This window comes from Oncorhynchus nerka, linkage group LG18 (genome assembly GCF_034236695.1).
Source record: "Oncorhynchus nerka isolate Pitt River linkage group LG18, Oner_Uvic_2.0, whole genome shotgun sequence".
NCBI lineage: Eukaryota > Metazoa > Chordata > Actinopteri > Salmoniformes > Salmonidae > Oncorhynchus > Oncorhynchus nerka.
Window position 1 is genome coordinate 31,156,755 of NC_088413.1, and position 60,948 is coordinate 31,217,702.

Consider the following 60,948-nt stretch of genomic DNA (forward strand, 5'->3'; position numbering starts at 1 on the left):
TCTGGAGGAACCCTGCACCACCCCTACGGTGAAGCATGGTGGTGGCAGCATCATGCTGTGGGAGTGTTTTTCAGCGGCAGGGGCTGGGAGACAAGTAAGGATTGAGGGAAAGATGAACGGAGCAAAGGACAGAGAGATCCTGCTCCAGAGTGTTCAGGACCTCAAATACAATCAAATGTATTTGTCACATACACATGGTTAGCAGATGTTAATGCGAGTGTAGCGAAATGCTTGTGCTTCTAGTTCCGACAATGCAGTAATAACCAACTAGTAATCTAACTTAACAATTCCAAAACTACTACCTTATACACAAGTGTAAAGGGATAAAGAATATGTACATAAAGATATGAATGAGTGATGGTACAGAACGGCATAGGCAAGATGCAGTAGATGGTATCGAGTACAGTATATACATATGAGATGAGTAATGTAGGGTATGTAAACAAAGTGGCATAGTTAAAGTGGCTAGTGATACATGTATTACATAAAGATGCAGTAGATGATATAGAGTACAGTATATACATATACATATGAGATGAGTAATGTAGGGTATGTAAACATTATATTAAGTAGCATTGTTTAAAGTGGCTAGTGATATATTTTACATCAATTTCCATGATTAAAGTGGCTGGAGTTGAGTCAGTGTGTTGGCAGCAGCTACTCAATGTTAGTGGTGGCTGTTTAACAGTCTGATGGCCTTGAGATAGAAGCTGTTTTTCAGTCTCTCGGTCCCTGCTTTGATGCACCTGTACTGACCTCGCCTTCTGGATGATAGCGGGGTGAACAGGCAGTGGCTTGGGTGGTTGTTGTCCTTGATGATCTTTATGGCCTTCCTGTGACATCGGGTGGTGTAGGTGTCCTGGAGGGCAGGTAGTTTGCCCCCGGTGATGCGTTGTGCAGACCTCACTACCCTCTGGAGAGCATTACGGTTGTGGGCGGAGCAGCTGCCGTACCAGGCGGTGATACAGCCCGACAGGATGCTCTCGATTGTGCATCTGTAGAAGTTTGTGAGTGCTTTTGGTGACAAGCCGAATTTCTTCAGCCTCCTGAGGTTGAAGAGGCGCTGCTGCGCCTTCTTCTGCCGCTGTCTGTGTGGGTGGACCAATTCAGTTTGTCCGTGATGTGTACGCCGAGGAACTTAAAACGTACTACCCTCTCCACTACTGTCCTGTCGATGTGGATAGGGGGTGCTCCCTCTGCTGTTTCCTGAAGTCCACAATCATCTCCTTTGTTTTGTTGACGCTGAGTGTGAGGTTATTTTCCTGACACCACACTCCGAGGGCACTCACCTCCTCCCTGTAGGCCGTGCGGTCGTTGTTGGTAATCAAGCCTACCACTGTAGTGTCGCCCGCAAACATGACGATTGAGTTGGAGGCGTGCGTGGGCATGCAGTCGTGGGTGAACAGGGAGTACAGGAGAGGGCTCAGAACGCACCCTTGTGGGGCCCCAGTGTTGAGGATCAGCGGGATGGAGATGTTGTTACCTACCCTCACCACCTGGGGGCGGGCCGTCAGGAAGTCCAGTGCCCAGTTGCACAGGGCGTTGTCGAGACCCAGGGTCAGACTGGGGCGAAGGTTCACCTTCCAACAGGACAATCAACCTAAGCACACAGCCAAGACCATGCTTAAGTGGCTTCGAGACAAGTCTCTGAATGTCCTTGAGCGGCCCAGCAAGAGCCCGGACTTGAACACGATCAAACATCTCTGGAGAGACCGTGAAATAGCTATGCAGCAACGCTCATCATCCAACATGACAGAGCTTGAGAGGATCTGCAGAAAAGAATGGGAGAAACTCCCCAAATAGAGGTGTGTCAAGGTTGTTGCATCATACCCATGAAGACTTGAGGCTGTAATCTCTGCCAAAGGTGCTTCATCAAAGTACTGAGTGAAGGGTCTGAATACTTACACAGGTGTGTGCCTTTCCAAATCATGCCCAATCAATTGAATTTAATGGGTGGACTCCAATCAAGTTGTAGAAACATCTTAAGGATGATCGGTGGAAACAGGATGCTCCTGAGCTCAAATTCAAGTCTCAAAGCAAAGGGTCTGACTAGTTACAGTTGAAGTCAGAAGTTTACATCCTCCTTAGCCAAATACATTTAAACTCAGTTTTTCACCATTTCTGTCATTTAATCCTAGTAGAAATTCCCTGTCTTAAGTCAGTTAGGATCACCACTTTATTTTAAGAATGTGAAATGTCAGAATAATAGTAGAGAGAAGTATTTCTTTCAGCTTTGATTTCTTTCATCACATTCCCAGTGGGTCAGAAGTTGACATACACTCAATTAGTATTTGGTAGCATTGCTTTTAAATTGTTTAACTTGGTCAAACGTTTTACGTAGCCTTCCACAAGCTTCCCACAATAAGTTGGTGGAATTTTGGCCCATTCCTCCTGACAAAGCTGGTGTAACTGAGTCAGGTTTGTATGCCTCCTTGCTCACACACGCTTTTTCATTTCTGCCCACAACTTTTCTATGGGATTGAGGTCAGGGCTTTGTGATGGTCACTCCAATACCTTGACTTTGTTGTCCTCAAGCCATTTTGCCACAACTTAGGAAGTATATTTGTGGTCATTGTGGAAGACCCATTTGCGACCAAGCTTTAACTTCCTGACTGGTGTCTTGAGATGTTGCTTCAATATATCCACATAATTTTCCATCCTCATGACACCATCTATTTTGTGAAGTGCACCAGTCCCTCCTGCAGCAAAGCACCCCCACAATATGATGCTGCCAACCCCATGCTTCACGGTTGGGATGGTGTCCTTCGGCTTGCAAGCCTCCTTTTTCCTCCAAACATAACAATGGTCATTATGGCCAAACAGTTCCATTTTTGTGTCATAAGACCAGAGGACATTTCTCCAAAAAGTACGATCTTTGTCCCCATGTGCAGTTACAAACCGTAGTCTGGCTTTTTTATGGCGGTTTTGGAGCAGTGGCTTCTTACTTGCTGAGCGGCCTTTCAGGTTACAGTGAGGGAAAAAAGTATTTGATCCCCTGATGATTTTGTACTTTTGCCCACTGACAAAGAAATTATCAGTCTATACTGTTAATGGTAGGTTTATTTGAACAGTGAGAGACAGAGTAACAACAAAAAAATCCAGAAAAAAGCATTTAAAAAATGTTATAAATTTATTTGCATTTTAATGAGGGAAATAAGTACGCTGATCTTGTATTCGTTCAAGAAAGACATTCATGCAAAGAGGACTATACTTTTGGGAAAAATCAGTGCGGCAGTGTTATGGGATTTTTATGAATAATGACTAAATGATGTATACATTTAATGTAGAAATATAACTAACATAATTTTACCCTGTCTTTCTAGTAGTGTTAAATCATGTTTGTTCATTAGGAAGGGGTTATGTAGCATAGATCTAGGAAGAAAGGAATGTTTGTGGGTGTAGAAAGAGAATGAAGATGAGCATGAACCTATGTTTGAACCGACCTGGCTGTAAATCTGGGGAGATAAAATAGGACAGGAAGAGCCCCTCCAGAGCTCCAGTATCTGGGTGAGCCTGGAACTGTCAGCTGAGTGGTTATAAACTGTGGTGAGACTCATGAGAAAATCCCTATGTTGGTGTATATGTATGTGCGTAGGTTAGGATGGTATAAAAGATATGTATTTGTGTATGCACGAGAGAGCTCTCGCAAATAAATCTGGATCTGATCAATTGTGAGCTGGGAATTCTGTCTATTTTATTTAAGACCAGAACTTTACAACCTCTGGGTATCAGACAGATAAAGATAAATTGGAATCTATGAACATTTTGTAAGCGATATCCAGGTGAATGGCACAAGTTTACTAGATAAGAAATTCATTTATTAAGGGATATTTTCTACAGGAATTATATTCCTTCTTGCTATATTTTGTTGTGTTTCATCGTTTGATGTAAACTGGTGCTGTGCTTGGCTCACTCCACACAAATGGTGACCAATAAAGTAAAGGTGATCTCCTTTAAGATTATCAATAGATTCTACCCATGTAATATCTTGATTTCAGCAGGTAGCCTAGTGGTTAGAGCGTTGGGACAGTAACCGAAAGGTTGCTGGATCGAATCCCCGAGCTGACAATGTAAACATCGGTCTTTCTGCCCCTGAACAAGGCAGTTAACCCCGGTATGCCGTCATTGTAAATAAAAATGTGTTCTTAACTGACATGCCTAGTTAAAAAAATAATATAATAATCATAATATATACCTGATGTTACCAGTGAATGTAGTTTTTGTATCAATAAACTGAATCTATTGAACACTTATTTAGTAATTGTTTACATGGTGAGGTGTTCTGGACTGATGTAAAACGATATATTGGCAAAGAAATGCATATAACCATTGAAATGTCTAAGTTTGACATATTATTTTACTATACTAATTCCACAATTGAATGTCAGTATGTCATAAATCTCTATTTTATTAGGAATATTTTTCATACAAATTAAAAATGTATGAAGAAAAAGACCCCTTTTTCAAAATCGGATTTGGACAAATATTTAGAATCATTCAAACGTATGCCAAACAAAATGTCAATGTATTCGGTACATGTCTGTATTTGATTTGATATAATGTGGATTTGTATTATTATTTATTTGTGTAATCCTTCTGGCTGTTCTGTTTTTTGTGTTTTGCATGTTACTGTTTAAAATCTTTTGGGATAAGGGGCAGCATTTTCACTTTTGGATGAATAGTGTGCCCAGAGTGAACTGCCTCCTACTCTGTCCCAGATGCTAATATATGCATATTATTATTAGTATTGGATAGAAAACACTCTGAAGTTTCTAAAACTGTTTGAATGATGTCTGTGAGCATAACAGAACTCATATGGCAGGCGAAAACCTGAGAAAAATCCAACCAGGAAATGAGAAATCTGAGGTTTGTAGTTTTTCAAAGCTTGGCCTACCAAATACACAGTGTCTATGGAGTCAAGTTGCACTTCCTACGGCTTCCACTAGATGTCAACCGTCTTTAGAAACTTCAATGAGGATTCTACTATAAAGGAGGGGCTGGCTCATGAGATCTGTTTGAGTCAGTGGTCTGGCAGAGTGTCTCAGGCTCGTGACGCTTGCTCCCGACAGAGTTAGCTCTCGTTCCATGGCTTTTCTTCAGACATAGGAATTCTCTGGTTGGAACATTATTGATGTTTTATGTTAAAAACATCCTAAAGATTGATTCCATACATCGTTTGACTTGTTTCTACGACCTGTAACGGAACTTTTTGAGTTTTTGTTAGGACGAAGTGCTCGCCCCTCATGAAGATGGATTACTCGGCTGAACACGCTAACAACAAGTGACTTTTTGGACATAAATGATGGACTTTTTATAGAACAAATCAGTCATTTATTGTCGAATTGGGATTCCTGGGAGTGCCTTCTGATGAAGATCATCAAAGGTAAGTGAATATTTATAGTGTTATTTCTAACTTCTGTTGACTCCAAAATGGCGGATATTTCTCTGGCTAGATTGGGCTCTGAGCGCCGTTCTCAGATTATGCTTTTTCCGTAAAGTTTCTTTGAAATCTGACACAGTGGTTGCATTAAAACTTCTTAAGGACGTGGTACCGAGGTGGGGACCACAATCAGCGGAAATGTTCAAGAGCGCCACCCATAGAGGTTGATAAACCTCAAACTTTCATTAAAATTGACATACAATATACTGAATTAAAGCTACACTCGTTGTGAATCTATCCACCAAGTCAGATTTGTAAAATGCTTTTCGGCGAAAGCATGAGAAGCTATTATCTGATACCATGCACCCTCAAAATACTGCAACGTCACCTAACACGACAGATTTTGCGTTAGCCGTCGCAAACCAAAACGCTGAAATAAAATATAAAACATTCATTACCTTTGACGAGCTTCTTTCTTGGCACTCCTAGATGTCCCATAAACATCATTTAGGGTCTTTTTTCGATTAAATCGGTCCATATATAGCCTAGATATCGATCTAAGAATACTGTGTGATAAACGGAAAAAAATAGCGTTTCATAACGTAACGTCATTTTTTAAAATTCAAAAAGTCGACGATAAACTTTCACAAAACACTTCGAAATACTGTTCTAATGCAACTTTAGGTATTAGTACACGTTAATAAGCAATAAAATTAATCAGGAGGCGATGTAATTTCTTTTGCTGTCCGTGTATAAAACATGTCCGAAGAGAGCTCGATCAAAACATCAGGTCGGAGACCGGAGGGAAGGAGTTCCCTTGATTCGGTTAGACCAAGAATCAATTGCGAATCAAATGACAAGACTCTAGACAACGTGTGGAAGCCGTAGGCACTGTAACCTCGGCCCTATTTAATTCGGTTCACTTTGAACAAATTCCTTGAAGTCGCGGAAGGATATATTTTTCCATTTTCATTGAACAGATTTCCCTGCACTTTTCGATGAAACGCACATTCTGTTAAAGCCACAGCCGTGATTTAAACAGTTTTAGAAACGTCTGAGTGTTTTCTATCCACACATACTAATCATATGCATATACTATATTCCTGGCATGAATAGCAGGGCGCTGAAATGTTGCGCGATTTTTAACAAAAAGCTGCGAAAAGCTGCTTGAATTCTCAACTTCCTTAACAGGTTGAGAAGAAGTCTATCTTTAATTCTGTGAATAACATTAGTATCTTTTATCAATGCTTATTATGAGTATTTCTGCAAAATCACCGGATGTTTTGGAATCAAAACATTACTGCGCGTAACGCGCCAATGTAAACTGAGATTTTTGGATATAAATATGCACATTATCGAACAAAACATAAATGTATTGTTTAACATGATGTCCTATGAGTGTCATCTGATGAAGATCATCAAAGGTTAGTGATTAATGTTCTTCTTCTTCTTCTGATGACCAGGTGGCGAATCGCATCTCTGCATGTCTGGCAGACATATCAGTGTGGATGACGGATCACCACCTCAAGCTGAACCTCAGCAAGACGGAGCTGCTCTTCCTCCCGGGGAAGGACTGCCCGTTCCATGATCTCGCCATCACGGTTGACAACTCCATTGTGTCCTCCTCCCAGAGCGCTAAGAACCTTGGCGTGATCCTGGACAACACCCTGTCGTTCTCAACTAACATCAAGGCGGTGGCCCGTTCTTGTAGGCTCATGCTCTACAACATCCGCAGAGTACGACCCTGCCTCACACAGGAAGCGGCGCAGGTCCTAATCCAGGCACTTGTCATCTCCCGTCTGGATTACTGCAACTCGCTGTTGGCTGGGCTCCCTGCCTGTGCCATTAAACCCCTACAACTCATCCAGAACGCCGCAGCCCGTCTGGTGTTCAACCTTCCCAAGTTCTCTCACGTCACCCCGCTCCTCCGCTCTCTCCACTGGCTTCCAGTTGAAGCTCGCATCCGCTACAAGACCATGGTGCTTGCCTACGGAGCTGTGAGGGGAACGGCACCTCAGTACCTCCAGGCTCTGATCAGGCCCTACACCCAAACAAGGGCACTGCGTTCATCCACCTCTGGCCTGCTCGCCTCCCTACCACTGAGGAAGTACAGTTCCCGCGCAGCCCAGTCAAAACTGTTCGCTGCTCTGGCCCCCCAATGGTGGAACAAACTCCCTCACGACGCCAGGACAGCGGAGTCAATCACCACCTTCCGGAGACACCTGAAACCCCACCTCTTTCAGGAATACCTAGGATAGGATAAAGTAATCCTTCTCACCCCCCTTAAAAGATTTAGATGCACTATTGTAAAGTGGCTGTTCCACTGGATGTCTTAAGGTGAACGCACCAATTTGTAAGTCGCTCTGGATAAGAGCGTCTGCTAAATGACTTAAATGTAAATGTAAATTAATTTGATCTATATTTCTGCTTTTTGTGACTCCTATCTTTGGTTGGAAAAATGACGGTGTGTTTTTTTTTACTTGTCGGTGATCTAACATAATCAGATGTTGTGCTTTCGCTGCAAAGCATTTTTGAAATCGGATATGATGGGTAGATTAACAAGAAGTTTATCTTTCATTTGCTGTATTGGACTTAAAAGTGAATGTAAATTCCACAGCGGGAAACTTCCTTTTGCATATATTCAACAGGCGTGACAGGCTTCATTGCTCCCATCTCCTCATTCTGGTTTGACTGTGCCATGGTGCTCCAACTTTTTATTTCGATAAGTCTGCGTGTAATGTGTTTTCCCAATTTCTATAGGGTTATCCTAAAGTGGGTGTAATATGTAGACATATGCCTATATAAATTCTTCTCTATCTCCTTTCAGTATGTGTTAAACAACAGTGGATGATACTGTAATCCTAATTCTACTTTCACTTAATCCAGGCTATAGTAAATGGTTCTACTAAACTCTAATATATTTCACACACGGGCCTCACAGAGACAACCGCAGGATATAATATTAGAAATTAAAGTCTATCTTAAGGGTGTAGCGTAACAGTAATATGTTATACACCAGTGCTCCCTAGTGATAGCGTCACAAAGTTATTTTCAATTAAAATATCTTCAGGACTTCCATGTAATAATTTTATTGATATACTAAAGTTTTTCTATACTGTCATATGGTAAGAAAGTGTCACTAACAAATATCTTCAGCCTTTTATTCAAATGACCTTTTATTACCCAAAACCCCCGCCATAATCCACAGACAAACAAACAAATGAAACATACAACGCACTATTCATAAACAACTCAACATTCACTGGGTAAATTTCACATAGAATTACCTCTACAAAAATAAAAAATAAACCACCCTACCATAGGTCAAGGTGGCCTGGGTAATTGTCGCTGAATTACCTCTACAAAATAAAATAACTTATATTCCTTAATGGTCGCTGCATTACTACCCGAAATAAAATAAAATAGATGATTATCGCTGAACCACCTCTCCAAAATAAAATAACTATATTCAGTAATGGTCTCCGCATTAACACCCAAAATAAAATAAATGATTATTACTGAATCACCTCTCAAAAAATAAAATAACTAGTATTCAGTAATGGTCGCTGCATTACCACCCGAACTAAAAATTAAAATCATCAATCATTAATTTTATTCATCATATATTGACATCATGCATTTCACCAATAGCCCGTTATGTAATTTCTCCAATCTAGAATTCGACTATGTCATATTCAAAGTGTATGTATATATTTTAGAGTGAGTGAGGTGCCACTTACTTGTTAGAGGGAAACCACACCAGTGAATGCCAATTAATTACAGACTTAGATTAAACAGATGTCTGCTTACCTTGTTTATTTTGGAGCTCCGGCACCATGGTGTAGAATCTCCTCCAACCAATGTTGGGGTAGGTTCCTTGTCAATTATTTGCTTATTGGTGAAATTAGCAATCAGACAATATCTTTAAGTAAATCAATCAAAAACCTTTATTAATGCAATTGCAGACATAAGTTGACCATGGGAACATAGCATGCATGTTTCCGAGTAAGTTCTGCAAAATAGGAAAGGGTCCAAGTTGCTTTAATACTCTTACAGTCAACCCCTAGTGATGTAACTGCCTATGTCAACACCTTCTACTCATGAGACCAAGCCCATGCATATACAGTTATACAAACCTGTAGGAGAGACAATAGTTCCAGTGTTTTCTAAGGGCTCAGCAGTAATTTTCCACTCCAAAAGTGGCTTTATAGTGGTATGTCTGACTAGTCTCTTATCTCATTCACTACCCTGCAGGGTTCTGCGTCTATGAATCTCTTTTAGTCTTGAGGCGCTTTCTCACAGACACCCTGTTTTGACTGCAATAACTCACACATCTCTCAGACAGCTTCTTATAAGAAGCAGAGACTAGAAAAGAACCGTGGAACAATATTAAACCTTATAATGCATATATATTGCTAATCTTTATTCCAAGACCCTACATGTGTAGTGGAGGAGGGGTCTTATAGCCCTCCCCTTCTATTAATACAACATAAGCATAATCAATTATTATAATACATCAATCATTTGGTGCAGCCCCTATCATGACCCCAAGGTGAACCCCATCACCCCAAACATAACACTTTGTATTCAGCAGTAGCGTAAAGTACTTAATAAGTAGAAATAGTTTGAAGTACTACTTAAGCAGTTTTTGGGGGTATTTGTACATTACTATTTATATTTTTGACAACTTTTACTTTTTACTTCACTACATTCATAAAGAAAATAATGTACTTTTTACTCCCTACATTTTCCTTGACACCCAAAAGTAATAAGTTATATTTTAAATGATGAGCAGGACATGAAGATGGTCCAATTCACACACTTATCAAGATAATACATGGTCATCCCTACTACCTCTGATCTGGCGGACTCACTGAATGCTAATGCATCATTTATAAATCATGTTGGAGTGTGCCCCTGGCTATTCGTACATTTTCAAAATCAGGGAAATGGTGCTGTCTGCTTTGCTTAATATAAGGAATAATATGAGGAATATAAGGAATGATTTACACATTTACTTTTGATAGTTAAGTATATTTAGAACCAAATACTTTCACTCAAGTAGTATTTTACTTGAGTAACTTTCTATTAAGGTATCTATAGTTTATTCAAGTATAACAATTGGATACTTTTTCCACCACTGGTATTCAGGACAAAAAGTTAATTGTTTTGCCACATTTCTTGCAGTATTACTTTAGTGCCTTGTTGCAAACATGATGCATGTTTTGGAATATGTTTATTCTGTACAGGCTTCCTTCTTTTCACTCTGTCAATTAGGTTAGTGTTGTGAAGTAACTACAATGTTGTTGTGTCAGTGTTCTCCTATCACAGCCATTAAACTCTGTAACCGTTTTAAAGTCACCATTGGCCTCAAGGTGAAATCCCTGAGTGGTTTCCTTCCTTTCCAGCAACTGAGTTAGGAAGGCCGTCTGTATCTTTGTTGTGACTGGATGTATTGATACACCATCCAAAGTGTAATAAAAGGGATATTCAATGTCTGCTTTTTTCATTTTTACCCATCTACCAATAGGGGCCCTTCTTTGTGAGGCATTGAAAAACCTCCCTGGTCTTTGTGGTTTAATCTGTGTCTGAAATTCACTGCTTGACTAAGGGACCTTACAGATAAGTGTATGTGTGGGGAACAGCGATGAGGTAGTCATTCACAAATCAAGTTAAACACTATTATTGCACACAGAGTCTATGCAACTTATTATGTGACTTGTTAAGCACATTTGTACTTCTGAATTTATTGAATCTTGCCATAACAAAGGGTTTGAATCATTTTTGACTCAAGACATTTCAGCTATTCATTTGTAAAAACTTTTGAAGAACATAATTCCACTTTGACATTACAGGGTAGTGTGTAGGCGAGTGACAAAAAATATAAATGAAATACATCTTAAATTCAGGCTGTAACACAATATTGTATTACATGCCTTATATATCACACAATGTATGGGCCTTGCACTTCAACGATTGACCCACAACTACTGTTTACTGGCTGCATCTATGTCATCTTGCTGCATCTACCTGTAATGCAGGGTTTGATCTAAACGTCAGAAGCTATCAAGTGGAATGGTTACTTTCTATGTTATAGTGGAATGTTTTTTCTGCTGGTGCATCTTGAGGTATCTCCTCTCCGAGAACCTCTTCCCACACTGAGTACAGGCGAATGGCCTTTCTCCCGTGTGGACCTTGAGGTGCATCTTCAGCTGGTGCTTGCGGGAGAATCTCTTCTCACATTGGGGGCAGCTGTAGGATTTCTCCCCCGTGTGGACTCTCTGGTGCCTGTTCAGGCTGGACGATTGTGAGAAACTGGCCTGGCACAGGTGGCAGCCGAATGGTTTCTCCCCCGTGTGCACCCTCTGGTGGATCACCTGTTTGCAGAAACTGAAGGCTTTCCCACAGAACGAACATGGGAAGAGCTTCTCTTTGCCACCAGATCTACTGATAGCATCACTACTACTGTCATTTGTCAATGGGCTTGTGTAGCCATTTAGTGTTGAAGCACTGGCTTTGTCTGAGGTCTGGTTTAACATTAGGAGAGTGTGAGGAGGACGAAGGCCAGGGAGGGTCTGTGTTGTCGCAGATTCCATGTTCCAGTTGATAGATCCTATAGAAGGTATGCTGAAGGCAGCACCTGTTAGGAGGTCAACCTGAGGCGCCATCAGTCTCTCTGAATCACAACTATAGGAGCAGGACGGAGCATCGTTTGCAGAGTCTGTTTCTGTTCTCTCCTGCCGCATATGGATACCTACCAGTCCCCGTGGACCAAATCTACACCTCACACTGTTGTCAAGTTCGGTTATTGTTTTGTGGTCGACTGTCTGTTTATGGTTGTGGTTAACAGTGTTGTTCCCCAGCCCAGAGTTGAGGATGCTGTCCCATCCACTGACCTCCACTATGTCGCTTCTGGTCCTGGCCTGCTCAGTGATATCATCCTCTGGGCTCTTGGCTGCACCAGTCTGAGTCTGGGAATCCAAAATTGTTGTCCAGTCTCCTCTGTTAGCCTCCAGCCAACCACCTGCAGGAAGAGGTTAGGAAATAGACTTTAAAAACATGGCAGAGAACTCTACATATTGAGTTTTTTTTGTGTCAATTACCTGGTGAAGTTCATACATTATAATGTCTGTTTTTACACGTAAACATAAGTTCTATTGATTTAATTTCATGAATGAAGACATTATAGAAGAAAAGAAAATAGCCAGGCGCATCACAATTCCCAATGAAGATCTATTACTGTATGTAGGCAGGTAGCCTAGCGGTTAAGAGCTTTGGGCCAGTAAACAAAGGTTGCTGGTTCGAATACCCGAGCCGTCAAGTTGAAAAATCTGTTGATGTGCCCTTGAGCAAGGTACTTAACCCTAATTGCTCTGGTTAAGAGTGTCTGCTAAATGACTCAAATGTAAATTGGCATGTCTCCCTTACCTTGCTCCCCAATCTTTAGTGCACTCAGCAGATCAATGCTCTCTGGTCTGTCCTCTATTGTCTCTTGTTTGACTAGCAGCAGATCAGGCTTCCCATCTTCCATGTCTACTGACTGTAAGATATACAGAGTGAGAGGATGCTGGATCAAGAAATCTGATATCAGAACCCTGCTATAGAGCATCTTCTGATTGGGGGATTGAGGGATTGATTGAGAGATTGCTATGAGTATTATGCAAACATATTGGTTGATTTGATTACGTGACACTCTCCAATGATTTGATATTTCAAAGGCATGGACTCACACTTAAAGGGCAACTCCACCACTTTTCAACCTCACTTTCATTATCTCCAGCACAATACCAGTGTCAACATATACTAAAAGTATGAAGATGCCTGCTCGTAGAACATCTCTTTCCAAAATCATGGGTATTAATATGGAATTGGTCCCCCCTTTGCTGGGATAACAGCCTCCGCTCTTCTGGGAAGGCTTTCCACTAGCTGTTGGAACATTGCTGTGGGGACTTGCTTCCATTCAGCGACAAGGGCATTAGTGAGGTTAGGCACTAATGTTGGGAGATTAGGCCTGGCTCGCAGTCGGCGTTACAATTCATCCCAAAGGTATTAGATGAGGTTGAGATCAGGGCTCTGTGCAGGCCTGTCAAGATCTTCCACGTCGATCCCGACAAACCACTTCTGTCTGGACCTCACTTTGTGCATGGGGGCATTGTCATGCTGAAACAAGAAAAGGCCTTCCCCAAACTGTTTTCACAAAGGTGGAAGCACAGAATCTTCTGGAATGTCATTGTCAAATCAAATTTTATTTGTGACATGCGCCGAATACAAAGGGTATACCTTACAGTAAAATGCTTACTTACAAGCCCTTAACCAACAATGCAGTTTTAAGGAAATACCTAAAAAAAAAGAGATTAGAATAACAAATAATTAGAGCAGCAGTAAATAACAATAGCGGGGATATATACAGGGGAGTACCGGTACAGAGTCCATGTGCGGTGGCACCGGTGTCGAGGTAATTGAGGTAATATGTACATGTAGATAGAGTTATTTAAGTGACTATGCATAGATAATTACAGAGAGTTACAGCAGCGTAGAAGAGACCATTTTTCGAGCCTTCCTTTGACACTGCCTGGTGTAGAGGTTCTGGAAGGCAAGAAGCTTGGCCCTGGTGATGTACTGGGCCATACCCTCTGTAGTGCCTTGCGGTCAGAGGCCGAGCAGTTGCCATACCAGGCAGTGATGCAACCCGTCAGGATGCTCTCGATGGTGCAGCTGTAAAACCCTTTGAGGATCTGAGGACCCATGCAAAATCTTTTCAGTCTCCTGAAGGGGAATAGGTTTTGTTGTGCCCTCTTCACGACTGTCTTGTGTGCTTGGACCATGTTAGTTTGTTGGTGATGTGGATGCCAAGGAACTTGAAGCTCTCAACCTGCTCCACTACAGCCCTGTCAATGAGAATGGGGGCATGCTTGCTCCTCCTTTTCCTGTAGTCCACAATCATCTCCTTTGTCTTGATCACGTTGGGGAGAGGTTGTTGTCCTTGCACCACACTGTCAGGTCTTTGACCTCCTCCCTATAGGCTGTCTCATCGTTGTTGGTGATCAGGCCTACCACTGTTGTGTCATCAGCAAACTTAATGATGGTGCTGGAGTCGTGCCTGGCCGTGCAGTCATGAGTGAACAGGGAGTACAGGAGGGGATAGAGCATGCACCCCTTAGGGGCCCCCGTGTTGAGGATCAGCGTGGCGGATGTGTTGTTATCTACCCTTACCACCTGGGTGTGGCCCGTCAGGAAGTCCAGGATCCAGTTGCAGAGGGAGGTGTTTAGTCCCAGGGTCTTTAGCTTAGTGATGAGTTTTGAGGGCACTATGGTGTTGAACGCTGAGCTGTAGTCAATAAATAAAGGACTGACCATGAAAAAAAAAAAATTCTGGTCTGATGAAACCAAGATTGAACTCTTTGGCCTCAATGCCACGCGTCACGTTTGGAGGAAACATTCTCACGTGTTCCTTTTGTCCAGGTAGGAAAGGGCAGTGTGGAGTCTGTGGATCTGTTCATGCTGTTTCTGGGATAATGGTGTTGATGTGAGCCATGACCAGCCTTTCAAAGCACTTCATGGCTACAGACGTGAGTGCTACGGGTCGGTAGTCATTTATGCAGGTTATCTTAGTGTTCTTGGGCACAGGGACTATGGTGGTCTGCTTAAAACATGTTGGTATTACAGACTCAGACAGGGAGAGGTTGAAAATGTCAGTGAAGACACTTGCCAGTTGGTCAGCGCATGCTCAGAGTACACGTCCTGGTAATCCGTCTGGCCCTGCGGTCTTGTGAATGTTGACCTGTTTAAAAGGTCTTACTCACATTGGCTGCGGAGAGCGTGATCACACAGTCGTCCAGAACAGCTGATGCTCTCATGCATGTTTCAGTGTTACTTGCCTCGAAGCGAGCATATTTAGCTTGTCTGGTAGGCTCGTGTCACTGGGCAGCTCTCGGCTGTGCTTCCCTTTGTAGTCTGTAATAGTTTGCAAGCCCTGCCACATCCGACGAGCAACGGAGCCGGTGTAGTACGATTCGATCTTAGTCCTGTATTGACGCTTTGCCTGTTTGATGGTTCGTCTGGGGGCATAGCGGGATTTCTTATAAGCCTCCGGGTTAGAGTCCCGCTCCTTGAAAGCGGCAGCTCTACCCTTTAGCTCAGTGCGACTGTTGCATGTAATCCATGGCTTCTGGTTGGGGTATGTACGTGTGGGGACGACGTCCTCAATGCACTTATTGATAAAGCCAGTGACTTTTGTGGTGTACTACTCAATGCCATCGGTAGAATCCCGGAGTATATTCCAGTCTGTGCTAGAAAAACAGTCATGTAATTTAGCATATGCTTCATCTGACCACTTTTTTATAGACAGTCACTAGTGCTACCTGCTTGAATTTGTGCCTGTAAGCAGGAATCAGGAATCAGGATAGAATTATGGTCATATTTGCCAAATGGAGGGCGAGGGAGAGCTTCGTTCAGCCATGACTCTGTGAAACATCAGATATTACAGTTTTTAATGTCCCGTTGGTAGGATATACGTGCTTTCAGTTCGTCCCATTTATTTTCCAGCGATTGAAGCTAACAGAACGGAAGGCAAAGGCAGATTAGCCATTCGTCGCTTGATCCTCACAAGGCAACCTGATATTTTTCTGCGAAATCTCAGTTTCCTTCTCCAGGGAATGATGGGGATCTGGGACTGGCCGGGTGTCTGTTTTGCTGTAGTGTTAAGATTTCCCTTCACTGAAACTAAGGGGCCTAGCCCGAACCATGAAAAACAGCCCCAGACCATTATTCCTCCTCCACCAAACTTAACAGTTGGCATTATGCATTGGGACAGGTAGAGTTCTCCTGGCATCCGCCAAACCTAGATTCATCCGTCAGACTGACAGATGGTGAAGTGTGATTTATCACTCCAGAGAACGCGTTTCCACTGCTCCAGAGTCTAATGGCGGCGAGCTATACACCACTCCAGCCGACGCTCGGCATTGCGCATGGGGATCTGTTTGTGTGCAGCTGCTTGACCATGGAAACGGCACATTTCTAAAGTTTAGTAGAAAAAAAAAATTAAATAAAAACATTCTACCCGATGACATAAAAAAAAGGTGATTTTCAAACACTAAGATTCACGGTGATGTGGGGAGCAAGAAATTACCTTCCCTTGGGCTAGAAACTCGGTACAGGTTTTGAAAATGATGTGTTTTTTAAACTTTCAAACCTACCCAGAGATGTCACAGAGAAGCGTTTTTTTAGACCTTATCTTTTTAACCACAGATCATAGAAACGGTCTTGTTTTTAAATATGTAGACTGATTTGGTGCTGGAAATGTTGATTGTGAGATTGAAAAGTGACAGAACGGACCTTTAAAATGACATGAACCAAGACCGGGGCCGTATCCACAATAAGTCTCAGAGTAGGAGTACTGATCTAGGATCTTTCCAATAACAATGCATTCGGAAAGTATTCAAACCCCTTAACTTTTTCCACATTTTGCTACGTTACAGCCTTATTTTAAAACAAATAAAATATTTTCCCCCCCCTCAATCTACACACAATATCCCAACCTTTGAGAAGGACAACCATCTCTGCAGCACTCCACCAATCAGGCCTTTATTGTAGAGTGGCCACTCCTCAGTAAAAGGCACATGACAGCCTGCTTGGAGTTTGCCAAAAGGCACCTACAGTAAAGGACTGACCATGAAAAAAAATATTTTCTGGTCTGATGAAACCAAGATTGAACTCTTTGGCCTGAATGCCACGCATCACGTTTGGAGGAAACCTGGCACCATCTCAACAGCGAAGCATGGTGTTGGCAGCATCATGCTGTGGGTATGTTTTTCAGAGGCAGGGACTGGGAGACTAGTCAGGATCGAGGGAAAGATGAACGACGCAAAGTACAGAGAGATTCTTGATGAAAACCTGCTCCAGAGCGCTCAGGACCTCAGACTGGAGCGAAGGTTCACCTTCCAACAGGACAACGACCCTTTTAGGAGACATGAAAACAGCTGTGCAGCGACACACTCCATCCAACCTGGCAAAGCTTGAGAGAATCTTCAGAGAAGAATGGGAGAAACTCCCCAAATACAGGTGTGCCAAGCTTGTAGCATCATACCCAAGAAGACTCAAGGCTGTAATCGCTGCCAAAGGTGCTTCATGTACTGAGTAAATGGTTTGAATACTTATGTAAATGTGATATTCCAGCTCTGAATTTTTAATACATTTTCAAAAATTTCTAAAAGCCTGATTTGATTTGTCATTATGGGGTATTGTCTGTACATTGATTTGTAGAAACATCTCAAGGACGATCAATGGAAACACGATGCACCTGAGCTCAATTTCGAGTCTCATAGCAAAGGATCTGAATACTTACGTAAATAAGGTATTATTAGTATTTTTTTGCATTTTTAATTTGCAAACATTTCTAAAAACCTGTTTTCACTTTGTCATTATGGGGTATTATGTGCCGATTGATGAGGAAAAAAACATTGTATCAATTTGAGCTACATAGGCAGCAGAGTGGGCAGCAGCTACGTAAAAGAAAATCCAGCACATGCACAGAAATCTCTATCAATAGCCACGGCAAGTTGGGTTCCAGAAAATCGGGAATAGTGTATATTTTTGTTTTTGTAATTTTACCCCCTTTTACGTGATATCCAATTAGTAGTTACGATCTTGTCTCATCGCTGCAACTCCCCAACGGGCTCGGGAGAGGCGAAGGTCGAGTCATGCTTCCTCGAACCCCAGGCTGTAGTGCGCCTCAACACTGTGATGCAATGCCTTAGACAGCTGTTCCACTCTGGAGGCCCCATAACAGGCTTTTAAAATGTAATATTGGTGGACAATTTCAAATTAAAATATTTTTTAAAAGGCACTCATTTCGTGGAACAACCCAGTTCACAGTGGGCTCACCTCAGTGAGATTGTGTGTGGTCCTGTACAGCTCAGCTGGTTCCTCTTTGGGTTCAGGAGGAGTTGTCTGGTTGTCCTCCATGACCATGGTCTCCTCAGGGTTCCCCAGGCCCTCCTCCTTCACCAGCAGCACATCTGGACCCTCCTCCTTCTCCTTGAAGAGAGGCGATACAGATTACACTCCTTCAGGTACATACACACACAGAGATAATAAAACACACTTCCAGCATGGAGTTATCCATCCCCACTATTTTTGTGTCCTATACTGTAGTTGCAGAATGACTTCATTGTTTTTAAACCCATCATGGTGGACATAACTATGTTGTGGGTAAATATAAGTGAGATATGATAAGTCATCATCAGACAAACCTGACTATTTTAACATGTACAGTAGGTGTTTGTTAGTGTCTGGGTATGTGTAGGTATTAGGGCTGTGAAACGATAACAATAATCAAGTTAATGGCATTAATAAATCGAATTAGTCAACATTTTTAAATGTGCTCAAATTTGTCCCCAAAGAAAGACTTTTCCATTTAAAAAGTAGTGCATTGAGGTACAGGCATACGATGCTTTGATCGTAAGGGAAGGAAACACAAACTGATCTACATCAGAATCTTTTAATAGCATTTTCACCATAAACAACACAAAAGTCACTAACATAGCTACAGCTTGTAATGCTCCCAATGTTTATGTAGGCCTACTCCCTCTTATCAATGTTCTTGAAGTGTAACACTTGTACACATTACAGACACACTCTCTCTTTCTCTTACACACACCATTTTAAGTACTGTTAAAGCATTCTAGGTAAAAAGAACTTGTCTCTTTGGATACAAAGAACAAAGAGCTTTTAAACTGATGAAAGCATTATAACCATCTGTACTGTTCAGACACCTTTACTCACATAGTCCTATGCAGTCTCCCTCCCACTCTCACACTATTGACTATGATATTGTTGACTACTTTGTTGGGAAAGAACGGCATTTCGCTGGACTAGTGCACATGACAATAAAAATGTGAAACACCCAACCTCTCTCTCACACATACACACAATCATACACACCCCACTCTTGCATATGCAGCCTAACTTTGATATTTTTGAGGAGCCTATTCCTTTTCAGTTCTTCCTGTGCCATCCAAATGTGCATAGCCTAGTCAGTGGTCAAGTTATCAGGTTGCTAGGTAACATGACTAGCTAGCTAACCAATGGTGTTTGTTGTCAAATCAAAAACAGCAGCTTGTGAGTAGTTTAAAACCAATCCTCGTCTGAAAGAAAAAACATAGCTCCAGTACTATTGGGTATAACTCTCACATGATTTTGGCTAGAGGCACACAGTCTTCAGCTATGCAAACGTGCAAGCGTTGACTGTAGCTGTGTTCCCTGTTGCGTTCTGCATTTAAAAGCGCCGGTGCGGAAACACAAAAAAGATTCCATGTGGTGAAGATATGGAAAAGCAATTAACGGCATTCAAAAAAATGTAATAGAAATAAACATGTCACACGTTAAACGATGGCCCTAGTAGAAATATTTAGTAAGTGTATATTGGTTATAAAGCACTGTTGTGTGTATGCAGAATAGGTTGAGATCATATGTGATGAATATTAAAGAGAATCTCAATAAAAGTCCCATTTCGTGTTTATTAAACATAAACACGTTTTAAATACACCATATGAAAACCACATATACACATGTCCCAACGAAATATCAGCATTAACTTGTTGAACTGCATTTATTTTCTAATTAAAAGTGTCTTGGGAAAATATTCAGTAGGTGAATGGAAGTAATCCAGGCATTTGTAAACATATATCCTACACAGTACAAACATAATATGTAACAGACTTTAGGCTTATATATCACACAATGTCTGGATGCAAAATTCTACCCAGGAATATTCAACACTGAAGTCTGTTACTCGTTATCCCAAATGCACCTGTGGATCTTTTCTGGTGATAGCAATGACAATGTATAAATTTGTCTTTAATGCAGGGTTTGATCTAAACGTCAGAAGCTATCACATGAAATGGTTTCTTTCGATGTTATAGATTGGAATGATTTTTCTGCTGGTGTATTCTGAGGTAGCTCCTCTCTGAGAACCTCTTCCCGCAGTGCATACAGGCAAACAGCGTTTCTCCTGTGTGGATCTTCAGGTGCATCTTCAGCTGGTGCTGACGAGAGAACCTCTTCTCACACTGGGGGCAGCTGTAGGGTTTCTCCCCTGTGTGGACGCTCTGATGCCTCTTCAGGTCACCAGCCTCGGCGAAGCGCATGTGACACTGTGTACAGCTGAAGGGTTTCACCCCTGTGTGGACCCTCTGGTGCCTCTTCAGGTTGCCAGCCTGGGCGAAGCGCATGTGACACTGTGTACAGCTGTAGGGTTTCACTCCGGTGTGGATCCTCTGGTGGATCTCCACATTATGGGGGCAGCTGAAGCCTTTTTTACAGAACATGCAGAGGAACCGTTTCTCTTTACTATTGCACGATGTAGAGTCCCCTCTCTGAGCCTGGGCTTTAGTCCCGTCATTTGAGTTCAATACCTGATCAAAATGGACGCGGCCGTGTGAATCAGAAGACTCCACCGACGTGGACACTGGGTCGCAATCTCTGAACGCACGTAAAGGGGAGTGGGTCACAACATTTCGATTTGTCTCCAAGCTTTCCCTGTAATCTAAGAAGTCACTGGTGTTGTCCAGCGAGAGTCCTTCTCTTAAGTGAGTCTCATCTGCATTCCATGTCTGAGGAGAGTTGCGTTCAACTTTCACATTAACCTCATCTACGACAAGACCTTCCCCTTTCTTATCTAGGTACCTTTCAGAGTATACACTACTACTGTACTGGTTCCAGTTCCCTCTCATTGGATTAGTTTGTGTATCTAAGCCCACAGGCATGTCACCAGATATCATCTGTGTCTCTGTAGTGTACGAACAGGACGGATCATTGTGAGTCTGTAATGCATCACCTGAGTCCCGATTGGATAAAACTGTCCTCGGGTTAGCGTAAAGTAAATACTCTGAGTGGGGAGCAGGAGGACAGCCCAGTCGCCCCAGCCTCGTTAAAGTCTTGGTGTCTGTCTCTGACTTGAGTGCGGCGTTTGGTGTTCCACTGACCTCCGTGATGCTGTGTCGGGTCCTGGGCTGTGCTGGGGCAGTGGTGGGGTCATCCGTAGCTACAGGGGGCGCTCCAGCCGCTCCAGTCTGGATGTCTGTGCTGTGTCGTGGGTCCTCCTCTCCTTCAGACTGCTCCAGCTTGACCACAGGACCTGCAGCCTCTGCAGACTGACAAAGAAGAGAGGAGGTTATTGGATAACAATGTCATAGGGAAGTCTCACAAGCTTCCCTATAGCAGATAAATGAGGATGTACATGTAAGCAAATTAATAGCTGAGGGGAGCCTTTCTGAAATAAATTGGCAACATTTGATGTACTGTAATTTTGATGTAATACTATTACACTAACCTCTATCATGATAATGTGCTGGGTTGAGGTTCCACTCCCCTCATCATCAGTGATTGGTTGGTCATCTCTCCATGTATTGTGTCCCACTGGCTTAACAAAGCTTCTGTAGCCTCCAGTGCGATGTCCTTCACCTAAGAGAGTGATTGGGCGAAAAGAGGTGGATAGGTTAGGTACTGTCAATGCTCAACTGTATATTGTACACCAAGGTAACATCTCATAACTTCTTGAAATACTATTTATTGATCGGTGTATTATGTTCCATGTGTTACATTGTTTTCATTGAGTAAATAACAGGAAATGCAGTAAATTAATCATCTGGTTAGAATGAGTGTTTTTGCGCAAAAATAACTAAGTAATCAGGGAAATTATTGCATACTATCCAAAAACTGACCAAGACTAAATTCTGGGTAACACATCTGAACAGATGTCCAGAGGGCAACGGTGCGACAGGCCGCGCATCCTCGGCCTTCTGCAAAATGTACCTCTTGCCATTCCTCTGTATCGGTCGAGGATCTTGACACTACTGGGACGACTGGCGAGGACGCGTTCTGGCATTGTCCTCTCTGCGCGCTCCCGTGCCACCTTTTGTTCCAGTAGTTTCCTCCGTAATGTCCTGTTTTCTTTCTGACTTTGGGTTATTTCCAAACGAAACACTGCATAGTCGTCGTCTACGAGTTTACAGATTTCTGCAACGGCTGCATTCGCTAGCACCTCCATGATGGAGGCTATTTGAGTGTGAAACACCATACAGTTAGCCATTGTTTGCGAACGTTAGTAGCTAGCGTTACCAATATACCTTCTATCAACTAAGTCGTCTCCAACACGAATTATACTCTATATGGGGTGAGAAGGTGATGCTGTGCAGTTATGACTACTCATATTTTGAAATCCAGGGTGTTAATGAACGTCTAAGAAATTGTTCATGGTCATTGTGGTTCACTTCCGTTTACTTCTTCTTCTTAGGTGGGGTTTAACTGCGGTTGTCATCCAATATTGACGGTGCATTACCGCCACCAACTGTACAGGGGTGAAAAAAGGAAACTGCATACGGTGAGAGTGGGATATACTTTTTGATATTATCTCTCTCCTTCAGTTCTTCAAACCACTCTGCCGCATCCACAATAATGCCCATCTTCCTTGACTTTCCCTCCACATTAGCTGTGCCATCATTACTGACATTAAAAACACAAAGTCCACCTTCTTTACATACAGCATATCTGGATCCTGCTGGTGGGAGGCCAACTCTGCATTCTACTTTTTCTACCGCCTCCGCATAGGAGACAGACTGAATTTCCTGATTTTGTCTCTCCATCTCTTTCACCCTATATGGGCATTCCAAGGATGTCGCCTCATGTTCTCCACCACAGTTACAATACTTTATTCCTCTGTAATTCTCTTCTGCTATACAGTCTCCATCAAAGTGGTTTCCCCCACACGTCCCACATCTCGGCTCGTTCCGTCTGCAGACACTTTGTGCATGTCCAAACATTTTACATCTGTTACACTGCAAAGGCCTGGATATAAAGGCTCTGACAGGATAATACACATATCCCAGCTGCACTCGGGTTGGGAGGGACTCCACATTTTTTTTAAACACAAGGAGAGACGAACTCTTCTCCTTCTTGCCATGAACCACACCATTCATCCAGCGTACATCAACCACTCCAGGAATTTACTTTAGCATATTAATATCAACTTATTATGCAACTCCAGAAATGACTCCTTTAATAAGTGCCCTGCTCTGATTTGACTTTACCCAAAGCTTTCTCCACCACTTTGGATATCTTCAATGGGTTTACCGACTTGGGTTTACATAGTTCCAGAAAACATACTTCTACCAAGATACGATGGGGAATTATCAACCCTAGCCTTTTCCTTTCCCACATCAATTTAGCTTATTTTTCCATTTGTTTGGACAAATGTCCATTCTTAATTTCCACTGCAAATTGATTCAAGCGCCACCATAGCAATAAACGCAAGATACCCTACCTTATTAAACTCATTCTCTCTGGATCCCTCTCTTCAGGCCTACTCACTGGGGGGCTCCCAGTCGAATCCCTCACCCTTGGGCTAACCGCTACTCTTGACACTGCCTTAGCATAGGACACTTTCTTCCCCACTCAAACTCTGGAAATCTCAACCTGTCTCTCTCTCACAGGGCACTTCGGATCCCCAGCTGCATGGGCGCCCACACACAGTGCTTTCTCTATCCCAACTTTACACTCACTCTGACTATCCATTTGAGAAAAAAGTATATTTTTTATATATTACAAGTATACTGAAGTATACTTAAATATGCTACAAATTCACATAATATACTACAAATACGAGATGTACTTTTTTAGTATATCTAGTACTATCTTTACTATCATTACACTTAACACACATTTTAAATGCATTGTTTTTCTAAGTATACTACCGTAGTGGAGCAGGTTGAGAGTTTCAAGTTCCTTGGAGGCCACATCACCAGCAAACTAACATGGTCAACGCACACCAAGATAGTCGTGAAGAGGGCACAACAAAACCTATTCCCCCTCAGGAGACTGAAAAGATTTGGCATGGGTCCTCAGATCCTCAAAAGGTTTTACAGCTGCACCATCGAGAGCATCCTGACGGGTTGCATCACTGCCTGTTATGGCAACTGCTCGGCCTCCGAAAGCAAGGCAGAGGGTAGCGAGTACGGCCCAGTACATCACCAAGGCTAAGCTTCCTGACATCCAGGACCTCTATACCAGGCGGTGTCAGAGGAGTTTAATAACTCTATCTACATGTACATATTACCTCAACACCGGTGCCCAGCACATTGACTCTGTACCAGTACCCCCTGTATATAGCCCCGCTATTGATATTTACTACTAATTATTTGTTATTCTTATCTCTTACTTTTTTTTTTGGGGGTATTTTCTTAAAACTGAATGGTTGGTTAATGGCTTGTAAGTAAGCATTTCACACTGTAAGGTCTACTACGCCTGTTGCATTCGGCACACGTGACAAATAACATTTGATTTGATTTGAAAGAGCAGGTGTTCCTAATGTTTTGTATACTCAGTGTATATGGATCTTTCTAAAAACAAGGGTACCAAGTCATTAATAAACTTTTGCAATTTTTTCCATGTGAATACATTATGATATAAAAATGATATAAAAGGGGGAATATAGATACATTCAATTGAATTCATGAGTAGAACCAAACTTATGTTTAAACCCTTTTTCATGCTTGGGAGTCTTCACAGTTGGCAAAAATCATGTGACATAAAACACAACCTTTCTTTCCTTACATTTATGATACAGTTGTTTGTTGTTATATCATATACTAAGGATTTACCAATTTAATTACACATTGACATTGATTCTGTGAAATTCGTGGATATTGTTGTCAGCCTTTTTTTTATGGAGATCTTAGATTGTGTACTGTAACCTCATAACATTTCGTATCTCTCTCTATGTTATGGTGTGGAAACAGTTTTCATGGGCAACAGTTTTCATGTGATTGCAAAATCCAATGCTTTAAACAGAAAGAGTAACTTTACTATGATTACTAAAACTAAAATTGATACTGAAATTAATGGGGTTCTTTAATATAATTACATATAATAGTTGTTTGAAGTGCGTTTGGTGTCTAGCTGTATTCAAAATATATATTTGTTTTGCTATTTATCTAATATACTAAGAATATACCTAAGTACAAAAAAATCACAGACATACTTCTATATAGTTAAATATATTGATATATTCAACAAGAATAAAATCCTGCTTGGGTACATTTCTCACATTTTGGGATCTCCCTCCTACATACTGCACCAAATCCTTGGCACCTACAGCACAGTAGGGTTTCAGAACATAGGCTCTCAGAGAATAGCAAATATAACCTAACCTTATCAGGTAGAAACTCTGTACCAAAGCTCAACAAGACAGACAGGGTATTCTGTCTCGCCATTTCCACCGGGTCTACATCTCACCAAATGGCACGCATCAGAAACACCAGGAAATATTACACTCAACGCTACCCCATTGATCACTCCTTTGAGTGGCGAGCTGCACGACACAGGTCAATCTCCGAGGTGCGTGACGCGGAGCGCCCACTACGTTTGGGCAGAGGATGCAACTGTTATCAGTGTGTCATTCACCCAGCTTGAAACAACATATGGACATTTCCATCTAAAAGGATCCATGAGCACCAACATGTGAAGTTCATAGGAGCATGTCAAATTGGGTGTCAAATGAAAGAGTCTCTCTATATACATTGCTCAAAAAATAAAGGGAACACTAAAATAACACATCCTAGATCTGAATGAATGAAATATTCTTATTAAATACTTTTTTCTTTACATAGTTGAATGTGCTGACAACAAAATCACACAAAAACTATCAATGAAAATCAAATTTAGCAACCCATGGAGGTCTGGATTTGGAGTCACACTCAAAATTAAAGTGGAAAACCACACTACAGGCTGATCCAACTTTGATGTAATGTCCTTAAAACAAGTAAAAATTAGGCTCAGTTGTGTGTGTGGCCTCCACGTGCCTGTATGACCTCCCTACAACGCCTGGGCATACTCCTGATGAGGTGGCGGATAGTCTCCTGAGGGATCTCCTCCCAGACCTGGACTCCTGGACAGTCTGTGGTGCAACGTGGCGTTGGTGGATGGAGCGAGACATGATGTCCCAGATGTGCTCAATTGGATTCAGGTCTGGGGAACGGGCGGGCCAGTCCATAGCATCAATGCCTTCCTCTTGCAGGAACTGCTGACACTCCAGCCACATGAGGTCTAGCATTGTCTTGCAATAGGAGGAACCCAGGGCCAACCGCACCAGCATATGGTCTCACAAGGGGTCTGAGGATCTCATCTCGGTACCTAATGGCAGTCAGGCTACCTCTGGCGAGCACATGGAGGGCTGTGTGGCCCCCCCCAAAGAAATGCCACCCCACACCATGACTGACCCACCGCCAAACCGGTCATGCTGGAGGATGTTGCAGGCAGCAGAACGTTCTCCACGGTGTATCCAGACTCTGTCACATGTGCTCAGTGTGAACCTGCTTTCATCTGTGAAGAGCACCGGGCGCCAGTGGCGAATTTGCCAATCTTGGTGTTCTCTGGCAAATGCCAAACGTCCTGCACGGTGTTGGGCTGTAAGCACAACCCCCACCTGTGGACGTCGGGCCCTCATACCACCCTCATGGAGTCTGTTTCTGACCATTTGAGCAGACACATGCACATTTCCCCGGCTCATCAGGCTCTCATGCCTCAGCCGGATCGCCAGGCTCCCCTGCCTCAGCCGCTCTGTCAGGTTCCCAAGCATCAGCAGGGGTGACCGGTCCGCTCCTGATCCCCGGGATCGTCCCTTTGGTTGGCGTCCTGCAGCTGGAGCCGAATGCGCCGGGGAGGGGACACCATCACGTATGCTCTCTCCGGTGCTCTAGGTAGCCATGCTCCCGCGTCTCAGCGGGATTGACAGGTTTCCCGCGCCTCAGCAGAGGTGACCGGTCCGCTCCTGATCCCCGGGATTGTCATTTTAGTCTGTGTCCTGCGGCCGGAGCCACACATGTCGGGGAGGGGGTACTGTCACGTGTGCTCCCTCTCCGGCCTCTAGGTCACCAGGCTGCTCGTTATGGTGCACACCTGTCACCATCATTGCTTGTCGTCAGACTCACCTGGACTCCATCACTTCCCTGATTACCTTCCCTATATATGTCAATCCCTTTGGTTCCTTCCCCAGGCATCATTGTTTCTGTTCCAGTGTCATGTCTGTGCGTTGTTTGTGTCTCTTGTTTTGTTCATTTGTTTATTAAATTATGCACTCCCTGAACTTGCTTCCCGACTTCCAGCCCACACACGCTACAGTTGTGTGAAAAAAATCCACATTTTAGGGTGGCCTTTTATTGTCCCCAGCACAGGGTGCACCTATGTAATGATCATGGTGTTTAATCAGCCACACCTGTCAAGTGGGTGGATTATCTTGACAAAGGATAAATGCTATGATTTAAACCAATGTGTGCAGCATTTTGAAGAGAAATAAGCTTTTTATGCACATGGAACATTTCTGGGATCTTTTATTTCAGCTCATGAAACGAACCCAGTATCATAGATTATTGTGAAATAGACACATTGCTTATGCAACATTAACCAATTAAAAACAGTACTGTAGCAATGAGGTTTGTGCAGTAAGCTATAAGCCCAATACATTATCACCGCATATTGACTTTGCTTGAATTGCCCTGCCAATGCATTGTTGTTCGGGCCATTTAAAAAAATTATATTTCAAAATTTGAGGTGGGCTATATGATCACACCGATAATATATCCGTTGTTGTATTACTTGTGAAGCATAGCTGAGTGAGCATACATTTAAATAATTTTATTTTTATTTTACTGGGCTGACATCCCCTTCCTCCACTGACCAAAAAAAGCTGAAGGCAAACTTCGAGTCGCACTGCATTATTTGTGCCTCATGCACAAATTCATGTTGTTACTCCGATGAACAGAAAAACTTAAATATTTCTCAATTAAAAAAGACCCAAGCCACTAATAATAACAACGCAGGCCTATTGAAACACTTTCCTACTTTCATTACTGCTGCAGTGCTTGATGAGTGTCTTTAATTCCTTCGACCTCTTGAGAACCAAACCACCAATCAAAAAGACATACCGATCAAACAGCCATGCTTGTTCCCAGCCTTTCTAGGGAGATTTTCCTAGCCACCATGCTTCTACATCTGCATTGCTTGCTGTTTGGGGTTTTAGGCTGGGTTTCTGTACAGCACTTTGTGACATCGCTGATGTAAAAAGGGCTTTATAAATCAATTTGATTGACTGGTTGATTGCGAATTCAACATGGCTTTGTGATTCTGTATTTTGTCATTTACAGAACTGTTGTCGTGCCTCAGAAATCAACTCATAAGCCTGAAGGATAGCATCGTTAACAGTGTCCTAATCTGAGCTCTGGTGAAGAAATAAAGCGGCTTTCACACAAGAACACTTTGGAGGAGCAGTGACCAAATAGATGGCCAAAAGTATGTGGACACCTGCTCGTCAACATCTCATTCCAAAATCATGGGCATTAATAAGGATTTGGTTCCCCTTTTGCTGCTATAACAGCCTCCACTCTTCTGGCAAGGCTTTCCACTAGATGTGGAACATTGCTGCAAGGACTTGCTACCATTCAGCTACAAGAGCATTAGTGAGATCAGGCACTGATGTTGGGCGATTAGGCCAATTAGTTGATTTGATACTATACTAATGGTTGGAGAATTCAATGGCATGGTCCCATACTTAAGACAAAATTAATTATGACCTAACCTAATACCATTCAGACAGTAGTTAACAGTGGACTCACCTCAGTGAGACTGTGTGTGGTCCTGTGCTGTTCAGCTGGTTCCTCTGGGGGTTCAGGAGGAGGTGTAGTCTGGTTTACCTCTATTACCATGGTCCCATCAGGGTTCCCCAGACCCTCCTCACACCCCTCCTCCTCCTGGAAGAGACAGGTGATACAGATTACACAGACATACACTCCCTCAGGTACGTACACACAGACGTTTGAGTCCTATACCGTAGTTAAATTACTGAATTGTTGTTAAACCCATCATGGTGGCCATAAATATGATGTTGTGGGTAGAAATAAGTCAGCTATGATAAGTCAAGTCACCATCAGACAAACCTGACTGAACTATTTTGACGTGTACAGTAGGTGTTTGTTAGTGTGTGGGTATGTGTAGATACAGTAAGCTCCAAAAGTATTGGGACAGTGACACATTTTTGTGGGGGGTATGATATTTGTGCTTCTGTAACTTTCTCACCATTTTGTCCCATTACTTTCGGTCCCCTAAAATGGGGGGACTATGTACAAAAATTGTAAACCATTTCTAAACGGTTCACCCGATATGGATTAAAATACCCTCTGTTTAAAACTGACAGTCTGTACTTTAACCTCAAAGTCATTGTATCATTTACAATCAAAAGTGCTAGAGCAGTGGCTCCCAAACTTTTTATAGTCCCATACCTCTTCAAACATTCAACCTCCAGCTGCATACCCCCTCTAGCACCAGGGTCAGATCACTCTCAAATGTTGTTTTTTTGCCATCATTGTAAGCCTTCCACACACACACACTATACGATACATTTATTAAACATAAGAATGAGTGTGAGTTTTTGTCACCACCCGGCTCGTGGGAAGTGACAAAGAGCTCTTATAGGACCAGGGCACAAATAATAATAATAATTTATAATTTTGCTCTTTATTTAGCCATTTTACCTATAAAACCTTATTTGTTCATCGAAAATTGTGAATAACTCACCACAGGTTAATGAGAAGGGTATGCTTGAAAGGATGCACATAACTCTTCAATGTTGGGTTGTATTGGAGAGTCTCAGTCTTAAATCATTTTCCACACACAGTCTGTGCCTGTATTTAGATTTCATGCTAGTGAGTGCCGAGAATCCACTCTCACATAGGTACGTGGTTGCAAAGGGCATCCGTGTTTTAACAGCATGATTTGCCAAGGCAGGCTACTCTAAATGCAGCCCAATCCAGAAATCTGGCAGAGGCTTCTGATTAAATTAAATTTTTACATCCGTTTTGGGAAAGTACCTGCTGAATTGCGCAGCCAACTCACTCAGGTGCGTCGCTATATCACATTTAACATTGTCCGTAAGCGTGAGTTCATTTGCACACAAAAAATCATACAATGGTGGGAAGACCTTTGTGTTGTCCTTGTTAATGCAGACAGAGAAGAGCTCCAACTTCTTAATCATAGCCTCAATTGTGTCCCGCGCATTGTATATAGTTGCGGAGAGTCCCTGTAAACCTTAATTCAGATCATTCAGGCGAGAGAAAAAAATCACCCAGATAGGCCAGTCGTGTGAGAAATTCATCATCATGCAAGCGGTCAGACAAGTAAAAATGATGGTCAGTAAAGAAAACTTTAAGCTCATCTCAATTTTTTTTTTTAAATGTGTCATTACTTTGCTCCTTGATAACCAGCACACTTCTTCTGTATGTTGTAAAAGTGGTTATGGTTGCTGCCCATATCATTGCATAGTGCAGAAAATAGACAAGAGTTCAGGGCCTTACTTTAACAAAGTTAACCATTTTCACAGTAGTGTCCAAAACGTTTTTCAAGCGTTCATGCACGTGCGTTACCACTCCACTATGTCTCCCTGTCATGGCTTTTGCCATGTACAGATACCAACATGAGCAGCAGCTACGTTTGGCTACATACTGACGGTTAGTGGAATTCCCGCAAGAGAGTAACATTTTATGTGACTGGATGTTAATTATTTGACTAGGCTACCTGTATTCGACATTGTGTTGTTATTTCGCTTAACACTAGATGGTTTAATTTCATTTTTGGCAGTGAAACGAGGCTACTCAGTCGAGAAAAAAAAACCCCACACCAATGTTAAATATAAATGGACTGAAAATGTCCCAAAAATGTGTAAAAAAAAAGTGAATCGCATTTTTATTTGTCATACCCCAGACGGAATTGGGCCTACCCGTCCCAATACTTTTAGCTCATTGTATATTTAGTTATAAAGGGCTGTTGGGTGTACTGTATGCTAAATATGGTGATGTCTGATGCAATGTATACAAAAGTGAGTCTCAATTAAAGTCTTAGAATGAACAATCCCATTTTGTGTTTATTAAACATAAATAAGTTTAAAATACACCATATGAAAACCACACATACACGTCTAAACTACAAATCTGCATCATAAACTACATTCATTTTCTCATTAAGTGTCTTGGGAAAGAAATTAAGTAGTTGAATGGAAGTTATGAAATAAGCATTTGGGAACATCATATACAGTGCCTTCATAACATTTTCACACCCCTTGACCTTTTCCAAATTTTGTTGTTTTACCATGTAGGATAAAAATTTATTCAATTGACAAAAAAAAACATATCAACAATCTACACAAAATACTCTGTCAAAGTGGAAGAAAAATTCTAACATTTTTATTTTAAAAAATTGAAAAATAAAACAATATATCATAATTAAATAAGTATTTAACCCCCTGAGTCAATACATGTTAGAATCAACTTTGAGCCTTTCTGGGTAAGTCTAAGAGCTTTCCACACCTGGATTAACCAACAATTGCCTATTATTCTCTTCAAAAATCTTCAAGTTCTCGAAGCTATGCGCCAGAAGAGAAAAATAACTTCTCCCAGCCATGAAAGCTGCCAAAGCGTGTGGGTACATTGCTTACATCCACTATGACAAGCTTATTGTCCACCCGCAGAAAACACGCACACACCAACTGATTAATGGACTGCTGAATGTTTTTTTTTCTCGTTTGTTTGTTCTTTTCCATATTATGTATGTCTCTGAGAAGCTACCCAGGAAAGGGCAAAAACATTTGCTCATATTAATATATATGTAGCTTTAGAAATAAGGTTAATGAAAATCAATAACTTGCTAACATCAGATAGCATTCAAATATTAGCCATTTCTGTGACTCACTTAGATAATTCCTTTGATGATACAGCAGTAGTAATACAAGGAGAACATCTATAGAAGAGACAGGAATGCTTATGGGGGAGGTGTTGCTATATACAGTGCCTTCGGAAAGTATTCAGATCCATTGACTTTTTCCAAATTTTGTTACGTTACAGCTTTACTCTAAAATGTATTTTTAAAGTTAAAACAAGTTCTCAGCAATCTACACACAATACCCTATAATGACAAACCAAAAACAGGTTTAGGCATTTTTGCAAATTTAAAAACAAAAATACATTATTTTCATAAGTATTCAGACCCTTTGCTATGAGACTCAAAATTGAGCTCAAGTGCATCCTGTTTCCATTGATCATCTTTGAGATGTTTCTACAACTTGATTGGAGTCCACCTGTGGTAAATTCAATTGATTGGACATGATTTGGAAAGGCACACACCTGTTTATATAAAGGTCCCACAATTGACAGTGCGTGTCAAAGCAAAAACCAATCCATAAGGTCGAAGGAAAAACCTGGGGAAGGGTACCAAACATTTCTGCAGCATTGAACGTCTCCAAGAACACAGTGGGCTCCATCATTCTTAAATGGAAGAAGATTGGAACCACCAAGACTTCCTAGAGCTGGCCGCCCGGCCAAACTGAGAAATCGGGGGAGAAGGGCCTTGGTCAGGGAGATGACCAAGAACCCGATGGTTAGTCTGACAGAGCTCTAGAGTTCCTCTGTGGAGATGGGAGAATCTTCCAGAAGGACAACCATCTCTGCAGCACTCCACCAATCAAGCCTTTATGGGGTGAAGGTTCACCTTCCAAAAGGACAACGACCTTAAGTACCACTCTTTTCTCTGTATACAGCAAAGATGTCGCTCTTGCTGCTGGTGATTCTCTGATCCACCTCTACGCAGACAACACCATTCTGTATACTTCTAGGGCCGATTTCAAGTTTTCATAACAATCGGAAATCATTTTTTTTACACCTTTATTTAATCTTTATTTAACTGGGCAAGTCAGTTAAGAACACATTCTTATTTTCAATGACTGCCTAGGAACGGTGGGTTAACTGCCTCGTTCAGGGGCAGAACGACAGATTTTCACCTTGTCAGCTCGGGGGATCCAATCTTGCAACCTTACAGTTAACTAGTTCAACGCAATAACGACCTGCCTCTTGTTGCACTCCACAAGGAGACTGCCTGTTACGCGAATGCAGTAAACCAAGGTAAGTTGTTAGCTAGCATTAAACGTATCTTATAAAAAAACAATCATAATCACTAGTTAACTACACGATTGATGATATTACTACATATTATCTAGCGTGTCATGCGTTGCGTATAATCTGACTGAGCATACAAGTATCTAAGTAACTGAGCAGTGGTAGGCAGAAGCAGGTGCGTAAACATTCATTCAAACAGCACCTTTGTGCGTTTTGCCAGCAGCTCTTCGTTGTGCGTCAAGCATTGCGCTGTTTATGACTTCAAGCATATCAACTCCCGAGATGAGGCTGGTGTAACCGAAGTGAAATGGCTGGCTAGTTAGCGCACGCTAATAGCGTTTCAAACATCGCCCGCTCTGAGCCTTGGAGTGGTTGTTTCCCTTGCTCTGCATGGGTAACGCTGCTTCGATGGTGGCTGTTGTCGATGTATTGCTGGTTCGAGCCCAGGGAGGAGCAAGGAGAGGGACGGAAGCTATACTGTTACACTGGCAATACTAAAGTGCCTATAATAACATCCAATAGTCAAAGGTTAAGGAAATACAAATGGTAAAGAGAGAAATAGTCCTATAATTCCTATAATAACTACAACCTAAAACTTCTTACCTGGGAATATTGAAGACTCATGTTAAAAGGAACCACCAGCTTTCATATGTTCTATTGTTCTGGGCAAGGAACTTAAACGTTAGCTTTCTTACATGGCAAATATTGCACTTTTACTTTTTCCAACACTTTGTTTTTGCATTATTTAAACCAAATTGAACATGTTTATTATTTATTTGAGGCCAAATTGATTTTATTGGTGTATTATATTAAGTTAAAATAAGTGTTCATTCAGTATTGTTGTAATTGTCATTATTACAAACAAAAAAAGGCTGATTAATCGGTATCGGCTTCTTCGGTCCTCCAATAATCGGTATCGGCATTGAAAAATCATAAATCGGTCGACCTCTACTCTGGACGGTTCTGACTTAGAATATGTGGACAACTACAAATACCTAGGTGTCTGGTTAGACTGTAAACTCTCCTTCCAGACTCACATTAAGCATTTCCAATCCAAAATTAAATCTAGAATCGGCTTCCTATTTCGCAACAACGCATCCTTCACTCATGCTGCCAAACATACCCTCGTAAAACTGACTATCCTGACGATCCTTGACTTCGGCGATGTAATTTACAAAATAGCCTCCAACACTTAACAAATTGGATGCAGTCTATCACAGTGCCATCCGTTGTCACCAAAGCCTCATATTCTACCCACCACTGCGACCTGTATGCTCTCGTTGGCTGGCCCTCGCTTCATATTCGCCGCCAAACCCACTGGCTCCAGGTCATCTATAAGTCTTTGCTAGGTAAGGCCCCGCCTTATCTCAGTTCACTGGTCACCATAGCATCACCCACCCGTAGCACGCACTCCAGCAGGTATATTTCACTGGTCACCCCCAAAGCCAATTCCTCCTTTGGCCGCATTTCCTTCCAGTTCTCTGTTGCCAATGACTGGAACGAATTGCAAAAATCACTGAAGCTAGATACTCATATCTCCCTCACTAACTTTAAGCACCAGCTGTCAGAGCAGCTCGCAGATCACTGCACCTGTTCATAGCCCATCTGTAAATAGCCCATCCAACTACCTCATCCCCATTCTGAATTTATTTATCTTGCTCCTTTGCACCCAAGTATCTCTATTTGCACATTAATCGTCTGCACATCTACCATTCCAGTGTTTAATTGCTATATTGTAATTACATCGCCACCATGGCCTATTTATTGCCTTTACCTCCCTTATCTTACCTCATCTGCACACACTGTATATAGACTTTTTCTATTCTGTTATTGACTGTATGTTTGTTCATTCCATGTGTAACTCTGTTGTTGTTTGTGTCGCACTGCTTTGCTTTATCTTGGCCAGGTCAAAGTTGTAAATGAGAACTTGTTCTCAACTAGCCTACCTGGTTAAATACAGGTGAAATGAAATTTTAAAAAGTACACAGCCAAGACAATGCAGGAGTGGCTTTGGGACAAGTCTCTGAATGTCCTTGAGAGGCCCAGCCAGAGCCCGGACTTGAACCCAATCGAACATCTCTGGAGCGACCTGAAAATAGCTGTGCAGCAACGCTCCCCATCCAACCTGACAGAGCTCGAGAGGATCTGCAGAGAAAAATGGGAGAAACTCCTCAAATACAGGTGTTCCAAGCTTGTAGCGTCATCCCCAAGAAGACTCGAGGATGTAATCGCTGCCAAAGGTGCTTCAACAAAGTACTGAGTAAAGGGTCTGAATACTTATGTAAATGTGATATTTCAGAGTGTGCAAAGCTATCATCAAGGCAAAGGGTGGCTACTTCGAAGAATCTAAAATATATGGTTTTGTTTGGTTATTACATGATTCCATACATGTTATTTCACAGTTTTGATGTCTTCACTATTATTCTACAATGTAGAAAATAGTCCAAATAAAATAAAAACCCTTGAATGAGTAGGTGTCAAACTTTTGACTGGTACTTTTTCTTGATGTGAAGTCATATTACGTCTGCCGTTTTTGATCGACCCAAGACAGTTCTATGGAAACACACAGCGATAGGCAACTGTCATCTATTTTCTACGCAAACTTTCTAAATGTCAATGAAAAATCTCTGGGCAAATTTATGGAAACATAGTTAATGAGTTGAATCAGCTGTTTTTTGTCTGGGGCTACTACAACAAATGTGTGCTGTTGGGGGTACTTGAGGACTGGAGTTGGGAACCACTGGCCAACACAGTACAAAAACATTTTTTATGCCTTATACACTGAGTGTGCAAAACAATAGTATCACCTTCCTAATATGGAGTTACATCCCTTTTTGCCATCAGAACATCCTCAATTCGTCGGGGCATTTGACTCAAAAGGTCTCCAGTGTCCAGGTCTCTCGATGTCCTTCGGGTGGTGGACCACTCTTGATACACACGGGAAACAGCAGCATTGCAGTTCTTGACACACTCAAACAGGTGCGCCCGGCACTTACTAACATACCCCGCACTTAAATCTTTTGTCTTGCCCATTCACCCTCTGAACGGCACACATACAGTGGGGCAAAAAAGTATATAGTCAGCCACCAATTGTGCAAGTTCTCCCACTTAAAAAGATGAGAGGCCTGTAATTTTCATCATAGGTACACTTCAACTATGACACACAAAATGAGAGAAAGAAAAATACAGAAAATCACATTGTAGGATTTAATGATTTTGTTTTGCAAATTATGGTGGAAAATAAGTATTTGGTCAAAAACAAAAGTTTCTCAATACTGTTATATACCCTTTGTTGTCAATGACAGAGGTCAAACGTTTTCTATAAGTATTCACAAGTTTTTCACACACTGTTGCTGGTATTTTGGCCCATTCCTCCATGCAGATCTCCTCTAGAGCAGTGATGTTTTGGGGCTGTTGCTGGGCAACACATACTTTCAACTCCCTCCAAAGATTTTCTATGGGGTTGAGATCTGGAGACTGGCTAGGCCACTCCAGGACCTTGAAATGCTTCTTACGAAGCCACTCCTTTGTTTCCCGGGCGGTGTGTTTGGGATCATTGTCACGTTTCATCTTCAATGCCCTTGCTGATGGAAGGTTTTCACTCAAAATCTCACGATACATGGCCCCATTCATTCTTTCCTTTAAACGGATCAGTCGTCCTGGTCCCTTTGTAGAAAAACAGCCCCAAAGCATGATGTTTACACCCCCATGCTTCACAGTAGGTATGGTGTTCTTTGGATGCAACTCAGCATTCTTTGTCCTCCAAACACGACGAGTTGAGTTTTTACCAAAAAGTTATATTTTGGTTTCATCTGTCCATATGACATTCTCCCAATCTTCTTCTGGATCATCCAAATGCTCTCTAGCAAACTTCAGACGGGCCTGGACATGTACTGGCTTAAGCAGGAGGACATGTCTGGCACTGCAGGATTTGAGTCCCTGGCGGTGTAGTGTGTTACTGATGGTAGGCTTTGTTACTTTGGTCCCAGCTCTCTGCGGGTCATTCACTAGGTCCCCCCGTGTGGTTCTGGGATTTTTGCTCACCGTTCTTGTGATCATTTTGACCCCACGGGGTGAGATCTTGCGTGGAGCCCCAGATCGAGGGAGATTATCAGTGGTCTTGTATGTCTTCCATTTCCTAATAATTGCTCCCACAGTTGATTTCTTCAAACCAAGCTGCTTACCTATTGCAGATTCAGTCTTCCCAGCCTGGTGCAGGTCTACAATTTTGTTTCTGGTGTCCTTTGACAGATCTTTGGTCTTGGCCATAGTGGAGTTTGGAGTGTGACTGTTTGAGGTTGTGGACAGGTGTCTTTTATACTGATAACAAGTTCAAACAGGTGCCATTAATACAGGTAATGAGTGGAGGACAGAGGAGCCTCTTAAAGAAGAAGTTACAGGTCTGTGAGAGCCAGAAATCTTGCTTGTTTGTAGGGGACCAAATACTTATTTTCCACCATAATTTGCAAATAAATTCATAAAAAATCATATAATGTGATTTTCTGGATTTTTTTCTCTCATTTTGTTTGTCATATTTGAAGTGTACCTATGATGCAAATTACAGGCTTAAAAAAAATATTATTTAAACCGTCTCCTGCCCTTCATCTACACTGATTGAAGTGAATTTAACAAGTGACATGAATAAGGGATCATACTATAGGTTTCACCTGCATTCGTGGAAAGAGCAGTTGTTCCTAATGTTTTGTACACTCAGCGTATATCACAGGTCTGGAAGCAACATTCCTCCCGAATATTCAACACTAAAACATGTTACTCTCGTAATTCCAAATTCAACTGCGAATCTTTTGACAATTCATCTTTGTCTTTAATGCAGGGTTTGATCTAAACGTCAGAAGCTATTGAGTGGAATGGTTTTCTGCTGGTGTATCCTGAGGTAGCTCCTCTCTGAGAACCTCTTCCTGCAGTGCGAACCACCTCTCCCGTGTGGACCTTCAGGTGCATCTTCAGCTGGTGCTGGTGGTAGAATCTCTTCTCACACTGGTGGCAGCTGTATTATTTCTCCCCTGTGTGGACCCTCTGGTGTCTCTTCAGGTTGCCAGCATGGGCAAAGCGCATGTTACACTGGGTACAGCTGAAGGGTTTCTCCCCTGTGTGGACCCTCTGGTGCCTCTTCAGGTCACCAGCCTGGGCGAAGCGAATATGACACTGGGTACAGCTGTAGGGTTTCTCCCCTGTGTGGACCCTCTGGTGGATTTCCACCTTCTGGGGACAGCTGAAGCCTTTGTTACAGAACGCGCAGAGGAACCGTTTCTCTTTACTTTTTCCTGATGTTGCTCCCCCACCCAGAGCCTGGGCTCTAACCCTGTCGTTTGAATTCAATACCTGATCGAAAAGGACATGGCTGTGTGAATCGGAAGGCCCCATTGACGTGGACACTGGGTTGTGATCCCTGAACTTGTGTAAAGGGGAGTGGGTCCCAACATTTAGATTTGTCTCCAAGCTTTCCCTGTAGTCTAAGAAGTCACTGCTGTTGCCCTGCGAGTGTCCTTCTCCTAAATGAGTCTTGTCTTCATTCCATTTCAGAGCGTCGCCCTCCACTTTCACAGTCACATCATCTAAGGCCAGACCCTCCCCTTTCTCATCCAGGCACTTTTCAGAGTATACACTACTACTACTGTACCGGTTCCAGTCCCCTCTCATTGGATTAGACTGTGTATCTAAGCCCACAGGCATGTCACCAGGTATCATCTGTGTCTCTGTAGCGTATGAACAGGACGGATCATTGACAGTCTGTAACGAGTCACTTGGGTCCTGATGGGACAGAACCGTCGTCGGGCTATGGTTACCATAAAGTAAATACTCTGAGTGGGGAGCAGGAGGAGAGCCCAGTCGCTCCAGCCCCATTGAAGTGTTGGGGTATGTCTCTGTCTTGAAGATGGTGTTCTGTGTTCCACTGACCTCCGTGATGCTGCTGGGCTGTGCTGGGGCGGTGGTTGGGTCCTCCTTGGCTACAGGGGGTGCTCCAGCCACTGCAGTCTGGCAGTCTCTGCTGTGCCGTGGTTCCTCTTCTCCTTCAGCCATCTCCTGCTTAACCCCAGGACCTGCAGCCTCTACATCTGCAGACTGACACAAGAAGAAAGGAGGATATTCCGGTACATGAGTTGAATAACAATGTCATAGGGAAGTCTCACGAGAAATGAGGATGTAGATGTGCAATGCTTTCGAAAAGTATTCAGACCCCTTCACTTTTTCCACACTTTGTTATGTTACAGCCTTATTCAGAATGTCCTCAATCAACTCACAACACCCCATAATGACTAAGCGAAAACATTTATAGACATTTTTGCAATTGTATTAAAAATAAACATTAAAACTTTAATTTGCTATAAAGCAATTGAGCTCAGGTGCATCCTGGTTCCATTGATCGACCTTGAGATGTTTCTACAACTTAATTTGAGTGCACCTGTGGTAAATTAAATTGTCTGGACATGATTTGGAAAGGCACACACCTGTGTATAAAAGGTCCCACAGCTGACAGTGCATGTCAGAGCAAAAACCAAGCAATGAGGTACAAGGAATTGTTTGTAGAGCTCCGAAACAAGATTGTGTCGAGGCACATATCTGGGGAAGGGTACCCAAAAAAAACTCTGCACCATTGAAGGTCCCCAAGAACACATTGACCTTTATTCTTAAATAGAAGAAGTTTGTAACCACCAAGACCAAACTGTGCAATTGGGGGAGAAGAGCCTTGGTCAGGGAGGTGACCAAGGACCCGATAAGCACTGTGACAGCGCTCCAGAGTTCCTCTGTGGAGATGGGAGAACCTTCCAGAAAGCATCAACCATCTCTGCAGCACTCCACCAATAAGGTATTTATGGTAGAGTGGCCAGACGGAAGCCAATCAGTAAAAGGCACATGACAGCCCACTTGGAGTTTGCTAAAAGGCACCCAAAGGACTCTCAGACCATGAGAAACAAGATTCTCTGGTCTGATGAAACCAAGACTCAATGCCAAGTGTCACGTCTGGAGGAAACCAGGCATCGATCATCACCTGGCCAATACCATCCCTACGGTGAAGCATGGTGGTGGCAGAATCATGCTGTGGGGATGTTTTTCAGAGGCAGGGACTGAGAGACTAGTCAGGATTGAGGGAAAGATGAACGGAACAAAGTAAGAGAGATCCTTGTTAGAAACCTGCTCAGGACCTAAGACTGGGGTGAAGTTTCATCTTCCAACAGGACAATGACCCTAAGCACACAGCCAAGACCACGCAGGAGTGGCTTTGTGACAAGTCTCTGAATATCCTTGAGTGGCCCAGCCAGAGCCTGGAATTGAACTCGATCGAACATCTCTGGAGTGACCTGAAAATAGCTGTGCATCCAACCTGACAGAGCTTGAGAGGATCTACAGAGAAGGATGGGAGTAACTCTTCAAATACAGGTGTTCCAAGCTTGTAGTGTCATCCCCAAGAAGACTCGAGTCTGTAATCGCTGACAAAGAGGCTTCAACCAAGTACTGAGTAAAGGGTCTGGATACTTATGTAAATGTAATATTTCATTTTTTACATTTAAAAAAAAAATATTTGCCATTATGGGGTACTGTGTGTAGATTGATGTATGAAAAAACAATTGAATCAATTTCAGAATAAGGCTGTAATGTAGAAAATGCACTGTAAGGAACTAAAAAGCTGAGGGGAGCCTTTGGGAAATAAACGGGCCACATTTGATTGACAAAGTAACACTATTACACTAACCTCTATCATGATAACGTGCTGGGTTGAGGTTCCACTCCCCTCATCAACAGTGATTGATTGGTCATCTCTCCATGTAGTGTGTTCAGCTGGCTTCACAAAGCTTCTGTGGCCTCCAGTGAGATGTCCTTCACCTGAGAGTGATTGGGAGAAAAGAGGTGGTTAGGTACACTATTGACAGTTTTGACACTGTAAGGTAACACTTCTCATAACTTCTTGATACACTTTTTGTAGATTGATTTATGTTCCATGCATCATATTATTTTCAATTAGCAATAGGAAATGTTGTAAATCAAGAATCTGGTTAAAATATGATAGTGTCTTTGTTCAAGATAACTAAGGAATCAGTGGAATTATTCCTTGCAATCCAAAAACTGACCAACACCCAATTTTGGTTAACCATGTGTACTTAACACATGTAAAGCCACACGTGCGCTGAGGGGAACAGGGCACTATGGCCGGCAGTCTTGGCCTTCTGCTAAATGTACCTCTTGCCATTCCTCTGAAACGGTCGAGGATCTTGACACTACTGGGACGACTGGCGAGGACGCGCTCTCGCATTGTCCTCTCTGCGCGCTCCCGTGCCACCTTTAGTTCCAGTAGTTGTAGTTTCCTCCGCAATGCCCTGTTTTCTTTCTGGCTTTGAGTTATTTCCAAACGAAACACTGCATAGTCGTCGTCTACGAGTTTACAGATCTCTGCCACGGCTGCATTCGCTAACACCTCCATGACGGAGGCTATTTGAGTGTGAAAAACCATATAGTTAGTCATTGTTAGCAGCTAGCTAGCGTTGCCTAAATAAATGTCAACCAAATCCTATCTCCAACGCGAATTAAAAACGCTAACGTAGAAATTGTAATTGGACACTGCGGTTTTGTTGTTTGCGCCAAAGTCTGACCAAAGGCAGTACAGAAACTCTTTGGTCCAGCAATTGTGACGCAGACAAGAAGAACTAACTACTTCCGAGTCACGGATTTTTGGAATCCTGAGTAAGAGTCCTGTAGTGCCAACATAATGTAAAATGTCCACAATTATCGATCTATTTTATACTAGTTATCATACAAATAATACTTGAAAGTATTTCTATGTGATTCATGTTTTATTTTTTAAATCCTAAATTATCAACAATGTTTTTTGTGTGTGTTAGTCCTATCATTTATTGGACTGTACCACAGGAGGTTGGTGGCACCTTAATAGGGGAGGACGGGCTCATGGTAACAGCTGGAGTGGAACATTATCAAATGTTATTCCATTCGCGCCTTTCCAGACATTATTATGAGCCGTCCTCCCCTTAGCAGCCTCCACTGGATTGTACCGCAGAGTGAGCAGCAACGCTCCTTGGGGTGTAAACTTTGTGGATTTGGAATGTAGAAGTTCTCCTGAGTAGAATGATTTTCCCTTTTACTGAGACACAACGTACACGCAATTGTGTATTTGTATTGGTATTTATTATGGATCCCAGGCAGCAGCTACTCTTCCTGGGGGCCAGCTAAATTAAGGCAATTATACAATTTAAAAAACCTTACAATACATTTACAACAGATTTCACAACACATTAAGTGTGTGCCCTCAGGCCCCTACTCTACTACCACATATCTACAACACAAAATCCATGTGTATGTGTGTGTATAGTGTGTATGTTATTGTGTGTGTGTGTATGCATATGTCTGTGCCTATGTTTGTTGCTTCACAGTTCCCCTTGTTCCATAAGGTGTATTTTTATCAGTTTTTTTAAATCTAATTTTACTGCTTGCATGTGTTATTTGGAGTCATGGCTCTATGTAGTATTGTGTGTCTCCCATAGTCTGTTCTGAACTTGGGGACCGTGAAGAGACCCCTGGTGTCCCATGTCTTATGTGGTATGCATGGGTGTCTAAGCTGTGTGCAAGTAGTTCAAATAGACAGCTCGGTGCATTCAACATGTCAATTACTCTCACAAATCCACTTTGGGCCAGGAGAGATTGACATGCATATTATTAATGTTTCTCTCTGTGTACATCCAAGGGCCAGCCTGCTGCCCTGTTCTGAGCCTATTGCATTTTTCCTAAGTCCCTCTTTGTGGTACCTGACCACCCAACTGAACAGTAAACCAGGTGTGACAAAACTAGGGCCTGCAGGACCTGCCTTGATGATAGTGCTGTGCAGAAGGCAGAGTAGCGCTTTATTATGGACAGACGTCTCCCCATCTTAGCTACTGTTGTATCAATATGTTTTGACCATGACAGTGTTACTCCAAGCAGTTTAGTTTTTGAAATATTTAGGACTAACCTATTCCTTGCCACCCATTCTGAAACTAACTGTACCTCTTTGTTAGTGTTGAGTCTTCCGCATACATAGACACACTGGCTTTTCTCAACATTATATTGTTATGATTAGAACACAGGAAAATCCAAACTCAGAGGGGGAAATGTAGTGTTACACTTTAATGCCAGCACACCAAGCAACAAGTCATGTGAGAATGTGAGCATACCCAGATGCTCAACTGAGGCACTTAGTCATCCAAAAAAAAATCTTACCCCAAGACACTTCACATGACAACCATAATAGGTCAGCTAAAGAATGGTGCCCAGATATCCCCTGCATACATCTCAAGCCACAGTGCTACGATTTCTCCCCATTGTGGACACTCTTATGTCTGGTAAGGTTACTCAGGAAGAAGAAGCTCTTGTAACATAGTTTACACTTGAAGGGCCTCTCCTTGGTGAGAACGGTCTGGTGCCTCTTCACATAGTTTGCCTCAGTGAAGCAGTTCCCAAAAGTGGGGCAGGCGTACAGCTTGTCAGCGTCCGTCCTAATGCTCGACCTCTCACGTTGTGACCCAATGACACTAGAGGTAGAAACAGAAGCAACCACCCTCATGTGGTTAGTCTTTGAGCTCCCTCCTTGACCTCAAGCCATTGTTTGGGTGTTGTTGGTATGGTGTGCTGTGCTGTGTTATAGGCTAGATACCTCTTGTGTTGAACACCCATCCTGTATTGGTGGGGTAACCATGAGGTAACTGAGGAAGGCCTAGAGCTTCTATGGACCCAGTCACAAAGCATTAGATGAGATCCTGAAAGAGAAGACAAACTTCCTATTAGACTACCACCAGGGGGGTCACCCACAACTCTCTGTGAAGGCTGAAGCCCAGGGTGACCTGCTCAGTTCATCATGGATACTCTGGTGTTTGTATCATAGGAACAGGAGGGTCTATCTCTATCAGCCCCAGGTTCGGCTCCATCCCTGCACTGAGCCTGAAGAGAATGGTCTGGGCTGCAGACTGGATCCCTGACTGGAGCCTCTGTCTCACTGATGACCACCAGGACTGAAGTTGTTCAGTCCACCTGTCCACTGGTTGTGTTTTGTGCAATGGTGGAGTCTCTGTCCCTTGCGGTTCGGTCCTGGTTCTGACTCGGGAAGGAAGAGCAATGGCTTCTGATCCAGGGTCAGGGTTTGTGACCAGCCGCTTTAGAGTCTCTCACCCAGCATGGACTGCAGACAAATGATAAAGATAACAAATGGGCAATTTCATGTAAAAGGATCCATGAGCACTGTCATGACATTTGCCTGGGGTTAGGTTTATGACAGTCATAAATACCTCTTCCCCCCTTTTTCCTCTCTCTACCCTACTGATTTGACATTTGAAAACCCCTTGGTTAACATAGAGATTCTGGGAACATCAGAAGGTGGGGGGAAATGAACTATATTCTGGTAATCCGACCAATTGAACATATGCGTTGGTACTTAATGAATATGATGTCAGTTCGGTTGTCATCTGAGACATAATCATCGATGATAGAATGACAAACTCTACCGTGGAAAGTCTACACATCAGAGTTATCGGATTCACATGGAATTGTTGTTCAATTTAAATGTTTGAATATAAAATTATTAGTGAAAAGATTAAATGTAATTTTAGCTTCCAAATGAGAGATTTGAGTGGCCCGCCCCTGTGAAGAGACATGGGTTATAAAACTTTTCAAACACACCCTTCTCGCTCCACTATATAAAGCCTTGGCGAAAATGTAACCTCCTGTTCCAAGTACCTGAGGTCTGCAGCCTCTGCATTAAAAGGACTAACATGTCAACTACAGAACTAAGCCAACCTCAGCGTGAGCTTTGGTTGCGAATGGTATTAACTTTGAACTCTTATTCACTACAGAAGTGATACCTCCTAGCCGTTGAGTTATAGTCACAGCAGCTGCAAACGCGGGCTAGGAAAGAACAGACAGAGTATCCCATCTACCACACAACGACATTACTACAATGTATCCAATTGACCACCAGAGACATTCTTCAAAGGACTCGGTTTGGCAACACGGCCTTCCTTCTACCACCAACCTACCAAAGCACAGCTCAGAGAAAATATTTATTGCATTTTCCTTTTCCAAATGGGCGGTAATTTAGAATGCATAAGATGCTGTATTTACGATAGCACAGCTTCTCCCTTTGTCCCTCAGTCTTCCCGCTCTTTCACTCAAACCCAGCCCCTTTTCTTTTGTGTAACCAGCTGTCATATCTGTTCCGCCCGCTAGGGACGTTTTCCTTTATGACGTCATTTGTAATCAAGGTATAATTCATTCTTTGTATATGTAATTCTGTGTGATTAGTTAGGTATTTAGTAAATAAATAATTAAACCCAATTTTGTATTGCTGATTCAACTTGTTAGCCAGGGTTTGTGAAGATAACCAAGAATTTACAACTTTCAGATGAGACTGAATTAAGGTGACGATTAATATTGACTGCTATTGATGTAAAATATGACTAGGTCTTTAAAAGTTTATTTGGAAGATAACAGCTCTATAAATATTATTTTGTGGTGCCCGACTCTCTAGTTAATTACATTTACATGATTAGCTCAATCAGGATTTTATAAAATAACATGTCATATCACTTAATCCGGCATAGCCAAAGACACAACAACACCAACACGTGAAAATCATAGGATCATGTCAAATTGGGTGTCAAATGAAAGGTAAGAGTCTATATTTTTGGGAAATGTAGGCATATATACAGATTTAAACCATTTTATATACTAAAAAAATAGTAATAAGCAAAGGCTTTGATTGCTGGTCAAACAAAATAGCTTATTATTTTAGGGTGTTGTTATAGGCCACCAAGTACTAACAGTCAGTATCTAGATAATGTGGTGAAATGCTTGATAGCTTGTGATGTAGACAGAGAGGGCTACTTCCTTGGGGACCTGAATATTGACTGGTTTTCATCAAGAGGAAGCTTCTCTGTAACCAGTGCCTGTAATCTGGTTCAGGTTATTAATCAACCTACCACGGTGTTTACAAACACCACAGGAACTGTGTAATCCTCATGTAATGATCACATTTGTACTAATACTGTAGAACTATATTCTAAAGATATATCCGTATCCATTGGATGAACACAATATAGTGGCTATATCAAGGAAAGCCAAGGTTCCAAAGGCTGGGCCTAAAATAATGTATAAGATCATACACAAATATTTGTAAGAAGCACCCAGATGCTGCATTTGATGAATTTATGAAATTGCTTCTTCCAATTATTAACACACATGCAGCAGTTAAGAAACTAACTGTTCGAACTGTTAAGGCTCCATGGGTTGATGAGGAATTTAAAAACTGTATGGATGAAAGAGATGGGGGTTAAAAGGAGTGTACAATATGTCTGGCTGCACATCTGACTGGCTGACTGCAAATGGAGAAATTATGTGACAAAAAGAAGAAGAAACTTTATTATGAGGCCAAGATCAATGATATAAAGAATTAGAGAAAACAAACTTGAGTACTTTAAATTAAATTATGGGCAGAAATACAAATTCAACTCCATCTTTCCTCAAGTCAGATTGGCAACATCAAATGCTTTTGTGATGAATAACCAACCATTTGAATGATTACTTCATTGGCAAAGTGGGCAAACTTAGGCAGGAAATGCCAAGAACGAACAGAAACCCATCGTATTCATGCATAAAAAAAACAAGTAATGAAAAAAGCATTTTAAGTTTGAATTTTGTTACTGTGAGAGAGGTGGAAAAAAGTATTGTTATTGATCAATATTTGTCCTCGGGCCTGGAGGTAGGCCAAAGTCATTCTGCTACCCAAGAATGGTAAGGTGACCTTTACTGGTTTTAACAGCCGACCTATCAGCTTGCTGCCAGTTCTTAGCAAACTTGGAAAAAATTGTGTTTGAACAATATAGACTTTCAGAATTCTTAAAAAGAAGGGCACTCAACATGTACTAGACTGACACAAATGACTGATGATTGGTTAAAATAAATTGATAATAAGAAGATTGTGGGAGCTATACTGTTACATTTCAGTGCAGCCTTTGATGATTCAACCCTATATGTGTCAGCAACCACAGCTAGTGAAATCACTGCAACACAAAGTGACCCTAAGCATGGAGTTGCAGTCAGTTTTAGAATGGGTGACCAGTAATAAACTGGTCCCGACATATCTACAGTATTATACAGAGCACAGGAGCTTGGTGGCACTTTAATTGGGGCTTGTGGTAATAGCTGTAGCTAATGGAATAGCCATTCCAGCCACTATTACGAGCCGTCCTCCCCTCAGCATCCTCCTCTGATACAGACACATGATGGCAAGGAACTCCCTTCCATCTAATATAGCACAAGTTAACCGCAAACCTGGTTTAAAAAAAAACAAATAAAGCAACACCTCACGTTACTACAACAGCTCTCCCCCATGTGACCAACTTTGTGTGTATGTACTGAAATGTACAGTGACTTCAGAAAGTATTCATACCTCTTGACTTATTCCACATTGTTGTTACAGCCTGAATTCAAAATGGATTAAAAATAACAATTCTCACCCATCTACACACAATACCCCATAATTACAAAGTGAAAACGTATTTTATTTTATTTAATTTAAATTTGAGCAAATTTCTTCAAATCATCACCATGAACATTCAAATCCATAATTATGCATTTCTGTACAGTACAGATAGGGGACCCATAACGTCATTTCATTACCGTAATTCTGTTAGCGGATGTAAATCAACTTCAATTACTGTAGTTCAATTATCCAAATAAATGTTCTCAAGGTGTCATGTCATAGCTGACACCCCATTCTTTCTGCAGACATCTTTGCATCTTAATTCTTAATTCAATCACTTTTTATAGCTACTGTTTACAGGCCTCCTGGGCCATATACAGCGTTCCTCATTGAGTTCCCTGAATTCCTATCGGACCTTGTAGTCATAGCAGATAATATTCCAATTTTTGGTGACTTTAATATTAACATGGAAAAGTCCACAGACTCACTCCAAAAGGCTTTCGGAGCCATCATCGACTCAGTGGGTTTTGTCCAACATGTCTCTGTACCCACTCACTGTCCCAGTCATACTCTGAACCTAGTTTTGTCCCATGGAATAAATGTTGTGGATCTTAATGTTTTTCCTCATAATCCTGGACTATCGGCCACCATTTTATTACGTTTGCAATTGCAACAAATAATCTGCTCAGACCCCAACCAAGGAGCATCAACAGTTGTGCTATAAATTCACAGGCAACACAAAGATTCCTTGATGCCCTTCCAGACTCCCTCTGCCTACCCAAGGACGTCAGAGGACAAAAATCAGTTAACCACCTAACTGAGGAACTCAATTTAACCTTGCGCAATACCCTAGAGATGCAGTTGCACCCCATAAAACTAAAAACATTTCTCATAAGAAAATAGCTCCCTGGTATAAAGAAAATACCAGAGCTCTGAAGCAAAATTCCAGAAAATTGGAACGGAAATGGCGCCACACCAAACTGGAAGTCTTCCGACTAGCTTGGAAAGACAGTACCGTGCAGTATCGAAGAGCCCTTACTGCTGCTCGATCATCCTATTTTTCCAACTTAATTGAGGAAAATAAGAACAATCCGAAATTTATTTTTGATACTGTCGCAAAGCTAACTAAAAAGCAGCATTCCCCAAGTGAGGATGGCTCTCACTTCAGCAGTAATACATTCATGAACTTCTTTGAGGAAAAGATCATGATTATTAGAAAGAAAATTACGGACTCCTCTTTAAATCTGCGTATTCATTCAAAGCTCAGTTGTTCTGAGTCTGCACAACTCTGCCAGGACCTAGGATCAAGAGAGACACTCAAGTGTTTTAGTACTATATCTCTTGACACAATGATGAAAATAATCATGGCCTCTAACTTTCAAGCTGCATACTGGACCCTATTCCAACTAAACTACTGAAAGAGCTGCTTCCTGTGCTTGGCCCTCCTATATTGAACATAATAAAGGGCTCTCTATCCACCGGATGTGTACCAAACTCACTAAAAGTGGCAGGAGTAAAGCCTCTCTTGAAAAAGCCAAACCTTGACACGGAAAATATTTAAAAAACTATCGGCCTATATCGAATCTTCCATTCCTCTCAAAAGTTTTAGAAATGGCTGTTAAGCAGCAACTCACTGCCTTCCTGAAGACAAACAATGTATATGAAATGCTTCAGTCTGGTTTTAGACCCCATCATAGCACTGAAACTGAACTTGTGAAGGTGGTAAATTACCTTTTAATGGCATCAGACCGAGGCTCTGCATCTGTCCTCGTGCTCCTAGACCTTAGTGCTGCTTTTGATACCATCGATCACCACATTCTTTTGGAGAGATTGGAAACCCAAATTGGTCTACACGGAAAAGTTCTGGCCTGGTTTAGATCTTATCTGTCGGAAAGATATCAGTTTGTCTCTGTGAATGGTTTGTCCTCTGACAAATCAACTGTAAATGTCGGTGTTCCTCAAGGTTCAGTTTTAGGACCACTATTGTTTTCACTATATATTTTACCTCTTGGGGATGTCATTCGAAAACATCATGTTAAGTTTCACTGCTATGCGGATGACACACAGCTGTACATTTCAATGAAACATGGTGAAGCCCCAAAATTGCCCTCGCTAAAGCCTGTGTTTCAGACATAAGGAAGTGGATGGCTGCAAACTTTCTACTTTAAAACTCGGACAAAACAGAGATGCTAGTTCTAGGTCCCAAGAAACAAAGAGATCTTCTGTTGAATCTGAAAATTAATCTTAATGATTGTACAGTAGTCTCAAATAAAACTGTGAAGGACCTTGGCGTTACTCTGGACCCTGATCTCTCTTTTGACGAACATATCAAGACTGTTTCAAGGACAGCTTTTTTCCATCTACGTAACATTGCAAAAATCAGAAACTTTCTGTCCAAAAACGATGCAAAATAAACTTCAGTTAGTGCTAAATACAGCTGCCAGAATCCTGACTAGAACCAAAAAATGTTATCATATTACTCCAGTGCCTGCCTCCCTACACTGGCTTCCTGTTATGGCAAGGGCTGATTTCAAGGTTTTACTGCTAACCTACAAAGCATTACATGGGCTTGCTCCTACCTATGTCTCCGATTTGGTCCTGCCGTACATACCTACACGTACGCTACGGTCACAAGACGCAGGCCTCCTAATTGTCCCTAGAATTTCTAAGCAAACAGCTGGAGGCAGGGCTTTCTCCTATAGAGCTCCATTTTTATGGAATGGTCTGCCTACCCATGTGAGAGACGCAAACTCGGTCTCAACCTTTAAGTCTTTACTGAAGACTCATCTCTTCAGTGGGTCATATGATTGAGTCTAGTCTGGCCCAGGAGTGTGAAGGTGAACAGTAAGGCTCTGGAGCAACGAACCGCCCTTGCTGTCTCTGCCTGGCCGGTTCCCCTCTTTCCACTGGGATTCTCTGCCTCTAACCCTATTACAGGGGCTGAGTCACCTTCACAGGGGCTGAGACCCTAGCCCCCCGACACAAACTACTGCAGCACAAATACTGGAGGCTGAGACAGGAGGGGTCTTTCATGCCGTCCCTAGGAGGGGTGTGTCACTTGATTGGGTTGAGTCACTGATGTGATCTTCCTGTCTGGGTTGGCGCCCCCCCTTGGGTTGTGCCGTGGCGGAGATCTTTGTGGGCTATACTCGGGCCTTGTCTCAGGATGGTAAGTTGGTGGTTGAAGATATCCCTCTAGTGATGTGGGGGCTGTGCTTTGGCAAAGTGGGTGGGGTCATATCCTTCCTGTTTGGCCCTGTCCGGGGGTATCATCGGATGGGGCCACAGTGTCTCCTGACCCCTCCTGTCTCAGCCTCCAGTATTTATGCTGCAGTAGTTTGTGTCGGGGGGCTAGGGTCAGCTTGTTATATCTGGAGTACTTCTCCTGTCTTATCCGGTGTCCTGTGTGAATTTAAGTATGCTCTCTCTAATTCTCTCTTTCTTTCTTTCTCTCTCTCGGAGGACCTGAGCCTTAGGACCAAGCCTCAGGACTACCTGGCATGATGACTCCTTGCTGTCCCCAGTCCACCTGGCCATGCTGCTGCTCCAGTTTCAACTGTTCTGCCTGCTGCTATGGAATCCAGACGTGCTACCTGTCCCAGACCTATTATTTGACCATGCTGGTCATTTATGAACATTTGAACATCTTGGCCATGTTCTGTTATAATCTCCACCCGGCACAGCCAGAAGAGGACTGGCCACCCCTCATAGCCTGGTTCCTCTCTAGGTTTCTTCCTAGGTTTTGGCCTTTCTAGGGAGTTTTTCCTAGCCAACGTGCTTCAACACCTGCATTGCTTGCTGTTTGGGGTTTTAGGCTGGGTTTCTGTACAGCACTTCGAGATATCAGCTGATGTTTGAAGGGCTATATAAATACATTTGATTATATATCTATTATGATTATATAGATATTCACCAAATTCAACAGAAAAGCATAAAGGTTTTCTAAGAAACTATTTGCTGTACTTACAGAAACATGAAATTATATTATAAAATGTTAATCACAGTCAAGCCCATCTTTAACACTGTGATTGAAGTACCTAACAACATGGAATCATTGGAGTTTATAAAAAACTCAGTCCCTGCAATGATACAAAAATAACCAAGTCAGTCAGTCAGCAGAGTCTATTTTGTAATTAATGTTTTTTTAAATGGTCACACACACATTGCACAAATGATATATGTGACAAGTAGAATAACTTTTCTCTCTATGGTAACACTTTACCCTTTTCTGTAAATCTGGTTCCCTCGCTTTGGAAAAGGTTCAGAATTACAGTACGCACATCTTCACTACTTTATGTCAAGTAAACATGAATTAAGGCACTATAATTTCCTCATTATAAAACACCAGCATCAAACAAAAAGACAACGGTAATCAATTTATCATTGAAGCATTTTTACAGACACCATCATCACCATATCATCTACTCTGTCTCATCATACTCATTCTTTCCTCAGTTCACCTCATCCAGTTCCCCACTACATCCAAAACCAACAGAATTAACTAGTACTACATTACATGTCACTGTACACTATACTAGCTAATACTACATATCACTACAATCTATACAAGGCTGTGTGCATTTTCTGCTGGTGTATCCTGAGGTAACGTACAGGCGAACGGCCTATCTCCTGTGTGGATCTTCAGGTGCATCTTCAGATGGTGCTGGTGGGAGAACCTCTTCTCACACTGGGGGCAGCTGTAGGGTTTCTCCCCCGTGTGGACCCTCTGGTGCCTCTTCAGGTGGCCAGCCTGGGTGAAGCGCATGTGACACTGGGTACAGCTGAAGGGTTTCACCCCTGTGTGGACCCTCTGGTGCCTCTTCAGGTTGGACGGGTGGGAGAAACTGGCCCGGCATAGGGGGCAGACAAACGGTTTCTCCCCCGTGTGCATCCTCTGGTGGATCTTCACCTGTTTGGGGAAACTGAAGGCTTTCCCACAGAACGAACATGGGAATCGCTTCTCTTTGGTGCTGCCACCTTTACTGATTCCATCTCTACTACTGTCATTTGTCAATGGGCTTGTATAGCCATTTAGTGTTGAGGCACTGGCATTGTCTGAGGTCTGGTTTAACATTAGGAGAGTGTGAGGAGGATGAAGGCCAGGGAGTGTCTGTGTTGTTGCAGGTTCCATGTTCCAGTTGATAGATCCTATAAAAGGCAGGCTGAAGGCAGCACCTGTTAGGGGGTTAACCTGAGGCCCCATCAGTCTCTCTGAATCACAACTATAGGAGCAGGACGGACGTCCCTGTCCCCGCAGACCTAATCTACGCCCCGCCCTGGTCTCAGCCAGTCTGTTGTCATGGAGACTAAGTTCGGTTGTTGTTTTGTGATCGACTGTCTGTTTCTGGTTGTGCTTAACAGTGTTGTTCCCCATCCCAAAGTTGATGCTGTCCCCTCTGGTCCTGGCCTGCTCAGTGACCTTGTCCCCTGGGCTCTTAGCTGCACCCGTCTGGGTCTGGGAATCCAAGATGGCCACCCAGTCTGCTCTGTTAGCCTCCAGCCAACCACCTTCAGGAAGAGGTTAGAAAATAGACTTCACAAACATGGCAGAGATGAAACTACACGTGCAGTTGAGTCAATTCATTGTTCATACATTATAATGTGTGTGTTTTGTATGTAAACATAAGTTGTATTGATTTCATTTTATGAATGAAGAAAATAAAAAAATAGTCCCATTAAAGATCTATTACTGTATGTAGGCTATATGTATTTCTCCCTTACCTTGCTCCCCCATCTTTAGTCCACTCAGCAGGTCAATGCTCTCTGGTTCATCTTCTATAGTCTCCTCTTTGACCAGCAGCAGATCAGGCTTCCCATCCTCCATGTCTACTGACTGTAAGAGATACAGAGTGAGAGGATGTTGGATCAAGAAATCTGATATCAGCACCCTGCTATGGATCATCTTCTGATTGGGCAATGAGGGATTTCTATGAGTATTATGCAAACATGTTAGTTAATTTGATTACTCTTCAATGGTTTGATAATTCAAAGACATGGTCCCACACTTAAGACAAAATTTATCAAGACCTGGGCCCGTATCCACAAAGCATCTCAGAGTAGACAATTGGTCGTAAGTGCTGAGAATACTCCTACTCTTATGGGTAAATATGCAGCGAGTCAGTGGTTCCTGTGCCACTTGCAAATGCTTTAGAGTTGTTCAAATAATGTTTTGATATTTCTATATGATCAATCCATAATCCATAAATAATATAGACCTACATTATATCTTGCACTTTTGATAAAGATTTCATGAGGCCCATTTCACATATGTCTAAATACTTATAACCACTAGACAAAAATGTATAAACATGTTTTTCTTTTATTATTGAATTTCCTACACGTTATGCCAAGCTATCCCTTTGTAGCAATGGAGGGCATCTAGAGCTTATGTTAACTTTGATTGTGTTCGATGAAAATGAATCGACCTTTAGTAAAATGTTGCATGAACATTATTGACAAGTGACTTGATGCCTACTGTGCCAAAGCGATATAGAGTTGTTAAAAAGGAGTGACGAGTGTGTTGACATAACAGCAACATTTTGCTTTTAACAACCATCATAATTGGTAAAAAAAATACATTTAAAAAAAGCGTATGCATGCCAACATATTATATAGGCAATAATTAAGACTAGGCAAAGTGATCGTGTCAGGTGACAAATGATATCAAACGATTTACTATTGCAACATTCACAGTCACATTCATTGTGGTTGTCTAAAGCGTACTATAGAGCAGGGGTTCCCAAACTTTTCCACTCAGGCCCCCCTTCCAGCATTGGGGAACATCCCGTAATATTTGAGTAACTCAAACATTACAAAAAAATCTATGGGCTAAAAAATGTTAGCTGACATGGGCTAGTTGATCTGGACATTTCTGACAAGTTCAAAATAGCTCTCTAAGGTATGCAATGACTGACATGACAAGAGAAAAACGAATTTCGAAATTACACTCTGCCTCCCCAGTTTTGGAATCACTGCTCTAGAGTTCACAGCTGGCGATGCCTCATTGCGATTGGTTATTCCCCATTATTTGAGACATTGCCAATGAGCGTCAACTGTCGAGATTACCAGCTGACAAACTTTTAAGAGTTGATTTTACTCCTGGCTCAGAGTTTGTCTGAACAGTGTCTTTACATCCTCCTAAAAACCTACTCTGAGCTGGGAGTTTTTTTAGTCTTAAAAAAAACATTGAACTGGATTCCTAGGCCCTTTTCTGAGATGCCCAGGGCCCGTCTCCACAAAGAGTCTCAGAGTAGAAGTGCTGATTGAGGATCAGGTCCCCACTTGTCTATATAGTCTTATTCATTATGATCTAAAAGACAAACTGATCCTAGATCAGCACTCATACTCTGAGAGGCCTAATACCAAACATACTGTAGTTCACAGTGGGTTTACCTCAGTGAGGCTGTGTGTGGTCCTGTGCTGCTCAGCTGGTTCATCTGTGGGTTCAGGAGGTGTAGTCTGGTTGTCCTCCATGACCATGTTCCCCTCAGGGTTCCCCAGACCCTCCTCACACCCCTCCTCCTTCACCAGCAGCACCTCTGGACCCTCCTCCTGGAAGAGACAAGTGATACAGATTACACAGACATACACTCCCTCAGGTACACAAACACACACACACAGATAATAAACACTTTAAACACGGAGTGTTTATCAATCCCCGCTACATCCGAGTCCTATACTGTAGTTAGAGAATGACTTCATTGTTGTTAAGCCCATCATGGTGGACATAAATATGATGTTGTGGGTAAATATGAGTCAGCTATGATAAATCAAAAGTCAGACAAACCTGACAAAACTATTTTGACATGTACAGTAGGTGTTTGTCAGTGTGTGGGTATATTTAGTAAGTGTATAATGGTTATAAAGTGCTGTCAGGTGTTTGCAGAATAGGGTGAAATCAGATGTGATGTATATTAAAGAGAGCCTCAATGATAGCCTTAGAAAAGTACAATTTTGTGTTTATTAATAAACATAAACAAGTTTTAAATACACCACAAATATACATGCCAACTACAAATCTGCATTCATATTCTCATTCAAAGTGTCTTGGGAAAAAAATTAAGTATTGAATGGAAGTAATGAAATAGGCATTTGTGAACATCATTATAGACTACACAGTACAAACACAATATCTAACAGACATTTTTAGGCTTATACAGTATATGCCTTATACACAGAGTGTACAAAACATTAGGAACTAGGCTTGGGAGGTAAACCGTGTATACTGGGGTATTTGGAAATAGCCACAGGATGGTTTATCAATACCGTATTAACTATTTCTTTGCTGTTTTTCAATACATGTTTATATTTGTAGCTACTTAAAATGTATAAATGGACCAATTCGGCACATTTGGGCAAACTCCTGGCAGACTTGATACAAAATGGTGTAATGTAAAAGTGGTGTAATTGTTCGCTGCCCGCACCTGCCCGCCCGTCCAGCATCACTACTCTGGACGGTTCTGACTACAACTACAAATACCTAGGTGTCTGGTTAGACTGTAAACTCTCCTTCCAGACTCACACTAAACATCTACAATCTCCTTCCAGTTCTCTGCTGCCAATGACTGGAAAGAACTGCAAAAATCTCTGAAGCTGGAGACTCATATCTCCCTCACTAGCTTTAAGCACCAGCTGTCAGAGCAGCTCACAGATCACTGCACCTATACATAGCTCATCTGTAAATAGCCCATCCAATCTACCTCATCCCCATACTCTTATTTATTTATCTTACTCCTTTGCACCCCAGTATCTCAACTTGCACATTCATCTTCTGCACATCCTACCATTCCAGTGTGTAATTGCTATATTGTAATTACTTTGCCACCATTGTCTATTTATTGCCTTACCTCTCTTATCCTACCTCATTTGCACATGCTGTATATAGATTTTTCTACTGTATTATTGATTGTATGTTTGTTTATTCCATGTGTAACTCTGTGTTGTGGTATGTGTCAAACTGCTTTTCTTTATCTTGGCCAGGTTGCAGTTGCAAATGAGAACTTGTTCTCAACTAGCCTACCTGGTTAAATAAAAGGGTGAAATAAAATAAAACAATTAATAAACTGATCAGTCTGAAACTTTGCACACACACTGCTGCCATCTTGTGGACAACATCTAAATTACACAGAATCCTAAATGGCCTTTCTCTTGCATTTCAAACATGATGGAACAAACATGTTTTTTGTTTGTATTATTATCTTTTACTAGATCTAATGTGTTATTATCTTACATTAATTCCACATTCACACAATCTTCAAAGTGTTTACTTTCAAATGGTATCAAGTCAGGGCCTGAGCTACAGGCAGTTAGATTTGGTTATGTCATTTTAGGCAAAAATTGAAAAAAAGGGTCCAATCCTATTAAGTAAACTTGTGCAATACGTTAGGAGATAAAGCAGATTGCGTTCTTCATTATACATTATGAAGCTTACTGCAGTTCCCCAGAACAGTTGGTTTGCAAATAGCACAAAGGGAGAAAGCGGGTGCAGGTGAGTCAACCTGTGTAGACAGTGTCGCGTTTTTAAGTGCCTTTGAATGGGGTATGGTAGTAGGTGCCAGGTGCACCGGTTTGAGTGTGTCAAGAACTGCAACGCCGCTGGGTTTTTCTCACTCAACAGTTTACATGTGTATCAAGAATGTTCCACCACCCAAAAGGCATCCAGCCAACTTGACACAACTGTGGGAAGCATTGGAGTCAACATGGGCCAGCATCCCTGTGGAAAGCTTTCGACACCTTTTAGAGTCATTTCCCTGACGAATTGAGGCTGTTCTGAGGGCAAAAATGGGGTATAACTCAATATTAGGAAGGTGTTCCACACAATGTCTGGATGCAATATTCTACCCAGGAATATTCAACATTTAAATCTGTTACTCTTGTTATTCTAAATGAATCTGTGGATATTTTCTGCTTACAACAATGAAAATGTATATTTTCCTTTAACGCAGGGTTTGATCTAAATGTCAGAAGTTATTTCGTGGAATGTTTTTTCTGCTGGTGTATCCTGAGGTATCTCCTCTCTGAAAACCTCTTCCCACACTGCGTACTGGCAAACGGCCTCTCTCCCATGTGGACCCTCTGGTGCCTCTTCAGGTCACCAGCCTGGGTGAAACGCATGTGACACTGGGTACAGCTGAAGGGTTTCTCCCCTGTGTGGACCCTCTGGTGTCTCTTCAGGTCACCAGCCTGGGCGAAGCGCATGTGACACTGGCTACAGCTAAATGGTTTCTCCCCTGTGTGGACCATATGGTGCCTCTTCAGGTTGCCAGCCTTGGCGAAGTGCATGTGACACTGTGTACAGCTGAAGGGTTTCACCCCTGTGTGGACCCTCTGGTGGATCTCCACCTTCTGGGGGCAGCTGAATCCTTTGTTACAGAACATGCAGAGGAACTGTTTCTCTTTACTGTTGTTTGATGTTGCTCCCCCTCCCCGAGCCTGTGCTCTAGCCCTGTTGTTTGAGTTCAATACCTGATCGAAAAGGATGCGGCCGTGTGAATTGGAAGGTGCCATCGATGTGGACACTGGGTCGCGATCTCTGAACGCAAGTAAAGGGGAGTGGGTCGCAACATTTAGATTTGTCTCTAAGCTTTCCCTGTAGTCTAAGAAGTCACTGGTGTTTCCCTGCGAGTGTCCTTCTCCTAAATGAGTCTGGTCTGCATTCCATGTCAGAGGAGCACCGCCCTCCACTTTCACAGTCACCTCATCTACGACCAGCCCCTCCCCTTTATTATCTTGGAACCCTTCAGAGTATACACTACTACTGTACTGGTTCCAGTCCCCTGTCATTGAATTAGTCTGTGTATCCAAGACCAAAGGCATGTCACCAGGTATCATCTCTATCTCTGTAGCATATGAACAGGACGGGCCATTCGGAGTCTGTAACAAGTCACTTGAATACGGATGGGACCTCACCGTCCTCTGGCTCGTGTTACCATAAAGTAAATACTCTGAGCGGGAAGCAAGAGGACAGCCAAGTTGCCCCAGCCCCGTTAAAGTCTCGGTGTCTGTCTCTGACTTGAGGACGGCGTTCGGCGTTCCACTGACCTCCGTGATTCTGCGTCGGGTCCTGGGCTGCACTGGGGGGGTGGTGGGGTCCTCCATGGCTACAGGGGGCTCGTTAGCTGCTCCAGTCCGAATGTCTCTGCTGTGCCGTAGGTCCTCCTCTCCTTCAGACCTCTCCTGCTTGACTCCAGGACCTGCAGCCTCTGCAGACTGACACAAAAAGAGAGGAGGTTATCAGTACATGAGTTCAATTGTAACAATGTTGTAGGGAAGTCTCACAAGCTCCCCTATGGCAGATACATGAGGATGTACATGTAAACAAGTGAATAGCTGAGGGGAGCCTTTCTGAAATACTTTGATTAAACAAAGTAGCACATTTTTTATGCAACACTATTACACTAACCTCTATCATGATAATGTGCTGGGTTGAGGTTCCACTCCCCTCATTAACAGTGATTGGTTGGTCATCTCTCCATGTATTGTGTCCCGCTGGTTTCACAAAGCTCCTGTGTCTTCCAGTGAGATGTCCTTCACCTGAGAGAGAGTGATTGGGGGAAAGAGGTGGTTAGGTTAGCTACTGTCAATGTTCAACGCTGTATTGTACACTATTGACACTATCTAGAATTGGCCAGGATGTAAGGCAACACTTCTCATAACTTCTTGATATACTATTTATTGATTGACGTATTATATTCCATGCATCACATTGTTGAGTAAATAATAAGTGCAGTAAATCAAGAATCTGGTTAGAATGAGTGTCTTTGAGCAAGACAGCTAGCTAAGTAATCAGGGGAATTATTGCATAATATCCAAAAACTGCCCAAGACCCAATTCTTGGCAACACATCTCAATAGGGTCCAGTTGCTACATCATCTCTCAGAGCAGTCACCCCTTTAGAAAGTGGGCGTTTCGGGAAGAGTGGATTTCGAGAAGTGCTGGAACCGCAATGACTTGATGTATCAATTATATTTCAAATATTGTAAAAAAAGTTAAGGTAGCTAACGTTAGCTAGTACTTACATTTATGAAAAAATAGTTACATACATGGCTACCTGTAGGTAACGTTCAAAGACAGCTCACGATAGACATTTTCTTTGCATAACTGAAATTCCTTGCTGTCATCTCTGCAGAGTGCAGACCACGACTAACGTCCGATAACCCAAACGAAGTCTTGAGTTGCACCTTTCAAAAACCCCACATCTTCTTATATGGTTCCTTTCTCAATGTCCACTCCTTTCGAAACCACTACTTTTCCTGAGAGATGAGCTGCGCTGCACTGAGAGATTGATTTACATATCAGTAGGTGGCAGCATAGAGACCGTAAAGGGACGACCTCTCAGAGATGATGTCACAGCTGGGCCGCTGTCACACATCTGAACACATGTGCAGGAGGCGACAGACATATATTTACAGCCTCGGACTTTGCTAAATGTACCTCTTGCCATTCCTCTGTATCGGTCGATGATCTTGACACTACTGGGACTGGTGAGGACGCGCTCCCGTGCCACCTTCAGTTCCAGTAGCTGTAGTTTCTTCCGCAATGTCCTGTTTTCTTTTTGGGTTTGAGTTATTTCCAAACGAAACACTGCATAGTCGTCGTCTACGACTTTACAGATCTCTGCCACGGCTGCATTCGCTAGCACCTCCATGATGGAGGCTATTTGAGTGTGAAAAACAATACAGTTAGCCATTGTTAGCAGCTTGCTAACGTCAGTATCTAGCTAGCTATCGTCCCCTAGATAACTTCTATTGACAACGTCTGGTCTCCAATGCGAACTAAAGACTACATGTGATAAGTGTGTGATATTGTGCAGTTAAATTAGTAATATCTTCAGTTCCAGAGTGTTAATAAATCCATAAATAACAAAGCTAACCTGGAAACTGTTCTTGTTCACCGTTTACTTTTTTTGTATGAATTTCCGGCAGACTAGACGCTGTGTTGCGTATTACTGCCTGTCACAGGTCGGAGTGTGAATTGCACATTTTGTTCACAAACAGCATCAATGTAACAGTATAACTTTACGTCCGTCCCCTCGCGCATACCCGGGCGCGAACCAGGGACCCTCTGCACACATCAATAACAGTCACCCTCGAAGCATCGTTACC

At 42.3% G+C, this 60,948-nt stretch overlaps 3 protein-coding genes across 3 annotated transcripts; all 3 read right to left on the reverse strand.

Annotated features, from left to right (window-relative positions):
- Window positions 1–9,303: 9,303 nt before the first annotated feature.
- LOC115145661 (Wilms tumor protein homolog) lies at window positions 9,304–22,671 on the reverse strand. Its single transcript, XM_029687185.2, has 6 exons — window positions 22,193–22,671; window positions 21,711–21,841; window positions 21,364–21,531; window positions 18,263–18,415; window positions 12,809–12,920; window positions 9,304–12,404 (listed from the first exon to the last, which is right to left on the reverse strand). The coding sequence occupies exons 1-6, from the start codon at window positions 22,467–22,469 to the stop codon at window positions 11,467–11,469; spliced, it is 1,779 nt and encodes a 592-aa protein (XP_029543045.2). The 5' UTR covers window positions 22,470–22,671; the 3' UTR covers window positions 9,304–11,466.
- A 15,196-nt stretch (window positions 22,672–37,867) lies between these two features.
- LOC115146719 (Wilms tumor protein homolog) lies at window positions 37,868–42,010 on the reverse strand. Its single transcript, XM_065003992.1, has 3 exons — window positions 41,566–42,010; window positions 41,081–41,211; window positions 37,868–39,450 (listed from the first exon to the last, which is right to left on the reverse strand). The coding sequence occupies exons 1-3, from the start codon at window positions 41,846–41,848 to the stop codon at window positions 38,380–38,382; spliced, it is 1,485 nt and encodes a 494-aa protein (XP_064860064.1). The 5' UTR covers window positions 41,849–42,010; the 3' UTR covers window positions 37,868–38,379.
- Window positions 42,011–51,957: 9,947 nt separating this feature from the next.
- Window positions 51,958–60,737, reverse strand: LOC115145671 (zinc finger and BTB domain-containing protein 20-like). The gene is made up of 6 exons (XM_029687196.2): window positions 60,278–60,737; window positions 59,247–59,377; window positions 58,886–59,053; window positions 55,238–55,396; window positions 53,567–53,678; window positions 51,958–53,353 (listed from the first exon to the last, which is right to left on the reverse strand). Exons 1-6 carry the CDS (start codon window positions 60,531–60,533, stop codon window positions 52,407–52,409), a joined length of 1,773 nt encoding a protein of 590 aa, XP_029543056.2. The 5' UTR covers window positions 60,534–60,737; the 3' UTR covers window positions 51,958–52,406.
- Window positions 60,738–60,948: the final 211 nt, after the last annotated feature.

Excerpts from the sequence above, each read along its gene's own strand:
- LOC115145661 (XM_029687185.2), bottom strand. The coding sequence starts at position 22,469 with ATGGCTAACTGTATGGTGTTTCACACTCAAATAGCCTCCATCATGGAG. Across the intron at positions 21,842-22,192 it reads ATACAGAGGAATGGCAAGAG|GTGAAGGACATCGCACTGGA; the intron begins GTACATTTTGCA and ends TCACTCTCTTAG. Across the intron at positions 18,416-21,363 it reads CCCGACACAGCATCACGGAG|GAGAAGGAGGAGGGTCCAGA; the intron begins GTCAGTGGAACA and ends CCTCTCTTCAAG.
- LOC115146719 (XM_065003992.1), bottom strand. The coding sequence starts at position 41,848 with ATGACTAACTATATGGTTTTTCACACTCAAATAGCCTCCGTCATGGAG. Across the intron at positions 41,212-41,565 it reads TTTCAGAGGAATGGCAAGAG|GTGAAGGACATCTCACTGGA; the intron begins GTACATTTAGCA and ends AATCACTCTCAG. Across the intron at positions 39,451-41,080 it reads AGCACGTTATCATGATAGAG|TCTGCAGATGTAGAGGCTGC; the intron begins GTTAGTGTAATA and ends TTCTTGTGTCAG.
- LOC115145671 (XM_029687196.2), bottom strand. The coding sequence starts at position 60,533 with ATGGCTAACTGTATTGTTTTTCACACTCAAATAGCCTCCATCATGGAG. Across the intron at positions 59,378-60,277 it reads ATACAGAGGAATGGCAAGAG|GTGAAGGACATCTCACTGGA; the intron begins GTACATTTAGCA and ends ACTCTCTCTCAG. Across the intron at positions 59,054-59,246 it reads AGCACATTATCATGATAGAG|TCTGCAGAGGCTGCAGGTCC; the intron begins GTTAGTGTAATA and ends TTTTTGTGTCAG.